The sequence below is a fragment of the Asparagus officinalis genome, chromosome 9, assembly GCF_001876935.1.
Source record: "Asparagus officinalis chromosome 9, Aspof.V1, whole genome shotgun sequence".
Classification (NCBI taxonomy): domain Eukaryota; kingdom Viridiplantae; phylum Streptophyta; class Magnoliopsida; order Asparagales; family Asparagaceae; genus Asparagus; species Asparagus officinalis.
The window spans coordinates 5,811,448-5,883,536 of record NC_033802.1 but is presented as its reverse complement, the minus strand read 5'-3'; the positions used below and the strand labels follow the sequence as shown (position 1 = coordinate 5,883,536).

The window sequence follows — 72,089 nt, the reverse complement described above, 5'->3', positions numbered from 1 at the left end:
AAAATCAAGCATAGAGTGCAACTAACCTCTCATTTGATGACTTGCGCCCGCCCAAAGCTTCTCATGCATTCAGGAGCAGCACATCAAAGCCTTAAAAGAGATGGAGGAGTCTTCAATTCAACATCAAGCGCCCATCGCTAAGTCGGAAGGACAAAATATATACCTCCGTTCAATCAAATTAATAGAGGTTTCAGCACTCAATCTCGAAATTGTGGCAGAGGGGGCCGGCGCAATCAAATAAATGGTTTTTTTAAAATTGTGCGTGATTAGACGCGATTTTTTTAAATTAATGAGTAAAATTTAGTCTAAATAGATTTGGTAGTTAATAAAAATAAATGTGCGATTTTGGGATTTTCAAATAAAGAAGATTTTTTTAAAAAAATTATACGGGATTCTACACGATTTTTTGAGATTAACAGGTAAAGTTTAATCTAAATGGTTACTTTAAAATTAGGATGTAGATGAATGACATAGATCTTTGTATACGGAAAAAACTTGTGAATGAAAAGCTAATGTGGCATCTTGCGAAGGGTTTGTAGTCTTTTGGTTCTCCTTAAGAGTATACACTAATTAAGATGATATGATAGTTTCCTCAGATTTTAACATCTAACCTTACTACCAGATTTACTTGGTAATTTTCTTTAATAATAGGATCTTTGTTAGAAATAACTCTATCTCTTGAACGTGCAAAGCAATGCTAGTTAGACATTAAAAAGTTAGAACCTAGGATTCCTCCCCCACCCCCACCCCCAAATGATACCCTCTGGCCCTCTCTAATATGCAAAATATTGGGGGGATATTGGCTGATAGAGAACCTCTCAATTGTTCATGTCACCGGCGACGGGTAAAATATAATCTCTATTAATCTGAAGATATATAAAACATTTAGTATAAATCATCTATTCACATAGGAAGAGTGTGAGTTTTAGAGCGAGCTTGACAACTTGACACTAATCTGATTACAAATCTTCACCGGACTAGGATTGAACTAAATTATTGGTGGTCCAAAGATAATCTAGATAAAAGCCTCTTTTTAAAAGTAAAAAAGAACTAGTCCAAGCTTATAAAAGCTTTTGCCAAACGCATTTACATTCCTATATTAGTTAGTGGATTATTTAAGTTAGTGGGTGAGTTGCAAATAAGCCCTTAGACAATTACATTAATGTCAGTTCGGTTGTTTCAGTTTCAAATACTCCAAAACCAAACCGAACCTAATGAGATTCCTAAACATGACCAAGTTTTCAACAGAAAAAGAGAACATTAGTTTATCTATAACTTTTTCAAAAGTCTTCATATTCTCAGTCTAAGTTTGACTCAGGAGGCACCACATAATCTAGCATCTGAAGTATCTCCCGTCTCTGATCCTCCCTAGCAGCCACAGCAGCATCAGTTGTTCTTCTTGCTCCCCTCTTCAGAAAACGGGTTGCACGCACACTGAGAACAGAATGTCCTAACCAGAATCAGAGAAATGGTTAAATTGTCCCAAAATATTAAGAGAATGCCAAGATTATCTACGGAAAATATTATTTCTTTCAGTCCAAATAACCAGATCAAAGCGCAACTATATACAATCCATTTGATTCTATTTTGTAAAGGAACACAGTTCAATCTCCATCCATAAACCAATAATTGAACCAAAGTTTCCTACCAAACTAAATTTGCACGTGATAAATCTCCACACAGAAGAAACATAATTAAGGACAAGTAATGAAGAGATGATCATGTGTTTCAACATTATCAGCACATAACTCACATTTGGGATCAACATTAATCTCTTTCAAAGCTCGGCCTATTTTTTCTATAGGATTAAACTTATCAATCTCATAAAAAAATAATAGAGCATTAAGAAGGATAGGAGAGTAACTATTGATGACTATAGGAGTAGAAAAGAATTGGTACATAAGCAGAGCCAAGATTAGACTGATTACCTGACATGGCAGAGTTATTAGAAGGAATACCATGAGCTAAGGGGTCTCCTAAGTCATTCCTTGCTGCAACCTTTGAAGTGGCTCTGCTCAACACTATTTGACTATCTGGCAATTATATCAATCTCTTCTTGAAAAGTTGAAATAGCATTCAAAGGCTGAATACTAAGCAAGAAACCCTCCTCATCGTCCTCATACAATACCACATCATTCTCACCCTGAGATACACATGGTGACAAATTCCAGAGAGCATTATTCAATTGATCCTCGGGTTTAACACTTTCCAAACCATCATGATCCCTCTCCTCAATATAAGGAAGAAGAATAAGCGCATTTGACAGATCAACTTTAGAAATTCCCTGCAAAAAGCTAGTGGGTGTCTTGATTCCTTCTGTTAAGGTTTGTAAACTGGAACCCTCTATCTCGTGAATCAAGAGAAATAAGCAGGTTCTTCTTATTATTTGCTCCTGCTATCTCTGAGCTTCTCATATTGGTGCTTTCCTTTTCATCCCTCCCTAGCTTAACATCACCATCACTACAAACCACCATTTGATTTTCTCGCATGGATCTTAGAACTTCACCGTCCTCCGAAGGAAAAGGCTCTTCCACTTTCTCTTGAGCACGTTGTAGAACCTCAGTTTTCCCTCGGCTGATATACTCTTTGACATTTTCTTCAAGCTGAGATTCAGAACCTTTTTTTTTCTCCTAGAATAAACTGCTGCTCATGATATTCCAAACAGGATTTGCAGGGTAACTACGATAACAATCGGACCCCTCTTCTAATGAGTATCAAGAGAAGAAAAGCCACCCAAGGAGCCATTATTAGGAGATTGGCTCATCCTCTTTCTACCCGATTTATCATCCAGATTCGCATGTTTATTAACCTTAGATACAGCCATAACAAATCTTAGCACTCTAGTGATATCTTTGAGTGTGGCACATTGAATTAAGAGAACAGCATCTATCATTTTCCGAACCCATATCCGTGGACCCATCTGCTTCGATAATATCAGCAAAGAGTCTAATGGCTTTGGCAAAGGATTCTAAGTTCCAAAGATGAGGAGGAGGAACACCATGCAGCTTAATCAAAGCTCTCTCGTACTAATCAGGGGGATTTCAGGAAAATAACTTCTTAATTAACGTACTAATTCTCGAGCAGAGACATCTTCACCCAGAACCACATTCATAACAACTACGCAATCCCTGACAAATTTCTGGAAATTCGTCATCTACTGACTCAGCAAATTCCAAAATAAACCATGGAGGAAGAAATTCTATCACCTTCAGCGCCCCCCCATTGTAGAGGTTGATTCATAACAACATCATCCTCTCTCGCTATTCTCTTGCCTTTATCATTCTTCAAAGAAGGAAATTCATGATCTCGCCAATCTCAAAAATGAGAAAATCCCCGGATCAAGGAATTCTTCAAATGAACAGAGTTCGCCTTCAAAAGACCAGAATTGGGCTTTGGATGGATAAGATCTGGATCAAAAGAGACCGTTAGGTTTTTGAGGTTTTTTGGGGGAAATTGGATCCAAAACCACTATAGAACGATTCAAGATCCAAAATCCAAACCCATTGAGATAGGGTTGAATCCAGGGTAGGGGTGCAAACGGACCGGATACGATATGTTACTTATTACATCCGTATCCGTTTATCAAGCATGGATGCAGATCTTACAAGATTGGCAACAAGTTATAAATTTTTTTTGAAAGATATTTGTTGAGATAGTGTAATAATAATAAAAAATTCTAACCGTACGTGACAATGACTCTTTATTTGTTACTTATCGTGGTTACAGGATTGCTTTCCAAAGATCATTAGTGACTTTTCATTAGTCAAAAACACTGAAAGACGTAGTTTCAACGGACGTCAAAACGCATGAATTTTTACTTCCTATGAGGACTTTGTAAATTTGTTCTTGCACAATGCCTCTTACTTGTACGTTATGTATAAGAGCACCAAATAAGTAAATTTGGAGAAGAAAAAGAACATATCTCATTGTCATCGTAGTATTCACATCCATTTCTTGTAGTGCAGATGGCTTAGGCTTATTCTAATTTATTTTTTCAGTAAAACACTGGGAAACTACCCCTTATTTTATCCAAAACCCCAACTGCCAACTCTTTGTGTGAACCCGATGGCGCCAAAAAAAACCCAACAGTCTTTTGTGAGAGAGGGAGCGGGAGCGGGGGAGAGGGAGAGGGAGAATGGCGATAGGCGTTACCGCCCCAAAAACAGTGATGATCTCCATAGTCAGCCGAGGCCTCGGCCGAACTCTCGCCCTAGAGCTCGCGAAGCGTGGGCACACGATAAAATCTCATTTGCCACTTGCTGCAAATTGCTAGATGCAAACAAACAACTGCATGTATTATGAAAAAAATACCACATTTATCTTTGCCTTGCTTACTTCCTAATATTAGTAAGCACAGTCGATTGAAAAAAGCATTTTTTTCCCCACCCATCTAATCAATTTTCTATTTTCAATATTCAGGGCTCCATAAGCAGCAAGGATGATACTTAACCTCTCTGCTGAAGATAATGCTGCTTCACATACTTCCCTAAGTGATCTCCCAAGCAGACCACTAAAGAAATTAATTAGGAGTCTATAACTTGTATATCGGTGACTTTTGGTGTTTGGTATTGTGATGATAGGAATTAAGATAGATTGTATCCATAGCAGCAAACATTTCTCCTTTTTAAAAGAAGTGTCTGGTGAATTTCACAGTGAATTTGGCGCGAACAATAGAAATCTCTTGTGGTGGGCATTTTTAACATCTGTGTGTACAACTGGCAGTTTTGTTTTCAATGAACTTTATAGTGAATTTAGCCAAATGGTTCGCTTGTGATTTTGGTAAATAGTTAATGATGAAGTCAACAACAGTAATGAGATTAAATTATTTTGGCATCCAAAAATATTGGATTAAATATGAGACAAATAAGATGTTTTCTTTTATCAGACGTTGATTTTAGATATACTCTACAAGAAAAAGATTAAGAGAACACATCATATACTTTGTTTTCATGTTTAGTCTCATTTTTTGGTTTTACAGGAAGTGTTGATGCAGTTGGTCTGTGACAAATATGGCTCTGCCCAAATGTAGATGTCTCTAATATCCTCCAAATATTAAATCATCAAAACTTTATCCTTAAATGACTGTCAAACTTACTTATCATTTATTTTTTGAGTATCTGTGTTTATTTATGGCATGAAACAACCCGCAACATGAGTCTATCTTATTGATACGTTATAAAAAACTCCACTTGAATCATTTACTTCCTTTTTACTGACAAAAGCCCGTACTCGATAAAATATATTATTCCGAGCACGGGTTTTTTAGTCAAAACACATCTTGTCTTTATCACGAGTTATTTTTCTTGGTTAACGCTACTTGTAGTTTTGCCAATATTCGCAGATTGTTCGATTTTCTTTCTCCCTCATAAGGGGAATAAACTATTTAGGTGGTGTACTATACGTATATGCTTATTAGAACTCCTTCTAACAACCTATGTGTTCTGTTATCATTTCCAATTGGACGATCCATTAATTCAATTGGTGGAGGATTTTAAATGGATAAATATTTTTGATTTTCCCTAGAGACGGGGAATCGATGGACATTCCATGGGACACATTTTATTGACAATATTTATCACTACTTTAGCTACTTTGGCAACTTGGCCTATTACTCGAAATTTGTAATTATTCTATTTCCTTAGCAATGTACAGTGGTCAAATATGATTATTTTCTTCTCGAGACCTTTTACTTCTTTTCCTTATGTGGGAGTGTTTACTTACTTTTATCCATGTGGGGGGGAAAGAAACGTTTGTACTCGGCTACAAAGTTTATTTTGTACACTGCGGGGGGTTCCATTTTTCTCTTAATAGGGGTTCTAGGTATGGGTTTATATGGTTCCAATGAACCAACATTGGATTTTGAAAGATTAGCTCATCAGTCATATTCTGTGGCATTAGAAATAAAATTCTATTTGGGCTTCCTTATTATTTATGCTGTCAAATTGCCGATTATACCCCTACATACATTGCTACCAGATACCCATGGAGAAGCACATTACTTATGCTGTCAAATTGCCGATTATACCCCTACATACATTGCTACCAGATACCCATGGAGAAGCACATTACACTACATGTATACTTCTAGCTAGAATCTTATTAAAAATAGGAGCATATGGATTGATTCAGATCAATATGGAATTATTACCGCACGCCCACTCTATATTTTCTCCCTGGTTGGTGATAGTAGGGCAATGCAAATAATCTATACAGCTTCAACTTCTCTTGGGCAATGCAATTAAAAAAAGAGAATAGCCTATTCTTGTGTATCTCAAATAAAGTTTTTTTAAGATACTAGTACGGTGCACGTGCTTTGCACGTGTGTCCATTTTTATGTTTATATGTAGGCTATAAGTGCGCATTACAATGATAATTTTATGTATCTAATGTATAATTTTATTATATAATAGTATTTTAAATTAGTTTGATTTGTATTAACACTTTATTAGATATCAAATCAGTTTTTCCAATCATAAAATTTATACATTTTATTTAGGGTAAATTTCACAAATGCTTCATGATAAAGCCCTCGAATTTTTAAAATGTCACAAAACTCTTTAAGTTTTAAGGTTCTCAGAAAACCACATTCAAACCCTAAAATCGTGAAACACAATTTTCATTGGCAAAAGTATCAACATGCATAATTTTATGTTGATACATAATTTTACTCATATGTAAAAAAGTACGAAGTAAGGATTATTGCCATTAAGAAGGATTTTTTGAAAATTGTTAAAAGTTTAAGGGATTGAGATCACTAAAGTTTTTTTTTTTTTTTTTTTGGGGGGGGGGGGGGCTTTTTGCTAACAATTTTTTATCTAAGAAATGACCAAATTTAAGGGGTTTTCTAAAAGGCTAAAAAAACACTTAAATACCTTATATTTTCATCTTCCTTAATCTTATACGCCCCAAATTGTAAAAGTTTGAACTTACATACCCAGCTTGTTTAAACATGACAAATTAGTATATTATGTTACTTGAATGTCTGAGTATTCGCATGTTCTACTCACATGTCAATTATGGCTTTGTTTTACCCTAATTGATTTTTTATTTACATTTTACCTACCTTTTTACATTGGGAGGAGGCTAATTTCAGCCAAGGTTGATTTGGTCTTAACTCTAAAAAATTAACTCAATTTAGAAATTTTAATGGAAAAATTGGTATCCTTAATATATATATTTCTCCTTCATTACCTTGTTCTTGATCTAAATTGAAGTTAAGCTATGATTTAATTGTTTGCAAGAAACAAAATTGGTAAAAAAGAAACTTATAACACGGGTTCAGAAATCTTAGTTAGCTAATAATTTGTCTTGATAAATCCAAAGAGATGTATGGCCTAATTCTTCTCCTCCCATGGCCATGCCATTCATTAGCCTTTTGATATGATAATTTAAGGTTTCAATTTTTATTATTAATTCATTATTCGCATAATTTTACTAAACTAACAACCAATTTAGTAATCAGAGTATTCTTGACTTGCAATTGTGCCCAAAAACTTATGATATGAGTAGATATATGTGAAAAAATAGTCTTATATCTCTCCTTTCATTACCTAGATATTGATCTAGATCGACATTTGCAATAGTTTAATGGATTGCAGTAAACAACATTGACATAGAAGAGAATTTTTTTTATAATAAACCTAATAACTCAAGTTCAAAAATTTCTTACTTAGCAAATAACTTATTCTAATTTGTTTTTGAAATGCTAGTTTATTGACTTAAGATTTATAATTAATTAGTTTTAGCATAATTTCACCGAACCAATAACTACTTTTAGGTTCATAAATCTAATCTAATACTATTATAAAAATGTGTTGGTATGTTAAAACATTTCTTCCAAAAATGCCCTCCAAACCACATACATGCATCCATAAAACACATATTTGCATACATATAAACACATACATATATATACATGCATACATTCTTAATAATGACATAACTCTCCTATTAATTGTCCACTAATATTAACTTCTATTTTTTGTAACCCCTCCACTAATCCAATATTAATGTTATCATAAATTTTTTTTAAGATTGTAAGTTGTATTTGATATAATAACTGAGAATTGAATGCACACACATATGACAAACTAATAATATACATTTCAATTTGCAAACAAAGTGTCAACTTAAAATGCTTACATGCATACATTCTTAATAACGTCATAACTCTCCTATTAATTGTCCACTAATATTAACTGCTGTATTATTAAGTACATGCTAACGACCAAGAACTTCATAATCTCCTCTCTATATGCAACTGCTATTATACAAGAAATATTATATACAAGATTCTATATTAATTGGTCATTATTTTCTTCACAACCTAAAGCGCAATGAATTATCGATTGTTAAAGCAGGGTGTTTTTTGAAAAATTGGCGACGACGAAAAATAAAAGGGCAGGCACGAATCTCAAGCTGGGAATTGTTAAAGCAGGGGGTTTTATGAATAATACGACGAAATCAATTAGCACATAGCGCTACAATTCCCAGCTCGTGACCCCTTGCTTCTTCTTCCCCCATTTCTCCCACATTTCTCCCAAAATCAAAACTCCGTCTCCGTGTTGAATCAGCCGACTTTTTTATTTCGTCTCCTCCGTCTAGTTCCCCATCTCCGCCCACCACGAAAGCAGAATCGCCGCCGACGAAAACCGATCTTCCTTCGAGCTCGAGCGCTACAACGAGATCCCCATTTCTCCTCCTCCATCAAGCCACCTCCTTCCCCCAACTCAGGTAAGGATCACGGCCATCCATTTACAGGTTTTGATTAGGGGTTTTTTTTTTGATTTTTTTTCGATTTCAGGTTCAGCGTCCTCTCCCCCAAATTCGGCTACAAGTCTCCGCGGACGAGCTCGTGGTCGAAGGTACAGAGCTCTGTCGGTCTTTTTTTTATGAATCAATCTATAATCCTGGAAAATAAGCCAAAAACAAGAGAGTTGGGATGTGTTGACGTTTTTTTCGTTTGGTTTTTATCCATGGAAATTGTGTTATGGATCCTGATTGTATACCCGTTGCTAATCTGGTCTTTGATCAAATGCATTTTAAATCTTCAAATAGTTTTCTTTCTATTTTAAAGAATAAAAATGATTTTTTTTTAGTTTACCAAAAGTTTAAAGTCTAACTCGGGTGACTGTTATAAAAACTATGTTTTCAAACCTCCATGTATATAGAATTGATGCTTAGGAAATTTACAATATCGATATTTTAAGAAACACCGCAAGTCTCTTATCCTATCCACTCCTTCCTTAAAAGATATTATGTTACTCATTTATAAAGACATTTATCTCTTGGTAAATGTTGGATTTGCATGGTGATTATTATTGAATTTCTTTTTGTTCCCTCTTATAGTTCTTTGCCTGATTTTTTTTTCCTTTGTCAAAACAGGTTGAATATCTACATCAGGGGTCTTTTGGGAGAGTGTACACTTTTGAGCTGTGGCATAATCGAGTAAAAATAAAGGAGTAATTCCTGAGAATAAGTTCTCCTTTGTGTGGTAATTGTGTTGAAGACCAGAACATGTTGCCTTCCTGATTGTAAATTATAAGGAGTGCTTTCTCATAATAAATTATGAAAATTTATATTAGCACGGCATCGGCAGTTACTGTATTAGTTTTCGAGAATAATATTTATTTTTTGTGGTTGAGTTTGCATTGGTTGGCTAAACTTGCATAATTTGTTGTTCTGTTTTTACTTTTTTCACTCATTTTGTGTGAAACTAGTGATATCTGCTGCGTCATGAGTTTTTGTTGTTCTGTGTATTAGGTGTATATGTTGTTCTGTATCTCCTCTTCTCTTTACAGTTCTTCACACTCTTTGTACACTCCAAATATGCAGCAACAAAAGGGTCTTCTTTCCTTGTACTCCTATTCCCATGAATAATCTTTGCCAATGAATTGAAATGACAAAACAGTGAAGGAAAATAGGTGCTATCAGTAGAAAGGTTTGGACTTGGAGGAGGGACTGGCAACCTAGGAGCTGCATTCTCTTTTCTTGATTCTTTTCTTGGGAATTCTTCTTTTGAAATGCCAGGTTGTTCCTCCCATAAGAAAGGAACACTTTTGGGAGATAATGCTGTTGAGGAACATTATTTGGAGTGACTGAACGCTTAGATGCCTCTTTCATGAAGTACACGAGAACGTGATAAGCCTGTTTGCATTATCCTTAATCATTCATGCAACCACATAATCTGTCATAATAGATCATCACAGATAAACAAGTATAGATACTCTGCGGAAGGTAAATGTTAATATCTCAATGAAACATAATACAATTTCATGCAACAAACATTGATATAGGCCTTCAACCATTTTGCAACATCACAAAAGCACAAAAGCAACATCCCAACTCCAATTTTAGTACATGTAGTATAACAAAAGCAACATCCCAACTACAATTTCATGGAAATCACTCACCTGTCACAAGCGATATTGGTAGTATAACAAAAGTACATACATAAAACTGATATCAAAAGTACATACATAAAACCCACCACTTACTCACAAACTGATGTCAAGATTAACAAAAGTACATACATAAAACCCAACCACATCTCACAAACTGATATCAAAAGCATTCACCCACAACTTTCACAATGTGGACCTGATTTGTTTACGTCCTGTAAAGACCAATTAAAACAGAAAAAATGCTCATAATACAATCTTACAATGCATAAACCAGAAATATATTCCACCAGAATCATATAAAAGTCCAAACAACAGAATAAGTGCCTGAACTAACCAACAGAATAAGTGACCAGAGGAAAACCAAGTTGTTGGATTCAGGAGTCAAGAACAGAATAAGTGCATCCTTGCATCTTCTAGAAACTTGAGGGGAAAATGTTCGTGTAATATAGGTCCATTCTCTTTAAGAATTCAAATGATCACAAGAACATGTACAATAACTGAAATTGTCCAATATATCTCCATCTTGCAAACAAGCCTGAAGTAAAACCAAGTAAAAAAACTCACTATCAGATAATGCATGGTCTAGTAGCAAGCAAGGAAACATATAATAATTTCTGTTCAGATGCACAAGCAGTGAAATATCTTAAAGAACATTATCCATAATAACATAATTGCAAGATGTTTTGAGTATAAACACATATTTGTTTGTCATAGCTATGAAGTTCTTGGTTTCTGGTTATGGAAGGAAACAGGGACATTACATCACATCAATATCAAGGTTCCATAAATCATGAAGTTCCTTCAAATCACCATTTACCAATGTCTATTAGGTTCTAAAAGCTCACAGGAAAGTGCACTGCAAGTTTGGATGGCATATCCTGGAGAATGGAGTATAGTGAAGTTCTTAAAATATCGATATTGTAAATTTCCTAAGCATCAATTCTATATACATGGAGGTTTGAAAACATAGTTCTTAAAATATCGATATTGTAAATTTCCTAAGCATCAATTCTATATACATGGAGGTTTGAAAACATAGTTTTTATAACAGTCACCCGAGTTAGACTTTAAACTTTTGGTAAACTAAAAAAAAAAATCATTTTTATTCTTTAAAATAGAAAGAAAACTATTTGAAGATTTAAAATGCATTTGATCAAAGACCAGATTAGCAACGGGTATACAATCAGGATCCATAACACAATTTCCATGGATAAAAACCAAACGAAAAAAACGTCAACACATCCCAACTCTCTTGTTTTTGGCTTATTTTCCAGGATTATAGATTGATTCATAAAAAAAAGACCGACAGAGCTCTGTACCTTCGACCACGAGCTCGTCCGCGGAGACTTGTAGCCGAATTTGGGGGAGAGGACGCTGAACCTGAAATCGAAAAAAAATCAAAAAAAAAACCCCTAATCAAAACCTGTAAATGGATGGCCGTGATCCTTACCTGAGTTGGGGGAAGGAGGTGGCTTGATGGAGGAGGAGAAATGGGGATCTCGTTGTAGCGCTCGAGCTCGAAGGAAGATCGGTTTTCGTCGGCGGTGATTCTGCTTTCGTGGTGGGCGGAGATGGGGAACTAGACGGAGGAGACGAAATAAAAAAGTCGGCTGATTCAACACGGAGACGGAGTTTTGATTTTGGGAGAAATGGGGGAGAAATGGGAGAAGAAGAAGCAGGGGGTCACGAGCTGGGAATTGTAGCGCTATGTGCCAATTGATTTCGTCGTATTATTCATAAAACCCCCTGCTTTAACAATTCCTAGCTTGAGATTCGTGCCTGCCCTTTTATTTTTCGTCGTCGCCAATTTTTCAAAAAACACCCTGCTTTAACAAACACGGGGCTGATTCGTACGAATTCGTACGCATGAGAAATCTACTGTATATATATATTGTATATGTAACATATATAATATATATGATATATATATATATATATATATTATATAATATGTACATTGTACTATAATATATAATATATAGTAATATTATATTAACTTATGTATATGTACATATATATATATATGTATATGTACATAATATATTATATATATATACTATACTATACTATATATATATATATATATATATATAATATATATATATATATTTATATTTAATATTATATAGTCCTCCATCTTCATCATAATGAAGTATTTATGTGCTTCTCTCCCAATTTACGAAAATAATATATATGTTGTGCTCGTGTGTGTACATATATATATATACTAGTTGGATTACACGTGCAATGCACGTGGTAAATTGTTTTATTTATTATTTTATTATTGATTCATTTTATTAAAATTTATTTAAATTAAACCATGTATCAAACATATGGATAGAATTTAAAAATTAAAAATGATTAAATAGATTGTTTGTGTCCTTAACAATAGAAAACAATGAATAATTTTATTAAAGAATTTTATTTGATATACACCACTGAGTTTCAATCAACCATCTTATAAGAATAAAATTCAGATGTAGCATAGGTCCACTGAAGCTGACTTATCACTGGCTAATAGCAATGACATATAGAACTATTGACTCATCAAAGCTTCTTTTGAATCATTTGCTACTTGAGTTTTTAGTAAGCTGCCTGCATTTTCGGCTTGTCCTGATGCATGGTGACGAGAAAGCTCTGTTAAGCAACCACTTGTTCTCCTTTTTTTACCACCTAAATGAAAGTTTTCAAGTACGAAATTTAGTAATTGCTAATCTGGAAAACATTTTTTGGCAATAGTTAATAAAATGAAGATATTATAAACACAATTTATCTATATTAGGTCAATGAACAAATGACTTTGTTAATGAAACACAATAAATGAGTGGCAAAGAAGCACTTGGTTTGAAAATAGATAAAAACGTGTACTGTAGCAAGCATGAAAGAGAAAAAAATTTTAATAAAAAAGAAATTGAAACATGATATATTCTATGACATAAACAAATGTAACAAACTTAACAGAAGACTCCCAAAGAACTATGAGCACTTTTTTAGAACTAAATCCAAAGTCAAAACATTTGGAAAGAAGAACGCACGCAATACTTACGCATCATCAATGAATTTTGCTGCAATGACCACACTTGTCATTAGCTACCGATGAACATTGAGCCAAGAAAGATGGACATCTGGTTGCACGAGGTATATGTCAATGTATTCATGTGCAAGGATAAAGCATGAATTGCTACAATTTGAGTACTTGAATATGCGCTCAGTGTAACTTTGTCTGCTAAGATTCTGTGCTCTGAGACCATGGCCAATGGTGTCATTAGCTTTCCTCGTCGTAGAATCCGGCGAACTCTCATTCTTTTGAATGGTCTTCTTGAGAACTGAGAATAATAGTGACAGAACTTGTGGAAATTCATAATCTCCTTTCCCTTTGAATGGTCTTCTTGAGAACTGAGAATAATAGTGACAGAACTTGTGGAAATTCATAATCTCCTTTCCTTGATTCACTAAGCCCTAAAAATCTATAGTTCCATTGGTCTATTGACTCGGTTTCAACTGTCAGAGACCCCATATATAGTCAAAAGATGTCCTGAAAGAATAAATTACTGAAATGTTATGTAAATTCATCCACGGTAGAGAATCTACTCGTTACTCAGAATTTCAACTATTGGTTTGTTAATATATGACTTCCACAAGTAATGCTCTGAAACAAACGAATGCATTGAAATTCTGTCATGAGCATTTCTGCCAATCAGAGAGTCAACATTCACCATAAAGGACAGACCAAATAAAAGATTTTAGGCTGAAAGAGCTGACTTCAGATTTCTTCACCGTATTTATCATGAACCGATCATTCTGTGTTAATTGGAAGAAGCTCCCACTCTTTCCTNGGAGATGAAAGCTCTCTCAAGGCATCATTCCAACAAATGGCCATCATAAAATTTGCCGGATCCACCTTAAATAGCTTCCTCAAATGCCTAAGCACAATCATGGGGAAAAAAACTTGTTATTCTGCACAATAAATCAAAGGCAGTATGGACCTGGCTTGGTAGAAACTATAGTTAAATCTTAGGACAACATGAAATCTGTAATATTTTAAGGCATAAACATTTATAAGAATACTTCAGTAATAAGTATATTGGTAAATTATTCTATTTGATCACATACCATGGTCTGTATATTTTGCAGAATTGAGTAATTAGATCATGCTGCTTAATTCTTAATTATAGACCCATAATTTTGTTCTGAGAAAATAATCATTACTTTGGTGTATATCAGTCACATATAACCATCTCTGTATATTTTTGATGTAATTGTTCTAAGCTTCCTATTAATTAGTCACGCACATCTAGAAACATTTTGAGATTCATGAGTAATGTTCTAAAATATGCATTGCTAACGACATGCACTTGCAGTATGCTCTACTGACATGGGTGGTAAATGAAAATTTTCACGAAGTGATATGGCAACAAGTGGATCAAATGTATGGAAGCATATATAAGGATGAGGAAATCAGTGAAAGGCCTAAGTCCCCCCCCCCCCCCCCACCTTGATTTGTGTTATATGATATGGTTCACAGTGTTAGCCTATATGAAACACAAGACCATTGAGACTCCCCATGCCCAAACCATCCGAAAAATTCTTGATAAGATTGAATGGTAGGTTACCTATCAATTTATGATGGTATAGCCACCATTCATTGAAACAGTTTGTTACAACTAAGTATGCAATGTTAATATGCTATTTGCTATTTCTCTGCTAATGTTTTTATTTTCATGCCTAGCTTCTGATTAGAATTGCTGTTTTAGCTACAAAAACAGTATAGCCCTGTTTTGTTACTAAATGAAAGATAGAAAAAGATATTGAGATACCGCAACCCTCTTATATAATGTAATTGGGGTCAGCTTGTTGTTTGAGACATGGATTAAGACGTTAGAAGTAAATAATAAAACAATAAATAATAAGATCTGATTGTCATTGTTGAAGCGAGCAGTCACTATGTCCTGATGAAGAGTATGTCATCAATATAATTTTTCTATATTGTAAATTGATGGATATATCAGTGAGGTTTTGATGCTGGCTGTTCAATAATTTTCGGAACCATTCATTACAAAGGAAGCTTCCAATTATTTAAACAGTTGATATATGCTCAATATTATTATGATCAAGAAAATCAATTTGAACATATTTCCAAAGCGATAGTACTATTGATAGGATATGCACATTAACATAGAATTGTCAATTATCACCAGTGACTTGGATAGAAAGATTCCCAGATTGATAGGATATGCACATTAACATAGAATTGTCAATTATCACCAGTGACTTGGATAGAAAGATTCCCAGAGCTAGCATCCATAAAGTCACAAGTGTAATTTTATCTAACAATTTGGAGTTAAGTACTATCCTTCAAGAAAATTTATATCAAATTTAATAGAATCAATTTGAATACATACCTTAAGAGCATGTGAAAAGCCAGATTGGTAAACTGAATTCGTAGCAATCTCACATATATCACATGCACTCACCTTCCAAAACTGTTAAAAGAAAAGCAATTTTTAACATCTCACAGGTACAATATAAAGAAGAATCATGAGAAGTAGCTTTACTAAAACTGCAATGTTAAATCCTCCACCAATGGTTCTTTAGTAAAATGGATTTGCATTAGTTATCTATTGACAAATAAACATTAAGACCCTATAAGAAAAACATTGGAAAAGGTTTTTAATGATAATCTAGAAATAAGGAATTGTAGCTCAATGGAGACATTGTGAGGCAATCTGGGCAATCAAAAAATGACCATTAATTTTACCTTCGAAAGACCTCAGCGTACAGTAGTACAACATTTTCAAACAAACCGACAGTCCACATGCAAAATTTATGGAAATAATATCCTTAAACATTTACAAAACATAATGCTAATGAGACCAAAGCATGTACAAATAGTGAAACAGTCCAGCTAAGGTAAACTACTAGCAAGAGATGCCAAAAATTACTTGAGCAAGATAATTAGCAAGGTAAAATGCTAATGAGACTTTCTCAGTTCGATTCCATGAGCAATGTTGTGAGTGAGAACAGTAAGGTCATCAATATCACCATCCTGCCAAACAAAAGAAAATAATGAGAATAATTGCTCCACAGAAAAAGATGATGTTTTGGTCAGTACCTCCAAAGAAGAGGACGAAATTTGGTCGTGGTCATTCCCTTTGATTCCCGGAGATGATACATTTTCAACAAATGGATGATTAGTTACCACATGAACTGCGGAGTCTAGCAGTTGAATCGCTGATGCAAGCAGACTTTCTCACACACTGCATGGCTAACAAAATTAAATGAAAATGAAGTATCCATGGAAAACTTTCAAACATAAATTAAATGAAAATGAAGTATGCATTGATTTCCCGGGTATCTCATTGTTTTTAATATAGTTATATATGCTTAACTTATAAGTAGATATAACTATATTAAAAGGTTAAACTCAGATAATCAGAAAACTTTCAAACATATAGCAAATCAAAGAAGTTATGCAGTGAAAAAAGGAAATTTTATTTTATTTGAGGAATCAATGATATTATAGAATTGTTAAAAATTATAGTCAATACTTATATAAGGTACCAGCTTTACCACTAAGAAAAACAGGTAGTAGTCACTACTAAGTTTGATTCATCAAGATCACTGTGTAAAAATAAAGCTGCAAATAATAACGACATTATAAGGCAAAAGTCACCAGAAGGTAAATGATCCTACAATCATTTGATGCAGTTTTTGCATCTCTAAGTTTATTCTATAATCACATTTGATATGGCTGACAAAATTGCAATGCTAAAGCAGTTTTTGCATCTCTAAGTTTATTCTATAATCACATTTGATATGGCTGACAAAATTGCAATGCTAAAGCTTAAGAAAATCACCTACGAAACACGTACAAACTGGGGTCTACCACCTCCGTTGCAACAACAACCAGGATATGGCTACATGCAGCATGGAGCTTACCCTGGAGCTCTCCCTCAATATACCCAACCTCCTTATGGAGGCTACCCACCTCAACCTGCTCTCTTCTGGTTGGGATCAGTCATCGACTCAGCAGACTCAGCAAACTACTCCTGCAACTGGTTATGAAACCCCTAATGTCTCTAATGAGTCAGGTAACTTATGTTGTCATAAACTTCTTCTAGAATAACAAGTCATAGAACCAGTTGCAGTAATCATAATCAGTTGAATATAACAATGTGATCCTGCAGTGCACATTTAGGCAATTAATAAAAGTGAAAGTGAAAGGACTCCTGCTTCACTATTCAAAATTAGTGCATCTGAACAATAATTAGACAATAATGACTTAAGAATATGATGTTGCTTCACTATTCAAAATTAGTGCATCTGAACAATAATTAGACAATAATGACTTAAGAATATGATGTTCAAAGTTGAATATAAACAAATAGTGCATCTGAACAATAATTAGACAATAATGACTTAAGAATATGATGTTCAAAGTTGAATATAAACAACTGATAGACAAAAATATAAATCAAGACAACTCCATCAAATGAAAACACGAAAAAGGTATGACCCAGTCTTACAAATTCAAAGAAATTAAGAGCAAAACAAAGTCCTAAAATAAGATAGGAAATTCAAATGAAGGTTAAATTAATTGAATTCAGTCTTTAACTGAGAAACCACAAACAAAATCTACTTAAAACCGCTCTAAAGTTCATCATTGTAGATCGCAACATCAATTGACCTCACAAGTCGACAATTAAAAGAGAGGAGAAAGGGAGATAGTACCTCGATAAAGGAGAATAAAAAGTTGTCCAATGCCAAACTCCAAAGCTGCAGGCCAATGAGAGATAGATGATGACAAATCTGAGAACCGAGGAGATGGCAGAGGCGTTGCGTTGATGATGATGACAATAGTAATAATCTTCGACAATTGATAGATTAAGATCGTGGGACGGCGCTGGCTGAGGAGAAGCGTTACCGGAGAGAAGGCGTAACCGACGGGGAGATTCTAGGGCTTTTGATTTTTAAAGAGAGTAGAAACGATGGGAGGAGAAGTGAAAAGAATAGCAAGGCCGACCCTTTTTGTGGATAGCCCCCTCTCAAAATGTAAAGGAGGCGGAACCATTTTAGACATATATTTATTTATTATATAAATATAAAAACAAAGAAGGTGTTATACGAATAAATCTCCTCAAAAGCACTAAACTCGTGCGAGTGAAACCGTCGACGCCAAACTCGTGCGAGTGAAATTTATTAAATAATTTCATAAATTATTTATTATTGCTCACATTAACTAATTCCCTTTTAACATGTCATTGAATGCAGAGGGATAACTTTGGTATATTTAAATTTGTTGAAGGGCAATTTAGGGTAGGTAAAGTTTTCCATTCTAAGAAGCCATCTTAGATTGAACCTAAGGATGCACCTTGAAAATTAGATTATATGCCATCAATTTAGTTGATCCACTTTGTTCATTTTGATCTATATAATTTGGATGTCATGTAAACCAAAAATTAGGCATATTGGGTTATTTTTACTAATGCGTCAAGTGATAGCAAAATTAACGGTTTTATGAAACCACAACAAAAGAGACAATGAAAAATATGTGTTAGAAATATTCGCATATCATGATTTTTATTTTGTAGATGTTTTAAAACATTTAGATCATGATGAATGGAGCGGATCGTCCATTGAAGTAGCACAATTCATACATTGAGAGGTGCATTCTTAGATGCACCCTAAGGAGCCTCCTTATGTACATATTGCCATATATATATGTATATATATATAGAGCAATATGGTTATGCTTGGTACCAAGCACAAAAAGTTGTGCTTGGTAGTGATGTGTCACATTCCTCTCCACTCATTTAAATATGAGACCACATTCACATAGGTAGTGAGTGGATGAGGATGTGACACATTACTACCAAGCACAAAATTTGTGCTTGGTACCAAGCATACCCATTTTTCTCATTCTCTCTCTCTCTCTCTCTGTTATGCTTGGTACCAAGCACAAAAAGTTGTGCTTGGTAGTGATGTGTCACATTCCTCTCCACTCATTTAAATATGAGACCACATTCACATAGGTAGTGAGTGGATGAGGATTCTCAAAAGCAATGAACATCTAAACAACATACAACTCATAAATGATATGTAAAAGTATCTGATATTAATGGTGAAGTTGCTTTAATCCATTGAGGGAAACAAGGACTCAAGACTCCTCGATACATAGTGCCGTTTATTCAGTAGCGACAGGCAAAATGGATGAGCGAACAACTTTTTATATCTGTTTGTACTTATTGCTATAAAGAGAATAAAAGTACGAAGAACAGAAAAAACTATGTATCTCTACTTCTTAATCCTCCTCACTTTCTTTGCTCCCCAGACCTCCATTCTCCCTGCCGGGCATCCACAAGGAGCCCTAAAGATCAAAACAGTTCGCCCATTCAAAGGTGCCATCTTCTTGAGCTCAGCCTCGAGTTCCTTATGATCATCTCCTAGTTCCAATGGACGACTCCCAAATGCTTCCTTTGACACCGGTGGCAAATACTTCAAACATTCCTCAGATTCCAACTGAATATCAAACTCAACTGCTTTTTTAAGCCCTTTACAGTAAGGATTCCCACATTTCCTAAACTGGTGATTAACCACTTCCCACATCGCAATTACAGTGATAAGCATTAGAATCAGTCCAACAAAATAGGCAATCGGAGCATGGTAGATAACTTCTGCCATGATTTCCATTGCTACCGGAAACAGCTCTGAAACTTCATCGAAGATGAACTTGAAGTAAGGGAGCACGAGGACTGTGAGAGCTCCGAGGACTAGAAGGAGCAAAATTATGTCAATGGCTGCAAAAGCGGAGTGCTCACAAAAAGGGTGAGAAAGTGGGTTCAGTGATTTCGATTTCTTCAAGCTCCGGTGGTTGTCCAGTGATGATTGGGGTTTTGGCTTATTTCGGTGCTGCTCAAAAGCTCGGCAGAATTCAATTAAGCTACGGCAGTCGACCATTGTTGAATCCAGCTTGTCGAATCTGCACAAAATTTTATCTTTGCCTGTAAAAATGTAAAAAATATTGCATATAAATCAAAATACCAAATAGTCTCTGCAGATTCAAGAATTGACGATCCAAATAAAACCCAATTTATCCATCCCCAGAAACTGATAATTCTAAATAAGTTACTAAGAATTAATTAAATCTGCACAAAAACTACTGTTTTATTGTATAAATATCAAATTACAAATTAATCAACTATCAGAGCACTCTCTAACTAACAGTCAAGTACTAAACATCTAAATCAGAGGATTTGAGAACAAAAGTAAAGACTCAGATCATTTTGATACAAGCCCAACTCCAATCGAAAACAATCTTTCTATCCCCAACAACAAGCGAAATTCCAAAAAATTCTGAATAAGTTACTAAAATAAAATAAATTGAATAAAACAGTACGTGCGAATGCATCAGCTCAAATTGAGAAACCAATCTAAATAGAATCAATCAGCTGCCTGAATTCAGGGATCAGAACAACACCTTGACAAACCCAGAAGAGACCCAAATCCAGATCGTATGAAACTCCAATCCTCGATCGGGATCACGAGACTGTATAAGGAAACTGCCGTTGCAGGGGAATTCAGATCGGAACGAATCTATCCAAATTCCAAATTTAGTAAAGGGCACTTGAGCCTGATGAATCGATTGGATGGCGATTGGACGTTGGGAATTGATCGGAGATTTAGAAGATTTGGGGATCGCCGACGGAATCTGAAGCTGCTGCCCTTCGGGTTCTGAATCCTGATTCAAGATTTTAATTAAAAACATTATTGTTTTGTTTTTGCTCATAGGTCGTCCCTTCAATTTGGAACATAATCCGAAGTTGTTCTTTTTTCTTCATCAGATAATGTAAGATGATTTTTTTTCTTTTTTTTTCAGATCATTAAAAACATTATTGTTTTGTTTTTGCTCATAGGTCGTCCCTTCAATTTGGAACATAATCCGAAGTTGTTCTTTTTTCTTCATCAGATAATGTAAGATGATTTTTTTTCTTTTTTTTTCAAACAAAGTGTTAACTCAAAATGCCATTAGTGCATGCATTATTTATACTTGAAATGAGAGTTACATTTTTAATTGTAGTTTTTATTTAAGTGGCAATTACATTTGACTGTTACGGAATCCAAAGAGCATGCTTTTTTTAATTTATCATAATAGCCCTTACTTGCAACCTATAAATTCACTCATTTGATTTTTTAGATTTACACTCACATCTTACAACCCCAACAACATCATATACTCACCCCATGGCTTTACTATTATATTATTTGGATGATACAAGCTCGCCAATGAAAACATTATCCCTTCAGAAGAGATAACGACAAGGGGGGGGGACGATTGAAGTTGTGCTGATAAAGTACTGAACTTTAATCGGATTATACTTTATACTGATGTGATTGTTAGACTGACGGTATATGTGGATTAAGGATACGAATGATACAAGGAAATGTGGAGAATTCGAATTGAGGCTAAAGTTTAAGGTCTAATTTGGGGGGGGTAATGAACTTTTTTTTCTATTTCTATAATTATTACTATGTACTTAATTGTGATTTGAGAGAAATATTGTATTATCCATGAACTTAGTAGATATATTTTTTGTAGCATGTTACTAATTATATGATAATTGAAGAGAGAGAAAGTGAAAGTGAGAATTTTATTTTGTTATAATGGATTAGCAAAAATAAAGATAATTAATATAAACTGAAATAGCATGACACACTTAACATAAAAGTAAAGAAACTCAGAATTTTTGTCTTTTGGGTAAATTTTTTTATATAATAAGTATATTATAACCTCCCTAATGTTAAAACTATATTCTAAATTTGCACATAAAACTACCAGTAGTTATTAAATGTCATTCATTATCTTAAATTATAAAGTAAATAGAACTATGTCTTTTAAGATTAAAAAAAATTGTATCTTTTGGGTATTCCATGATTTGCCAATGTTCACAAAATAACCCTGAATTTTTTCACAAACAACCATGGATCTTCATAATTTTCACAAAGACCATTGAAATTTCACATATTTATAGAAAAATACTGAAACTTCTTAATTTTTTACAGATAAACCCCTATATAGTTCAAAACTTAAATCTTAAGAAGATTGAAATAAGTATATGATCTAAATTGTAAGAAAATTACAAACAAGTCCTCAAATGTTGTTATAATTACATTAAAAATGAAACTCTTCCATTAATTAAATAATAAATTGTGTAAAGTATTAGAACATAAAACAAATATGTCCACGTGCAACGCACGTGCACTATACTAGTTGCAATAAAAATGTAATGATATAATAACTAAGAAGCTAAAATATATCGCCAATGCAAGAGATCAAATCATTCTTTGTCAAAAAAATAATTCAGTTTTAAAGATTAAACAACAAATCAAATTCTTCTAATCAATATTAAAAAAAGATAAAAAGATAAAAAAAGATGAATAGATTTGCGACCTTGTAAAATTGTCAATATACTCTTTATTTTTATTTATCTTTTCATCATTCAATTTTATTCCACCAACTTTTTCAATGAATCTGATATAAATATGGCGTTATAATATATTAAATTGACTTAGTAATTACTTACATTATTAAATTAATTATAAATAATTTACTAATATAGACTAATTTTAGCCTCAAACTGTTAAGCTACATAATTAAGGTAGGAGTTTCCTTTTGCTCCTTTAATTCAATGCACGTATTCATGTAAAGAATCACTAAAAACCTCATTGTTAACAAAATGCCCCGCGATTATGGTTTGAGAACAAAATAGAATGTGAAAATGTATAGAAACTTTAATTATTATTTATTAAACGAATCACTTATTTTTACTTCATCTCCAAAAAAAAAGGGCAAAAAAAAATAATTAAACACCTTAGATCTTAGTCTGTACCAATGTTGATCAAGAAAAGAACATGAAAATTATGAAGATCGTAGAGAAAGTGAGCTCGAAAATGCCAAAGTCGCAAGCAACAAAGAGAGCTAGATTTGACTCTTTTCTTCTCAATCTAAAATTTAATTGCGAATTGGAATGTTGATTGGATAAATTTGATAAAATTTTCTTGTTATTTATAGTGATTTGGTAGGAGAGGAATAGTTGTAACGTTTTTTTATTATTTATAGTGATTTGGTAGGAGAGGAATAGTTGTAACGTTTTTTTATCATTAGTGCACATAAAGTTATGTTAGTGTACCATGAGTTAGTGGAGTTAGTGCACATAAAGTTATGTTAGTGTACCATGAGTTAGTGGAGGAGTGTTATGAGTGGGTGATTAATTGAAAAATTGATGGCAATCAATTGGGAGGTTATGAAAATTGAGCATGCATGCCTTCATGTATGTATGCATATGAATGTGTAAGCATTTGGGAGGTTATAAAAAATTGAGCATGTATGTATGAATGGATGTAATGGAGAGCATTTTGGGTAGAAATGTTTTAACAATGCAATCCATTTTTATAATAGTACTAGTATGCAATACGTGCGTTGCACGTGATGCACAGTAAAAGACTACAATAGTTTAAAATTTTAATATGTCGGAATAAAAATGCAAGAATAAGTGACTTGTAACAGATATTTACCAACAAAAAACCAGAAGCCAGATCAAAGTCAGTTTATTATAAATTATCAAGTCATCAATATATCATTTAGCATTAAAATGTTGAATTGCTGCCTTTAAGAAACAAATTTCACTCATGATTACACCAAATCTTATGTATTGCAGTCGCTCAAGAATAACAAGATGAAGGCACCATATCAAACTAAAGAAAGCATAGAAAGTTATTAGATGATCAAGACATCTACAACAATCAACCGATCCTCAAGATGATATGGACTCCACTGTCAGTATCCATGATGTCGCTAATCTCGCCAACCTTCAGAGCAAAGGTAGCTTCCTCAAATGGATCTGCATCTAACCCCGCCAAAGACGACCTGCAGGATAATAATTAAAAAGATTAATAGGCAAAGTAATAGACCACTTAATAGATAATAGGATATCAATGTTTCTATTTAACACGATATGGGAACATAAATGTTCGAGCAATGAAGATATTATAGACGAGGTGAAACTCATGCAAAAAATTATTTTCAAGGAGCTTTATTTCTGTGATCCAAAGTACTTTACTACTTGACAAGTGCTGGTTGCCAAGCATGTGTACATTAATGAACTCTCACCTCTAATTAATCACAGTATAATATCTATAATGACATCAAGCATCACTTCCCATCACAACAGTAGTACAGAAACAGAAATGATTTTGGTCTACACTCATAAATGTAGCCTAAATTATAAGGAAGCACCACATATTTCAATAACATACTTTCATATACAACATGAAATTTAACTGCATTTTGCTACCACCAATTATACATGTAATACACTTCAATACCATATGTTAGAGGCTTCCAGAGACATCATGAATCACATACAAAAAATTGGAAATATAGATAAAATATAGAGCTTTTGCTAGCATAAGGTCCTGGAAAAAAATTGCCAAAACTCGAGTCTTCACATGCACCCCATAGTGAATTTCTGGTAAAAGAAAGCTCAAAACAGACGAGCCATTTGATGGCTCTTATAGTAGTTCTTCTGCTAGCGGAGCTTTTCACGTTAACAGCAATGTTGAATCTAGCGTGCAACATGAAAGCACTTGCCTAACAATTATAGATGATATTCAAAAGCAAAAACATGATGAAGCTGATAAAAAGATTGCTCGGTTCACAATTCTATTCACTTTACCGCTGCTCAATCCAGTTACTACCAAGATATGATTGATGCAATTGCAGAATGTGGGTCTGGTTATATAGCTTCAAGTTATGAGGACTTGAGATTCAGCTCATTTAGAGAAAATCAAAGGAGAAGTACATGAAATTTTTTGTAAAAGATTGAGAGATCAGTGGAAGGAGACAGGGGTCAATATTTTATCGGACAGTTGATCAGATGGAAGATCGAAGTCTCTACTTATATTATCGGTTGCATCATCCAAAGGGACACATTTTCTTAAATCTTTAGATATATCATCTTATATTGATGATGCCTCTTATATTTGAGGTTGGAAAAATTGTGATCTTACATAAAAATTAAATTAAATAATATCCCATCACGTTACACTATATTATATTACATGAAAGCTGTACTCCGACAGACTTTGGTTGATTTTATCCGTAGTCCCATTTTACTTGAGGAGACTTCAAGATTGCATTGTCTTTTATCATTTAGGTCCAGTTCAATTAGTACCAAACTAAGAAGGAACACATGGGATGTCAAAAGAATGCATCATCAGTATCTGCTATTGTATACAAACTTTGGAACTTCATATGTCTTTATTACTTATTCATCCATTTGGTGCGTTCCATACTACACATCCTTATGAGTACAAAAGGAGCCCGTTTGATAGAACCTGACAACGTGTCTGCACTATCATCCGTACACAATCAGCTCTTGACTAAAGCAATACTCACAACTCACTAAAATTAACTAATTCTAGTAATATTATTTAAATGTGTACAGGTTTGGTTATGAAACAATTGTCTTTTATCATTCGGCCCAGTTCAATTAGAACCAAACTAAGAAGGAACACATGGGAAGTCAAAAGAATGCATCAGCATTATCTGCTATTGTATAAAAACTTTGGAACTTCATACAAAAGGAACCTATTTGTGATTGCCTGAATGTGCATGTGTGTGAGAGAAATAATACAACAAGTGCAGAGTACAAAGGCTGAATGTAAACCTAGTTGCACAGCATTAAGAAACAAATGACTAACAATAAGCTTATTTTCAAATTGTACAACCACAAAGAAGAAATCGGCCATAATACCTAATGAATATTAAAAATAGTCATTAAAATTAGTGAGCATCACTGGTTTTCCTCCAAAAACGGAAAAACATCTTTTTTGAACTAATTAATAATTATGAAGCCTTCATATATATACAAGGGAATGAACTTCAAGGCCCTCTTCTTTTATGAAACAACCCCACAGCTAAAAGAAAAAAGTACAGAACTATCTCTATTGAAAAAAGGCAAAAAGGCAAAGATATGAAGCTTTAACCAAGTCAATAATAGGGATTTAAAGGGCCAAGTTAAGAATTTGAAAAATGGTACAAGAAACAAACATTTATGACACAGGCCAACAAAACAGTCCTTCTTCACATAGCCAACTTTAAGGTTTTGCGCAAACTGAGAGCAAATTATGCCAACACTAAAGTTTACCATAAACTAAGAGCAAAATATGCTCTCATGGGTGACATCAGAAATTCACTTTCTTATTCAGAATCATAGTAAAAGGGTCGTGTAATCCTCATGCTTGAGAAAGGATAACGGTGACAGCTTCAACCAATTTCAGATGTGGCCTGTGTACCCAGAAGCTAACAGTGATCAAACTACCGTCAGATTAACAGTTTAGAGAAAAGACATGATGTCATATAGGTCTGAACATATATATTGAAATAGTGCTCCCTCAACTCTCATGTATTGGTAATAAATCCCCCCAAATCATCGTATTTTTGACACAAATTCCCTGAATCTCGCCTATTTTGATACAAGTCTCCCAAATCATCATATTTGAATACAACTCTCAAAAACATAAAGTTCCCACCCGCCCACCCCCCACCAAAAAAAAGGTAGTTCCCATCCACTTAACCCAACTAAAGTAAAGGGGTTGTTAGGGACTTTAAATTGGAGGGACTTTCAAAACATTAGCAAGATAAAGCCAGTTTTCAATGGGTTCAAAGGATACATTGGATTCCTTACCTCAGCAAGAGTATAGGTACAAGAAAAAAATTTAAAAAAAACAGGGAAATAATGAGAATGTTGTTGATAGAACTTGTTGATAAAACCATATCACTAATTAGATAATTTGAAGTTACAAGCAAAAGAACACCAAACAAATATTTTGGGGTTCTTTTGCTTGTCTGCTTACATCAACAATATTCTTACTCTTATGTCTGGATTTAGGGTATTGTTTAATTCAGCTGTATTTTATACAAATATAGATATAGATATAGATATAGATTTATGCATAACTTCGTTTCCAGCTGTTCCTACATTTATACAATCACCAACTCACACCACATACTCATCTCCGGTCCATCCTTATCCTTCATATTTAAAATTTTAAGTTATTACAAAATTTAAAATACATAAAGAATAGTGTTATGATGGAACAAAGTCCTATTAAAGAGGATGACTGGAATTATCAACTACTTCATAATTCAAGAGCTAAGAACAAATGTGAAGCATTGTCATTTGTGTACTTAATGCACATTTACCCAAATTTGAAAATGTCGAAGATCTAATATGGCATTCTATAAAAGCACATATGTTTTTAAATGTTTTTAGTATACCATACGTGCATTGCACGTGATGCATATTAAGATGACTGTAAAAATCAGTGAACCTCACATAAACTCATTGCAAATAACACTAAATCAAATTAGCTGTATATTGTTTACTATAAAAATAGGAAATTCTTATTGGAAAAGTGATTAATAAAGCTAATGCCAACTTGCAGGTTGATGGCTTCCTAATTGAAGAAAAGAGCAAATTAACAGAAAAACTTTCATTGTTACATAGGATATGTTTGACTCATAATACTTTAAACAAACAAACACTATTTAAAATGTACTTCTTAAAATCAACATAGGTGCATATCCTCGACATAATAGTTTAAATAAACATAATTAAGTGTATTCATCGTAGTGCTATAAATGATGAATCACTTCTCACTTTCTATTTTAATATTTTTATTATTCATGAACTTTCTTTTGTTCATATCTTTTTTCAGGCTTGTCATACTCTTTCGCTTCAGTGAAATGTCCTTTGAATCTTTATCTTCATCACATTCTATTGGTTCGAAGTTGTTTGGGCTGCATATTTCTTGAGCGGTTATTCTTCCTTCAATTCTTTTCTCTTCATCTTTCCTGTTCATTTTTACCAAGAAAAGATATTCTTTGTCGCAACAGGTCATCATTTTCTGGTACATAGGTGATAAGTGCTCCTGCATTATATTTATGGTCATTTTTTCTATTTTACTAATTACTAATTTTATGGAAAAAATATTTTATATATTTGAAATAAATAATGTTATATTACCTTTCCTTCTTCATTAAATGAATCTACATATTCTTCAGTTGAACAACCAGTTAGATACCGAGCTTCATCGAAAAGTATAACATATGCCTTGTCGATATGATCTTTAACTTCCAATCGCATAAGGTACCTTGATGTGAAAATTTAATGTTATTTTTATTTTTTTAATAAATAAAATTTAAAACTTACTTTATTTCCCATTCTGCATCTTTAGTATTGCAATTGTTGCAGTTAGCTATGCTGTCTTCAACAAAAACCTTTCTTTGACAACTCTTGCATGCGGTGTAACAAGGTGATTCTGGATTGATTATTGCTGATATCTCTGCTCTAAAGTAGGAATACATATTCTAAAAAATAGCAATCAAGTTATAAATTCAAAATTTATTATTATTTATCTTGTTAATATCTTAACCAATATAATAAAATACATGTTTTGTAGCTATTGATGATGTGATAATATCACCAAGCATAACCTTCTTAGACCTTCTCATTAGCTTCGATGGGGTCTGCTGCATCAGTTTCTCATAATTTTTCTCGTTCCCTGTCATCTTATATTTAAGACATGTATTATTTTTTTTCAAAATTACATTAGGAAGGATTTTATTTGCATAAGCATTACCATTCTTTAAGAGTGTGTGATTCAGTAATGTTTGGGTCTATCAAAAATATTATTGTAGGCTTTGATGATAGTTGCGGAACTCCTGTATTCATTATATGGTTACTTTTTGGTTATATAAAATTTTTAAAACAATTAAATTGAAAAGTCTTACCCATATATCTATTTGCAGTAACATTAATTATTGCTATAATTTTTAAAACAATTAAATTGAAAAGTCTTACCCATATATCTATTTGCAGTAACATTAATTATTGCTATAATTGGTTTTTGTTTTTTCTTGTCAAGTCTTACCCATATATCTATTTGCAGTAACATTAATTATTGCTATAATTGGTTTTTGTTTTTTCTTGTCTTCGAATACTTGACCTTCTTTATCTGCATGCTCTCCCCATAATGTTAATACCAATGGATCCATCCTGTGTTAATTAAAAAAATTATTAAATGGATATGTTAGTATTTTAATATTTGTTATTGAAAAATTATTTCTTATTTAAAAATATTTACTCTTCATTCATTATTGTGATCTCCCTTCTAACTGATGTATTTGTTGTGTACAACGGTCTTACTGAAGTGATGAATCCTAACACATCTGTATAAATATTAAAATTTTAGTGCTTAAAAATTTAATTTTGTATTACAAATGCTATGTTATTAAGATTAAAAATTTAGCATACCGAAAAATATATTTTCATTATTTGTCTTTGTCACCTCTTCGAATCGCTTGAATGAAAATGGTAGGGTACCGATATTGATTTTATTTTTGGATACTGTAATTTTTGTGTTTTGTCCAAAAGCAAGCTCAAAATTCGGATTCACCGATGCATATTTCCTATTTATAGGCCTGACTATATCATTCTTGATGATAATGGTATTGTTGAGATGGATGTATTCCTCAAATGTTGCTATTGTAGCATTGAATAGTGTGGCTTGAATCTTTGTTCCTGTATTTATTTGTTGTTACTTAAACTTTAAAATAAATTACCAGTTAAGTAAAAATTTAATGAAAATCAAATATAATAATAAATATTTCATTTGAAGAGTTGTACTTACCTCTTCGTCAATCACAATAATCTTTTGAACCTGACCTGAACCTTTTGACGATGAGAATTGCTTCAAGGACACTTTTAGTATAAGCACTTTGATTGAGAAAAATTCTTGATATAACTTCAAATCCTTAATGAAGCTGTATTCACCTTTACATTGTCTTTCAGCAGTCATCTTCCGTGTAACAATAGTAAATATTAGAAATATCAAATAAAGTAATTTTTACAAATTATAATAATGATATTTATTTTTTTCACCATCTTCTTATTGCAATATTTATTGCTATAAAATAAGTAAATTTAATTTTGATATTTTTATTATTGACATTTATTTAAAATAAATAAGTTAGTCATTTTAATGTTTTTTCTAACCTTTCTCTGGATAAAACTTCTTTGTAGACGATATTTTTGGTGTATGTATATCCTTTTTTTTTTTGTTTTCTTTCGCCTTTAACCAGCACTCTTGTATTATTTGTTGATACACCACGAGATAAAGCGACGTATAATTGTCCATGTGAAAAAACATGGTGTGGTAAATAAATACCCACTATGCGAATTGTTTGTCCCTGTGCTTTGTTTATTGTCATTGCGAAGCATAACCTTATAGGAAATTGTTTTCTTGTTTGTCCCTGTGCTTTGTTTATTGTCATTGCGAAGCATAACCTTATAGGAAATTGTTTTCGTTGAAGTCTGAAAGGGTAATTTTCATTTTCAGCTGGTGATAATGGTATCCTTGGAATCATGACTTCTTGACCCGCATGATGACTTTTTGTTATTTTTGCTTTAATAACATTTTTATCAAACTCTTTGCAAACCATTCTAGTTCCATTGCAAAGTCCATTTGATGGGTCAAGATTTCTAAGCAACATTATCGGGCAATTCTGCTCCAACTTTAGCTTGTGCGGTGGAAGACCATTAGGCATCATTTTGTTTAAAAATTCTTCTTGGTAGTAGTTATTTGGATCATCAATAGCCTTGTCAAAACTATGGAAAATAATCTCATCACCAGGAAATTTATCCAAAAGCTTGTCATTGAGCTCATCTACATATTCATTTTTTGTCGCAAGAATAACTCGTTCTGTCATATATTCAGTTGAATTTGCATTTTGTTTAATTGATGGAAATACTTGGTTTAACAATTCAACTTCCGATTGTCCATTTTTGCTATCTTCAATCACAATACTTTCAGGAAGTCTAATTAGTTCATCTTTAGTTGTTTTTTCTGTTCCATTTCCGACACGCAACAAGAATTTACTGAATTCTTCATCATTTTTTGCTCGCATGTTTATTTTTAATGTTATCTTTTCCATCTTCTCCCACAAATAAGACTTTACTAAGCTGGCATTAACTGTTTGGCTCCTTGTTCCTCTTGGAATAACTGGCAACACTTGACGAAAATCTCCTCCAAAAACTACTACTTTACCACCAAACAATTCTTTTGTACTCAATAGGTCTTACATTGTACGATCTACACTTTCAATTGCTACTCGTTTTTCCATAGGTGCTTCATCCCAAATAATTAGTGCTGCTTTTCTAATCAAATGTGCAGTACCTTCCTGTTTAGATATATTGCAAACTGTTGTCTCAGTGGCATTAATATGTATCTTAAACCGTGAATGTGATGTGCGCCACCAGGTAGTAAAGATGTTGCTACTCCTGAAGTTACAGTTGCTATTGCAATCATTCCTTTTGATCTGACATTGGCAAGTATAGTTTTGTACAAAAATATTTTTCCCGTCCCTCTAGGACCATCTATGAAAAAAACTCCTCCCTTATTCATATTAACTCTGTCCATTATTATTTCAAAAGATTTTCTTTGATCTTCATTTAATTTGTACTTACCATCTATATCTTCCTGACAGACTTCAACATCTATCTCATCATGTATGATTCATAGATTGCATGATGGATTATCTATTTCATCCTCTTTAAATTTAGGTAAATCAAAATCTTGTATTGTCTTCCCCATGCACTCTAGGAAATAATTAACTCCCTCTAATGCCCATGCAGTTTGTTCTACATCTGTCGCTATAGATCTTTGAACGAAATCTTCAGACATTGCTGGTCTATATCTCTCCCATAATAATCTGATATTTGTTGGTTGACAATAAACTAGAATAGTTGTAAATAATCTTCTTAATACGCATGGCATCTTGAAATTTACTGCTTCATCCAAGCATTCGACTATACTATCGTCGGATTCTAAGAGTCCTGTTTTCTGTGCAGACTCTTTAAAAGTATTCACAAGTAATCCATCAACAGTGAGTAGGTCATCCCAAGAAGTAGGACCTTTAACATGATTCAATAAAAGCCTTAAATAATATCTCTCCCCCTCTATAGGATTTGCTGAATTTATTCGTCCAATCACGGCCTTTTTTCCCTCTCATTCCAACATTTCTTTCCTACTACCCACACATAATGTTTAGGAAATTCTTTGTACAACAACATCCTTGCTTTTTGATCTGAAGCACATTTTCTAAAGAATTATGTAAGCATTGTCTTAGCTGTGTGCTCCCACGTCATAATATTTCGAAGATCTTCATTATTCCAATAATAAGTCATAATATTTCGAAGATCTTCATTATTCCAATAATAAACATTTTGCTTATTTGGAAGATGTAATTGGAGGTTAATAACAGGGGGTTGTATATCATTCATCTTAAATTCAAAAATCCGCCAAATTGCTTCTTGTGCTGATACTCATCTCGCATCTTGGTATTGTTTAATCTCATCTACTGGATGTGTTGCCTCATTTGATGCAATGCACACAGCTACTTTGTCATGCCCTTTGTATATATATTTATAAAAGATATTTTACAGCCTTAAGTCCAGAGCATACTTCAACATTGACATGACAATTATACCTACTTAATAGGTAAGGATTGTATGGAACAATCCATTGATTATCTAAAATTGTGTTACGTATAAAAATTTTCTTTCCATCATTCCTTTGCATATATATTGGATAGCCATCACCACCTAAACTTGTCTTTGAACAAAAAGAACGTGGGTAGTGATATTTACATTTTCCGTCAACCATGCATGGACTTGTTTTCCTCAACGATCCACAAGGGCCATGAACCATATGTTTTACCACCTTCGCATGCAACATTGGAAATAGTGATTGATCTGGTAATTCTGCCGATATAAATTTATCAAAATGATCTGGGCTCATTAGCTTATATTCATGTTTCAAAATTAATAATATATGAGCATGTGGAAGTCCCCTTTTCTGAAATTCAATGACATAGACACGTGCATATACTTTACCAAATACTTCTTTCTTAAATAGCTGGTCTTTAAGATCCTCTATTTTCCCTCTAAAAACTCTAGAAGAAAGATCTGGTCTATCCTGTGCTGTTTGTCCATTTAGAAGCTCATTCTTTATTTCATCCCAATCTGGATTACATGTTATTATAATGAAGAGATCCGGTTTACTGTATCTTTGAACAAGAGCCATAGCGTCCATATAACGACGCCTCATATCTCTTGGTCCTCCAATAAAATATGGTGGTAAAACTACTCTATGTCCAACTTGATCTCCACGTGTTTCCCCAGCAGTAACACTATCAACAATTCCTTGATACAATTTTGATCTCCACGTGTTTCCCCAGCAGTAACACTATCAACAATTCCTTGATACAATTCTGCTCTTATATTCGATTGTTGTTTTCTAAAGAAATCAAGACGCGTTGTCTCTAACTTCACATACATGTCGATTGTTGTTTTCTAAAGAAATCAAGTCGCGTTGTCTCTAACTTCACATACATGTCCACAACAAACTATTGAAATAGTCGTCCAGCAAGTAGCAGGATTGATTTTATTGGATTCCGAATTTGAAACTTGTAGCAATAATACTCCCTACAAGAAACATATTGCCCTCCTTGTCTTTCGATATCTGTTATAAGCTTAAAAAATTTTAGAAATTGATAAGATATGATATATTTTACTTATGAGATTAAAATTTGGCGTTGGTTTTACCTTGTGATTCCTCCTCATTAAGCTGTCTAGCTAAATCCAATGTCTGACTTTCTTCAGTCATATTTAATTATATTCTTTCGTTTCGACCTTTGTAGATAAATTGTTGCTACTCACTCTCACCATTTGGAAATAAAATCGGATATTGTAGAGGATCATAACAACTATAATAATGTTTGACTTGATGCCTTTGTCCAGAGTGCTCTTGTATTATAATCTCTCTATTTAACAGTTTATTTGGATTGTATCCTTCTATCCAAATTGTTGCCACTTGCTTTGCTGTTGGAGAGTTATAAATCCTTTGGTCAAGATTGGTGTTCTTAGATATACAAATTTGTAATTCTCTCAACGTTGGTACATCTTTAAGCCTCCGTAGAATTTTCGCATAAGGATTGTCTTCTAGGATTTTCATTATAGTCTTCATTGTATTTTCTGATAATTTTCCTTCTTATAAAACATTCATCCTATTTTGCAATTCATTATCCGTGTCATAAAAATATAACTGGAAGAAGCGAGGTCTATCATTTTGTGGTATCAATTCAGGGAAACTATGGTAAATCTGACCTTGAGCTCTAAAAGTGTATATTCCATCCCTTGACGATGCCAAGTTTTTATCAATTGCTACCCTAAATGAGGTGAATGAGAAAACACTATTGTATGCTCTAATGTTTCTCCTAAACTCAACACCCTCATTACAATCCGATGTTAGCAAGTTAATAATAATTCATCTGGGATACAAGGTTCCACAAGTACTGTTTCTCCATTATTACAGCAAAAAGATGGGCTCTCATATTCAAATTTTATTGCTCCACAGTGAATGCAACTTGCTATCTTTCCAAGCTTGTGTAGTTCTGAACAAGACGGCCTTGATATATTTGTTCATATACGATTGTAATATGTTATTAGTAAATTTTGTATACTGTAGAAACTTAAATTATTATATTTATAAACTTATCAAAGCTCACCATTGCATTCAACTTGGTAATTGGATGCTCGTTCTAGCCAACGTGCACTTCTTTTCATTGATTGATCTTCTGCATTTGGACTACTATCCATAGTCCTCTTTATTCTCTTATTTCGACACATCCTTCCAATATAAGCTTCTCTTTCCTTAGTAGTTAACGCATTGTAGTAATTTTTCCTCTTCATTTTCTTTGATGCTGTTGATAAATTTATATGAATATATTAGAATTATTTGTTATTGATTATCTGGAAGATGCATTAGAAAAATTAAATTTGTTCGACTAACCTTCATTTGGTTCCATTTGTTTTTCCAAATGTTTTCCACGCAAACTTGTGAGGATATTATTTGAACTGCAAAAGAATTGAACATTAATTTATTTTTCACATTAATCTAGTACATACATATAATAAACTTAAATTTTAAATTTTAAATGTTTTGAATTCATTTATTATGTGTGAAATTTCATAATGTAGTTAAATTCAATTAGTTAACATAGTAATTGCACACTAATAAAACTAATGTTATAATTAATATACGAATTATATAAAGCATTACTTTTGAAAAGGAAATGTACCTTGTTTTCCTTGCTGTAATTGTTGTTTGATCTTAATCTTGCATTCTGACAAAAATATCAAAAATAAAAAGTTAGTACAACCATATATGAAAATAAATTTCTTTGGTTTAATTATTATTATGAGGCATATTGTTGTTCGGCGTCAAATATATTGCAGTCCATTATCCCATACTTTATTAATATCTCCTGAATCTTAAATGTTGTGTAATTTTGGTTATTAAAAAGTCAACCATGGAAGCATATCAGAAACTAAATCCTACCATTGGTTGTGGAAACCCATAGGAAATGGTAGTTTGTATGGGGAAGGATGTAAACAATGACTGATAAACAGCCATTTATTTAACATTAATTTACGTAAGGTTTTAATATGATACTCAATGTTGGTTTTAATAATCAAACATAAGGGATGGATAGTATCATACAATAACATGTTTCACTTGAATAAAATAAACAAGTAAGATGAATTGATAAGCTGCTTTATTGTCATATGATCTTGGGCTAGGAATAAAATATTCCACTTGGATAAGCTGCTTTATTGTCATATGATCTTGGGCTAGGAATAAAATATTCCACTTGAATAAAATAATTAAGTAAAGTGAAAAGGATGAACATATGATCTTGGGCTAGGAATAAAATATTCCACTTGAATAAAATAATTAAGTAAAGTGAAAAGGATGAACTGCGCTTTAAGTAAGTAACATCAACATAAATATGAGTATGAATATATTCTAAATGTAAATGATCCACATCCCTCCTATAATAGTACATAATAGTACAGACTCTCATAGTAATGACATATTTTAGTTCATACATTTACTCATATAATCTCACTAAATGAGTCATTTTTATTGTTACAATTCCCGTTTTAAAATGCTTTTACTCTTAAGGAAAAAACTCTCTTTTGAATATCATATGTTCTAAAGAGAATTGTGAACCTATAGAAAGTAGGCCAAATTTTCAAAACCATCCACTTTTGAAATTTATTTATAAAAAACGACCCATTTCAACCTTAATTTCAAAAACCGACCCAGTTGGTTGAAACTGGGTCGGTTTTTGAAAAAAAAAATTTCAAACTTCACGGGAGTTGAACTCCCGTAAAGTTTTGTTATGAGAAAAAACTTCACGGGAGTTCAACTCCCGTGAAGCTTAGAATTTTATTTTCAAAAACAGACCCAGTTTCATCCAACTAGGTCTGTTTTTGAAATTAAGGTTGAAAGGGGTCTTTTTTTGAGAATAAATTTCAAAATCGGATGGTTTTGAAAATTTATCCATAGAAAGTATGAGCTAATGAAGATATGGAAATATATAATTCAAAGAAGGCATAATTAGATTATGAATGGATGGGATCGATTCAAGTAACTAATAGTAGTAAACAGCCATTTATTTTACATTAATTTACAGAAGGTTTTCTGCTTTGATGATATCTGGTGAAGCTGTTGCAAGTACAAACTATATAAAGTATTATTTTTGTAAAGGAAATGTACCTTATTTTCCTTATTGTAGTTGTTGGTTGTTTTTAATCTTTAGACCTAGCTTTATACCTATACCTAGATAAAAAAAAGAAAATTAAAAGTTAGTATTATATTTTATGCATTTGTTCAAGGTATCAATTGTTCAATTTTATATTGAAGACCTACAAAAGGTCATAACATTTCATCCATAAAGAAACCTTGTGAAGCTCTAAAGATGAACTAATAACTTTGAAAACCATATCTTATCATAATCGTAATCATAAATCATAAATCATAAATGGCTAAAATTGAAGTATCATTAATACTTCACACAAATCCATATCATTCATAAACCTGATGGTAAAGAAATATAAAAAGGTAAACATAAGTTCTTTCACATAACTTAAGCTAATTAAAACAACTGAAATTTATAAAATTTCCCAACATGATTCACAAACTCATAGACCTTGATATTTTATTGACTTGACATTTATTTTTCTAATACTTGTCTCAACTCATTTTTTCTTCTCCTGACGAAATTTCCATATAGCTGCTAGAATTTCCATAGCTTTAGCAAACAATTTATTTGCTTCTTCTTCATCTTTGATTTTAACAGCAAAAGGGACATTAACTTCAGGAGTAGCAGGAGCATCTTCACTAGGTACATAATCAGGATCTGAATTTTTAACCTTCACTTTTTTGTTAACTTCAAAAGAGCTCTCATCATCATCATCATCATAATACTCCTCAATGGAAGGTTCTTCTTCATCATCATTTGATGAAATTTCTATAATTTTCTTGTCATTAACAAACTTTTTAAATTCATATTGTTTAGGAACTAATTTCCGAGCGGTGCGTTTTAACAACATCTGTTATGAAACCATGAAAGAAATTATTAATATAACTATAATATAAGTCTTGACATTATAGAGATCATATTGGCTGACACAAACACTATAATAACATGATAAAGCAAGGAAGTATTGTTAACTGGAAGGTTTATGTAAATTTCAATCGAAATATGCTCAACAATATTGTGGCGATTGAAGTTTAGCTAATGTCTTGTTAAAGATAGTACATTTGATAAAGGCGGTCTCAGTCTCATTATTAGTTACCGGATATTTCAACTATGACAACAGTGGAATCCTACAATTTCTTTGTTTTCCATATTACATCATTTTTAGGCTTACACCCCTTTCAAAAGCCTAGGTGCTGCATGTTTCATTGATCCTATGAAATTCTCAAGTAATCAATGTACTCAAAAGTAAATAAATGATTTAGGAATGATGGAAGTAATATACTGTTATGTAATAGCTGATCGTATGCATATTAATGAGATCACATTTAATATCAGCAACACTTTACACAATAAACTTTAATGAACAAAATAGAAAAAATTAATTGATGTGAGTTATCCAAAGTCCTTTAAGCCTTTTTCCATCTTTAACATATATTCCTTTATCATGTGTAACCCTCATAATACTTTTAAAAATCATTTCGAGTTGTTTTGGTATATATCATAGCTGTAAAATCCCAAAACTTGTTTGTAAATTCGCATAGGTATAATGAATGAATAAATGTGTGAAGGGTAACCACTTAGCAAAAGCTTCTGTCTACCTACCTAGTATCAAGAACATATTCAGTTATTGCAAATATTCCTCTTAAAATGTCTTTTTGTGTACTTGTCCAGAGTGTAAATTTATCTATCTCAAATTTCAAATCTGCTCATAAGATTCCATGATAACCTTTAACTTGTCCAGAGTGTAAATTTATCTATCTCAAATTTCAAATCTGCTCATAAGATTCCATGATAACCTTTAAAGATATATATTCTATATAGCATCTATCTCAAATTTCAAATCTGCTCATAAGATTCCATGATAACCTTTAAAGATATATATTCTATATAGCATCAATGATCTAGATCTTTTATTGTTTTTGTTCACTAATTTATCAGATGCCAACAAATTGCTTAAACAAACTATTCCACCCAAAATCACAATGCTAATTTATATATCTATTTTTAACATTGAATATTGTGTGTGCTAGCAAATAATTTAATGATACAAGTACTCTTAGTGTGCATATATATAAGTATGTACAACTTGCACTCACTAAGAATGTTAAAAACTGACTTATAAAGATTTTTATGAGAAAAAACATCTTGCGCTCAGTAAGAATGTTTTATATATGTTTGTAGATGATCCAATATAGCAAGCAGACAACAACTTAATTTTTATAATCCAAAATTGCATGTTTTCACATAAAAAATATTATTAACGGAGTTGACACTCCCATGTTAACAGACCTGAGGTAGTAATAAAATTTAGTAGTTTTTTCCAGGACATCTTAACCTTAATTATTGTGTATCAAACTGTTTGATGGGGAGAATAGAATTACAGACCTGTCATATGTTGGATGTTTGGATGCAATCATGAAACACGTACTCAACAATTAGAAAATTGTGAGTATCTAGCTTAAATTTGGAACATACATTTGCTGTTCTAAGTCAAAAATCTCGTTAGGAAATCAAGGTCATTCTAGAATTATACGCTGTATGAATGTATATTCAACTATTGCATGTATGCAGAATTCAATACCAAGGCAAAGGATTTCCTTACCTAAATAGATATTATGCACTAAAGATATTCTGCATTAGTGTAAGCAATTACTCAATGACAATTAAAATTTTCTAACTGAAAGATTACATTCAATACAAGTATTTCTAACAAAAAATTATTGAAAGTCGTTATGCCCTGTAACTTGTATGGCTAGGTATAACAAAGGACAGATGTGAAAAAAATTGTTTTCAGAGTTCAATATCACATGAAGAAGTAATAATATTACTGTAGAAAATCATAGTATAGCAAGGATCTTAATCTTAACTTATTAAAAGATTCCATGTGGAACCTTTGTGAAAAAGAGGACACAGAGACAAAAAATTTTATAATGTATACAAAAGAACAAATAAAACTATAATTCCAATTTACTTCAGACAGACATTATCCTGTTTTCATGCATATACTGGACATTTTAGACGCATTGCTTCTCAAGATTTGTTTTGCTTTTACTTCTCTAATAATCGGTCGCTGGCAATTATGTAAGGCTTGCAGATGCAGTGCGTGTGGGGGCCTGATTTATTAATCAGGATGCTACTTACAAAGGAGAACGGCAACAACCGTGCAGTTTTAATTTTTAGTTGTTAACCAGACGCTTTTTTTTATATTGTGGGAGTCTAATGACCATACGCACACAGATTTCTTCAGGAGAGCAGGGCAATTTACTTCAGACAGACATTATCCTGTTCAACAGCCTGACAAGTTTACAAGTTCTTATGCTGATGAAAAATGTTTGTGTTTATTTCTTAAAATATTCCTTATACGACCAAATATTGTAAATAATGTTTGGAAGAAAGGAAATAATTGAGACAAAACTAAGACAGAGTATTCTTTATAAATACTTAGGAACTTGCATCCTTAAGTATTCATCTCAAGATCCAATAAGGAATTTGATTTTATTTATTATTTCATACATACCCACTAAAAGCTATTGCATTAATTCTTGGAATCCTAACGTGAAAAGTGTGAGTTGTTCTAAAAGTGGTTATTAGGCTTATATTCCACCCTTGTTACTCTCGGTCTAGGGAACAACAAATGTCAAATTGTTCATGAGATAAGAAAAGTGTTGAATGTTCCCATGACCATACTATACATGTACCCATATCTAACCTCCATATCCACGCTCTACAGGTACACATTCAACCATGACATGCTAAGTAGAAAAACTAAGATAGGTTTACTTAGTCTTGTCCCAGAAAAGGCAGTATCACAAAATAACCTTTCCAGGTTTTCCTAATGAAGAGGCTAATTTAATAGGTAAACCAAAACTAATTTAATTGGTAAAACATGATTGGAACTCTGGTGTTTCTTTCGTCCTCCTTTTCTATGATTAGCGTTCTTATTCTTTATGATTTCTTGGATATGACTGCCCCAAGTGTCTAGACTTGACAAAAAGGGTCGTTGGAGCAATGTGCTGGAGTTTAAGGCCATGGGTAGAAATCAGATCTCCTGACTGAGTGGTTGTTGGAGTTTAAAGCCACCAAGGATCTCCTGACTGAGTGTTATCTAAACGAGCCATTCTATTGAATCTTAATTCAATCTGAATTTTGTAAACAATAAAAGGTAGAAAATTACCCATTATTAACACTACTATTATATGCACTTTTAATGATCATGACACATTGATATGCATGTATGGAACACATATCTGATATTAACAATTTACTTAAATAGAATAGATTATATTAAATATAAGATGAATGTATATGTGAAATCTGAATACTACTACATTGTTGCAAATTACCTATGAATTCTGTTGAAATGTCAAATAATACATGATATAAGTGTGTTAACATATCTAAGTTTATTAAATATGATATGATTAATTTTACATATTAAAATTAATCATTATTTTGAATGCTTTCATATTGTAATAAATTGTGTCACTACATATATATTATATATTAAAATTAATCATTATTTTGAATGCTTTCATATTGTAATAAATTGTGTCACTACATATATATTATTCAAGGTATTTTCAGACACATTATAGGTTTACGTATAGTATAACACGTACTAATATATATCATACAGATAAGCAACTCAATAACATAAGGAAGCTTAGTTATAGAAGATTAAAATGTATTAGATATTTTGAAGATATTAGTTCTGTACTATTACTAAAACTCAACCTCATGCCTTTCCTAAAAAGTTTTGAGTAGTTTGTGGTTATCAAGCTTCTCTAAGTCATTTTCCAAGTGTCTACAGATTATTATGCAGTAATTTTTAAACACCTATTGGCATTTTACATAAAAGTAAAGAAGCATCAAATTCTAATATGCGCAATGCTTATAAAAGAGTAATCCAAACAGAAAGTCACAAAGCATCGGGAAGTTACAAAGAACGGTAAGAGTTGAATGTGTGGAGCACATATCCACGAGGAATCATGTCAGATATGTTCTAGACATGGGATCACCATAGAAGAATTTGTTCCGTACAGGTACTCAGATTATCAGATATCAAAGAAGCATCCTCATGATGCAAAACTCGTCTAGCTTAGTTTTTCCAGGTAAATTGCAGATAACCCCTTCACCTATAACTTCAGCAATGCTTAACTACTCACTTATCAACTTTTTTATTAGCATTAATCACCCTTGGATTGACATGTTGAGAGGGATAAATTGCAGAGAACTCCCTCTTCCTCATAAATTGATGGGTCATAACTCCAATAAATGAGTTGAAGGTGATAGGTTTACTGAAGGTATGAGCTTGGTTGTCTACAATGTACCCAATTTTTTAACAAGATTGATGACTATTTCAACCTTCATTGATGAATTGCCTCACCCCGGTCAATCTCATAAACTAATCAACCAACAAAACAAAAGCTAGATGGAAAGGTTATAGCTCAATCACTCCCATAGACCTCATTATTTAAAGAAAAACAAACATTTGTCGGAGTAAAAGCTTATGAGTAAGACCATAGCAGCCAATAGCTACAATGTTTTTAATTGGCGTTAGACATGGATTGTATGACAGTAGTACTTGAGTTATGCACTATTCAGAGTTCAAAAGGAGCACTTTAACTTCATATAGCATAGTTTTTAACAAGAATATTGAGACAGCACCTTCACGTAAGAGTTCATCTCAGCCATAGGATCAAAGTATATTATATGTATTATAAAATATGATAAATAAGTTAAATAAAATATGAGTTTGCAAGAGACTAAACAGATGTTCTAATACGTGATATATTAATAGTGAATGGACTGGCTTTGAGCCTATTTAACAAAACGTTCTAGAAAAAAATCCGTGCTTATATCAACTACCTCAGGTTTCCAGACTCTGCTAGCATACACATTGCTGTGAAAAACTCGCGAAATATTTTGCAAAAGAGGTTAGTGCAAAGTTTATTTTTTGTTCATGTCATCTATGCTTTTGGCTAGGGCCTGCATTATTGTATTTCTTTCACCAAAGTTATTTCCATACAAGTCTCACAAATACTAGCAAACACCCTCCTTTATTTCATGACAAAGGTATGGCCCAATTCTCATTGTGTTAGTATTCATCTGTTACCATATAAGGGGGGCTCTTCATTGTAACAGAGGTACTTCCTACTTCATTTATTCGGCAGAAGTATTCATCTTAACGCCTACGGTATTGGACTTACTGTGAAGCTGAAGAATATATCTGTTTGTGAGCTGAAAACTAACACAGATCTCCAGTCAATAATGTGATGGGTAAATAACTCCTACTAATATCGAAAGCATTTATGTCGGTAAAGTTTTCATTGAACCGGCAACCCTTTGTATGATATAATTGACATTCACTTCATGGTTTCCTTCGTGCAGTTAAAACTTTTAACCATTTTGTTGGTCAAACTCAAAAAAATGAAGTTAAACCCAAACGCAATAGCAGTTTAATAATATTCAACAGATATCATAAAAAATATGTTACAAAATGATAGAATTGTGAGAGAAAAATCATAGAAATCATAGAAATAAAATTAAATTTTGATTTACCTTGATTGATAGCTTTCTACTCCTCCAATAAATCTCGGTCACCTAACAGCAACAATCAAATAAAGATAATCCATCAAAAATCAAAAAATCAAACTGGAAATTACAAGAATTACAAAAAGGTAATAAGAATAACCAATATCCATATCCATACTTACAATTGGAAGAAAACCCCTTTGTTGTTCCATCAAAATTGCAGCGGAAGGTATTTATAGAATCACCAAATGGAAGGGGAGAGCAGGTGAGAGGTAGAGGGAAACCGACGGAAGTCTGAACGTCGAAATAATTTAGAGACGGGGAGAGGGAGAGGGGCAGGGGAAAGCAAGGATAACGGAGGTAATAAAGGGATTTGGGCATTTTCAAAGAGAGAGGGAGAGGGAGAGGGGAAGGGGAGAGGTCGTGTCGGTGTTGAGAAACGGCAGAAGAAGAGAGATGAAGAGGCGGTGGCGAAGGGGATAAGAAGGGGAAAGTGTATATTTTAGATTATTATAAATTATAATAGTTATATTGGATTGGATAAAATTAGAATTATAAAATTGAAGGGGGTAATTTGGGTATACAAAAGTTTTGACAATGGTTTTCTCTTTTATAAGTAGTATAGATATAGATATAGATTAGACTAAATCTCTAAAATTGCTCAATAATCTCTCAAATCCTAATAAGGGTCAAAGATGGTCCCTAAATGACTCAGATAGGCGCTTAGGGTTGGGCAGATAGGCGCTTAGGGTTGGGCGTGGGTCGACCCATGATATGCTCGGGTCACGGGTTGGGTCGGGTCTAGAAAAGTAGGCCCGGCCCACGCCCGACTCATCTCGGCCCATGATATATTATTTGGTTAGTCTAACGTCTCTTTTAACTGTTTAGGTCTAGAGCTAGCCGCCAACAAAGCCAAAAGGTTATAGGTTTTTGATTCAGTTGGCCTTTTGGTCCATCGAGAAACAAAGAAGTGATATTTAAGCTTGTTGTTGTCTACTTGGAAGGCCTGAAAAGTTTAATACAAGTTTAAAAATAATTCAATATAAGTTTAAATTACTAAAAAAATAAATTTTAAAAAATTATATAATTGTAAGTACAAATTCCATATAATTAAAAAGGTAAAAAGAAATAGAAAAAAGTTGGTTAAGACCTTTTTGAACCCGACGGACCGCGCTTACGTTTTTGCTCAGAAGTCTCCATTTTGTCGAAAACAAACGACGTGGGGCATTTTGGTTAAGACCCTTTTGAATTAGAAGAACTTTCCAGGAAATTTTAGAGGTTCGTTGTGTAATTACCGCAACTGCGGGGTACTAATGTGTAAAATCTGCCCAAAACACAGGAGCAGGAGGACTGATGGTCTATAAAAGCAAAGCAACGGCTGTGGTAGGATCCATAGGAGGGGGGTAAGAGGGAGAGATCGAATTAGGGTTGTTAGGGATTGTTTATAAAAGCAAAGCAACGGCTGTGATGGGATCCATAGGAGAGGGGCAAGAGGGAGAGATCGAATTGGGTTGTTAGGGTTTGGTTAGGGTTATTAGAGGATGTTGACGGCGAAGAAGCCGGCGTCTCCGGCGAAGAAGCCGGCGTCTGCGTTACCCAATGACGATTCTTACGGGGATGGTCTCCACAAGATGACCGACCAAGAGCAGGCCATATACGCGGCAGCTGTTCGTCGCAGCGATGTAAAGCCCCCCGGCCGCTAACCCTAAAATAGTTCATTGTTTGTGTTTTAATTATTTTAATTTATTATTATTCATCTTTCTCAATCATTTCTTTCCCCCTAGCTAGGGATTTGATGTTCCTTCGTTGCCCGATGTTTTCGCTATCGGTCTCATCCAACCGGCTGGCAGGAATTTCGCCGCTGAGTTTATTCGTCGATACGCCCTGATTGCCATCGAGGACCAAAACGAGAAGAGAAAGACAGAGGTCTGCTTCTTCTTCTTCTTCTTCCTCCTCCGCTTTAGAACATCGTCATTACAAACTTATTACTATTCTCACAGGGTGGCAATCAACTCCGTCTCAAGGAGGTCATCAAGTGTAATTTGCGGGTTGCTTGCCCCGCCGACCTTTACATAACTTTAGAGGCCGAAGATGTCGACACCCGCGAGGTCGATGAATACGAAGCCTTGGTGATGGCTCGTTGCAGGAAAGCAGAAAGACGAGGTTCATATCTTTAGGAAGAAAAAACAAACCGGCTATTATTAATCCGCCAGCGTCCACAGAGGTATGATCAAACCCATCCCTTTGTACAAAATTTTGACAAAACGAAAGCGAACTGATTATGATTCGAAGTGAACCGATCTGACCTAAATACTTTTGGTTAATCCGGTTTGGTTCATTTGGTTTTGGACTAAAATCAATATAAATATCCATGACGTGAAGTGTTATTTATATTGGAAGGTTCTATTTGTATTGCTTAATTTTGGGAATGTAGTCTGAAGTGAATACAATGGTTAAAGTGTTTACCAGGACCCTTAGACTTGAACTTTTTGCTATTGCGTTCAATTGCTAATTCATGTAATGGTTTACACTTGGTTCCAACCCTAACCACTTCAAGAGGTTGCACAAGTTATGAACTGAAGTCATCGAGCCAAATTCATGTTGAATCATTGATAAAAAAAGATGACCTCAATTTATTTATGAGATAAACTACTATAATAACATCTGCATAACGATTAGGAATAGGCGTGGATTTTTTCCCCGATCAACAGGAATAGATATGGATTTTAGTTTGAAGTATTTTATCTTGTGCAAATAAGTTTGGTCCATTTGTTTATTCAGTTTAAGCCAAACTTTGCTCACCCTTAGTCTTGGCCGTAACCTCATAAGACCCTAAGAGCATGGGCAGCAAGCTCCGAAGCCTGCTCTCAGCTCCGACGTGGACACCTCCTCCGGGTTAGCCCCCTCCAACGGCCTCCGAAGCTCTCCCAACCTGCTCTCAATCGATGACGTGGAGGTGGACGTGTTCCGAGCTCCCAAGCGCTCCACAAATTTGTGGAGCGCTTGGGAGCTCCCAAGCTGCCGGATTTTAACAACCCCCCCCCCCAACAATACACCTTCGCACATCTGCCAAAAAGAAGCAGAAAAATCCAAACGGGAGATGAGGCGCCGGAGATGTGGAAGAGGAGGGGAAACAGGTGGATGATTTCAGGAGCTTGGTGTTCGCGGAGATGAGGCCTCCGACTGGGAAGAAGACGAGGTTGTTTGAGGCCTCCGACTGGGGGAGAAGATGAGGCCTCCGACTGGGGTTGGGATTTGGGGATTTGGGGTTGGGATTTGGGGGAAAATGAAGAGGTTTTGGTTGGGGAGAAGACGAGGTTTTGACGAAGAATTTTTTTTTATTGTGTTTCATTCGTTGGACTGAGTGAAAAAATGAACGTTGGTAAGAAAAATGTGGCCGTTTTGAGTGGAAAAATGTATCGTTGTGTAAAAAATGAAACGTTGAGATGAAAAATTATTACCGTTGAGCTATGAGCTCCATTTTCTTACTGTTGAACAGTAAAAAAAACCTCTATAAATTCACAATTCACAATTCACAATCCACAATTCACAATCCACACAACTCTCTCATAAAAAAAATTCTATATTTTCCTATCAAATTACAAATCTCATGGATCCCTCCCAAAACAACTACTATTCGCATCTCCTTACCGGTGAAGGATCGACCTTATACTCGCCGTTCTATACAGAAGTCGTAGAAGAAGGTCATCCCATCGAGTTATCGCAATCCGCAACACAACAAGTGTCATCCCAAGAAACACCGACCACAAAGAAGAAGAAGACTTACACGCGGTCCGAAAATTGGACTGTCCACGAGGATAAGCTTCTTGTGTCTGCTTGGCTGAACACGAGCCAAGACGCCATCCAAGGTACGGGGCAACACAAAGATAAGTTTTGGCACCGAGCTAACGACTATCCAACGAGTCGCACACCAAACCAAATGATGCACCGTTGGTCAACGATTCAACTGTCGGTCAACAAGTTCTGCGGGTGCGTTGCTCAGATTGAAGGAAGACAAAGATCTGGTACGGGAATTATTGACCAGGTAAATATTTAACTTATATGTTTTTATGTAAATATTTAACTTATATGTTTGATTATTCTAAATTTAACTCTTGTGTAGACTGCAGAAGTAAAAGAATTATACCAATCCCTTTATGGTAAGCCATTCGTGTTTGACCATTGCTGGGTTGAGTTGCGTCATCACCAAAAATGGAACCAACAAATGGAAACTTACAATAAGATTCGATCACAGCCGAGAAGAACCACGAACTCTGATTCCTCACCAAACAATTCCATGCCAACGACCCCCATCGGGTTGAACATTGACTCGGATGATGTGGTAGTAAGGCCTGAAGGGAGGAAAGCGGCAAAGCTCAAGAGGAAACAAAATGTGGAAAACTCTGGATCCGCTACGTCCATCATGGGAGAGGCATTCGCGTGGATGAAGCAAACCAACAAAGAAAAAATGGAGCTAAAACAGAAGAAACAAGATGACGATATCATGAAGATCGATCTCTCAACACTCAATTCAGTTCAACGACAATACTTTGAAATGCGTCAGGCAGAGATATTGGAGAGGTGGATGTCCAAGGGTTCTTCCTAATTATCATATATTGTACTCGCATCGCATCCTCATTAGTTCTTCCTAATTATCAATTAGTATCTTATATTAGATTTATGATTGTACTTGAAGTTGAAAATTTTGGCATTGAATGAAAACAACTACTTTATTAAAAATGAAATTGGCGTAGTACAACAACTTGAACTCCTTTTCTGAAATTACATTAGACATAAAGAAACTTAATCCTCGGCGATGGACCCCTTGAGCTGCCACAGATGCACGATCAGATTATTCTTTAGTGATTTGTGTGTTTGCGTGTTCCTGATCCGATGATGATTTTGGATGAACTCAGTTAGAGGCACCGTCTGCACATGAGAAGGTTCAACGACTGGTACCGAATCAGTAAAGTCGAAGTTGTTGTCCAATTGACAATCACGTTCATCTTCAACGATCATGTTATGCATTATGATACAAGCTGTCATGATATCTTTCAGCACACAAGGTTGCCAGAAACGTCCTGGTCCACGAACAATCGCAAATCGAGCTTGCAACACGCCAAAAGCTCGCTCAACATCTTTTCTTGCGCTTTCTTGTTGTTGAGCAAACATTGAGGTCATTGTGAGACCCCGGCAGTCCAAAGAAGGCATGCCATATCCAAAGATCTTTGCTAGCTACGGCCTCCAAAATAATTGTGGGTTCATGAAAATGTCCAGTATACATACCTTGCCAGGCAGTTGGACAGTTCTTCCATGTCCAGTGCATGCAGTCGATGCTCCCAAGCATACCAGGAAAACCTCGTTGTGAGCCTTCCTCGAGCAGGCGTGCAACGTCTTCATTAGTCGGTGCACGAAGGTATTCCTCTCCAAAGATGTTGATAATCGATCGAACGAACCTCTTCACGCTCTCAAGCGACGTACTTTTACCGATCCGAACGTAGTCGTCAACGGAGTCAGCGGATGCTCCATATGCGAGCATCCGCATAGCTGCAGTAATCTTTTGAAGACTAGATAGTCCTAACTGTCCAGCACCATTCCTCTTTTGGACGAAGTACTTGTCATGTTCGACGACTGCGTCGTGGATTCGAAGGAATAACGAACGCCTCATTCTGAACCTTTGACGAAAATAATAAAGAGGATAGGTTGGTGCGTCAGCAAAATAATCTTGGAATAACCGATTGTGGCCTTCCAGTCGGTTTCGATGGAGCACGATACGTCGTTTGTGTTGAACTGAAGTTGAACATTTCTCTTGTTCTTCTTCCTCAACGACAACAGCTCCCATAAGAAAGAACTTCTTCATCATTTCATCATCGCTAGAGCTAGATGAGCTAGACATTTTATTCTGGGAGATGATGGGTTGAGGAGAGAAGCCGTCGAATTTTATAGGCCTCAGTCGGATGACGGTCAAAGTTTGCAATACCTCGAACTTCGTGCCCAACATCGAAAACCGCGGGTTACATCGAAGACCGTGTGTGTTCCCTCAAAAGCCGTGGGTTACCTCGAAGACCGTGTGCGCTCCCTCGAAGACCGTGGGTTGCCTCGAAGACCGTGTGCGTTCCCTCAAAAGCCGCGGGTTACCTCGAAGACCGTGTGCGCTCCCTCGAAGACCGTGGGTTGCCTCGAAGACCGTGTACAACGGTTAGAAATAAAATACAATAGGTTTAAATATAATTAAAAGTAATGGGTGAAATATTAAAATAGAAGAGGGGTTTTTTTGATATTGTTGGAGCTCCTAACTAGGAGCTTGTTGGAGCTCCATAAAATAAGGAATGCCTCCCAAGGTATAATTTGTTAATTTTTTATTTTGAAAAGGTTGAGAGCTCTTGAGAGCATGCTGACTAGGACTCCCAACTGGGAGCTTGCTGCACTTGCTCTAACAGCCTCAAGAGACAATGCTGACGACATCAAGCTTTAAAGGCGCTGGTGGCCGAACTTCGACGAGACCACATTCTTCAAAAATCCAGCCACTCGATTCTCTTTCTCTCTAGTATCTTTCTTTGAAAGGTTACCCATTTATTTTTGTTAAATTTGTTCTATCTGTGTCATTGCTTTAGATATTCTGCCTTTGACTCAATAACATTGACTTTTTCTCTGATGGATTCGTTTTTTAAAGGTTTCCTACAACAATTTGTTTTCCTTTTTTGACTGATTTATTTGGGTAGGTTTGTTATGGAGATGTGCTTATGAAGATTGACTGTGTATTTAATTTTTGTTAGTTTTCTGGCTGTAGAGTTTTGAACAAAATGCTATTGCCAAGATTTGTTATGCCAAGGCTTGTTATGTTAGTCAAAGGTTTAATTTAATTTGATTTTCTTAGTTGGGGAAAAGTCAAATAATTTTCATTTCAAAATGTTAATTCTTTTTCCAATATATATTTGAGCAATAAAAGCTCTTATAGCATGGAAAAACACTAGTTATGGACCCATACTTGAGTTGTAACCATTGTTTCTTTAAGTGATGTTTGAATTGTGGTGAATATGTTATAGTTTAAATGCTCAATTTCTATTTCTACAATCTTATTGATGCATGTTAAATCATATTTTGCAGCATGGACCAAGTGACTCAGATTGTGCAGTTGAGGACCCAAGCAAAATTTGTGAGTCCAGAAATTGGGACCGAGGGGAGACAAGAAGGAGGAGACTGTGAAGGACGAGAAAGGGGATTCTGAGTTATGGTTTCTTTTAGTAGGTTCACGTTGATATCTTATTTTGGCTTATTGGACAATCTGGTTATATTGTATCTGTGGCATGTTATCTTTTAAATGAAGGCTTGTGGTGAATTCAGGACCTTCTCCTGTGGATTTTATGCTGGAACTCTTTTATATTGTCAGACTATTTAAGAAAGATAATCGTGTCTAGCTATGTTGAATGCTGAAGGGATGAAAAATAGGATGGAATTTAGAGTCTAAATTTATAGAGACTTGAGTGTGTTTTTACAATTAAGTTGTTTGAAATAACACCCCATTTCATATTTGTTTAAAACAAGATGCTATGTGAAACAACTTAATAGATTCCAGGAAAATGGTGAAGATTTGGAGGCCTAATATAAAAATAGGATGGAATTTAGAGTCTAAATTTATAGGGTCTAAGAGGTGTAACTGACCCCTTAAATCACTCCATAATGATGGTTTAATGCTCTTATTACGTGCAAAATGGTTTTGAAACTGTTTAAAACGTGTTTGAATGAGCCAAACACGAGGTTCGCATTTTGGAAACGACCTCTGCGTCTAACTTATGAAACGCGGAGGTGAGCTTCGCGTTAAGAGTTGGAACGCGGGGTCAGTGAGCCCCATGTTTTAAGAGTGAAACACGGGGGTGAGCCCCACGTTTTGAGAGTGAAACGCGGGGGTGAGCTCCACGTTTTGATTTGAAAAGATGGCCAATTTGTAATATCTTTTTCAAGTCCTGTAAAGATCATCATCTTGTAATTTTTGCTTTCGGCTCTTTGAAATGTGAAAGTTGTCAATTTGTAACTCTTATATGTTGTCGCGAAAATCGACAGATCGGGACTTTCATCAGATTATAACCTCTGTATGTTGATGTGGAAGTCGCCAGATTATAGCCTATGTATGTTGATATGGAAGTCGTCAAATTGTAGCTTCCTTCATCAGTTCTTTATGGGGATCGGCTATCTACAGTTTTTTTTAGACATCCTACAAATAATTCAATTGGAGGAGGATTTTAAATGGATAATTTTTTTTTATTTTCACTGGAGACGGGAATCGATGGACTTTCCATGGGACCTGTTACTCGAAATTCGCGATTATTCTATTTACTTAGCAATGTACAATGGTTAAATAGGATTATTTTCTCGAGTCCCTTTACTTTTTTTCCTTATGTGGGAGTTAGAATTAATTCCTGTTTACTTACTTTTATCCATGTGTGTGAGTGTGTGTGTGTGTGGGTGGGGGGGGGGGGGGTTTGATATCATTTCCAATTGGACGATCCATTAATTCAATTGGAGGAGGATTTTAAATGGATAAATATTTTTGATTTTCACTGGAGACTGGGAATCGATGGGCTTTCCATGGGACCCATTTTACTGACAGGATTTATCACTACTTTAGCTACTTTAGCAGCTTGGCCTGTTACTCGAAATTCGCGATTATTCTATTTCCTGATGTTAGCAATGTACAGTGGTCAAATAGGATTATTTTCTTCTCGAGACCTTTTACTTTTTTTCCTTATGTGGGAGTTAGAATTAATTCCTGTTTACTTACTTTTATCCATGTGGGGCGGAAAGAAACGTTTGTACTCGGCTACAAAGTTTATTTTGCACACTGCGGGGGTTCCATTTTTCTCTTAATAGGGGTTCTACTTCTAGGTGTGGGTTTATATGGTTCTAGTGAAGCAACATTGGATTTTGAAAGATTAGCTCATCAGGATATATATCCTGTGGCATTAGAAATGACATTCTATTTTACATGTATGCTTCTAGCTGGAATCTTATTAAAAATGAGAGCATATGGATTGATTCGGATCAATATGGAATTATTACTGCACACCCACTGTATATTTTCTCCCCGGTTGGTGATAGTAGGGACAATGCAAATAATCTATGCAGCTTCAACTTCTCTCGGTCAACGCAATTTTAAAAAGAGAACAACCTATTCTTCTGTATCTCAAATAAAGATTTTTTTTTTAAAGATATTAAATCTCTAAAATTGCTCAATAATCTCTCAAATCCTAATAAGGGTCGGAGATGGTCCCCAAATGACTCAGATAGGCGCTTAGGGTTGGGCGTGTAGAGGTTTGTTATGGAAATTTTCGCAACTGCGGGGGACTAATGTGTAAAAGCTGCCCAAAACACAGGAGCAGGAGGATTGATTGTTTATAAAAGCAAAGCAACGGCCGTGATGGGATCCATAGCAGAGGGGGGAGAGGGAGAGATCGAATTGGGGTTGTTAGGGTTTGGTTAGAGGATGTTGACGTCGTGGTATGAAGTGGATGAGTCTCCGGCGAAGAAGCCGGAGTCGACGTCAGAGGAGTCGACGTCAGAGGAGTCGGAGGAAGATGATGACGATTCTTACGGGGATGGTCTCCACGAGATGACCGACCAAGAGCGGGCCATGTACGCGGAAGCTGTTCGTCGGAGCGATGTAAAGCCCCCCGGCCGCTAACCCTAAAATAATTCATTAATTATTTGTGTTTTAATTATTTTAATTTACCGTTCTTCATCTTTCTCAATCATTTCTTTCCCCCCTAACTAGGGATTTGATGTTCCTCCGTTACCCAATGTTTCCCCCCCCACCTAGGGATTTGATGTTCCTCTGTTACCCAATGTTTTCGCTATCGGTATCATCCAACCGGCTGACAGCGGTTGGCCCGCTGAGGATATTCGTGAATACGCCGAGATTGCCATCGAGGACCAAAACGAGAAGAGAAAGAAAGAGGTCTGCTTCTTCTTCTTCTCCTTCCTCCTCCTCCGCTAATTAAAGAACATCGTCATTACAAACTTATTACTATTCTCACAGGGTGGCAATCAACTCCGGCTTAAAGAAGTCATCAAGTGTAATTTGCAGCCTGCTTGCCCCGCCAACTTTTACATAACTTTAAAGGCCGAAGATGCCGACACCGGCCACGTCGATGAATATGAAGCCATGGTGAAGGCTCGTTGCGGAAAGCAGAAAGACGAGGTTCATATCTTTAGGAAGAAAAACAAACCGGCTATTATTAATCCACCAGCGTCGACGGAGGTATAACTAAACCGATCCCTATTGTTAAAAGATTATGCTCTTGTCTTTTCCCTTGCGATCGAGAGTTTTTCGTGCAAAGCTAGCGGATTAGTTGTGACTTGGAAGACATTTGTAGCTAGTTATAAAAGTGAGGCACATTAATTCCTGGTGGTCAAGACGATGTCAATTTGAATATGAACTGGAGCACAAATGCATGGCAAGCATGATTGCCATACGGCGGAGATTTGGGCAGTTTTTATTTAGGCTGTTGCGCATGAGCGGGGTCATGAAGAAAATTAGATTAATTCCTGGTAAATCAGGAAGTTGCCATTAGGACAGATCACTATTGTTGTACTTAGTTCTTCCCTTCTTCACACCCATGCTTATTCTATAAAAGCTCGTGCATTTCTCAAATTTACAAATAATTGCAAATTGTCCCTATACGTTTCTATTTTTGATGCCCATATCAGCTTCTATCTGATAGTTATATTTTCACCTTCACTTCCTCCGCATGTTCTCCCTTCGCATGGCGTGACAACATTAAGGGAATATTCCTTGTATCATTCAGTGTGATATTAGCGTGATTAGAGTTTACTCATTACCTAGATTTAAAAACCCGACCAATACCAATATGCATCAGCCACACCAAAATTGCAGAAGGAGCCTTTCATTCCTTATCACTCTCTATAATTTCGATCAAAATAAGGCCTGTTTTTTTGCCTTTTGGATACGTAGGGCAAATTAGGTACGTAGGGCCATTTATCTTATAAAGTCAATTTGAGTGTGTGGATGAATTACCGTCGAGAACTGCATCTAACGTTGGAACCATAAAACAGGCTAGATTTCTAGTTTAGACGAGCTATGTTAATTTCTTTACTCATCTGTTAGATGTATATTCTAATTTCATTGTTGCGTGAAGAGAACAACTCGGCTAAGAAAGCTTTAATTCGACATTGCGATTCACCTTTAACTAGTGTTACTTAACAAAGCAGGACCTCCTCTTTATTTGGTAGACAATATTCAATTTGGTTCATCCTTGATTATTAACTAATCTCCGCTTGCCAAAAATATTAGTCCTTTAGCAAACGATGTCCTCACGTGACTGTGTCAATTGTTTTTGCTCTCTGGATCTATATGCAATTTGTTCTTTTAATTATTATATATTCTTTGGGTTTTCCATGTAGCGTAATGAGTCCCTGATATTGCATCTGTCTATTATTTGTTGAGCTCTTATCATAAGGCGAAGAAAGCCTTAATTCTACTTAGTGATTCACGTTTAACTAGTGTGTTACTTAACAAAGTAGGATCTCGTCTTTATTTGGTAGACAATATTCACTTGTGCATCTTTGATTATTAACTAATCTCCGCTTGCCAAAAATATGAGTCCTTTAGCAAACGATGTCCTCACGTGACTGTGTCAATTGTTTTTGCTCTCTGGATCTATATGCAATTTGTTCTTTTAATTATTATATATTCTTTGGGTTTTCCATGTAGCGTAATGAGTCCCTGATATTGCATCTGTCTATTATTTGTTGAGCTCTTATCATAAGGCGAAGAAAGCCTTAATTCTACTTAGTGATTCACGTTTAACTAGTGTGTTACTTAACAAAGTAGGATCTCGTCTTTATTTGGTAGACAATATTCACTTGTGCATCTTTGATTATTAACTAATCTCTGCTTGCCAAAAATATGAGTTCTTTAGCAAACAAGGTCCTCAGGTGACCATGTCAATTATTTTTGCTCTCTGGATATATGTGTAACTTGTATTTTTAATTATTAAATTCGTTGGATTTTCCATGCAGCATAATGAGTTCCTGATATTGCATATGTCAATTATTTGTTGTGTTTTTAAGGCTAAGAATGTTAGCAAAGCAAACCAGATATTTGATATGTCTGAGCGGTTTGAACTTTGAACCCGATTCAATAACATTTAGGTTCTTCTTGGGAACATGTCTTTGGGTCCTGGATTTCAATCCAGCTTAGCCCAGATCCAAATCTCATGATTTGACATTCTTTTGTGCAATGCACTTAAAATCAAATTATTCAATGTGGATGGATGGAATTTGAAGTCCAGAATGGTGGAGTTCAAATGATAACCTTATACTAGTGACTTTTCCTTATAGTTTTCCATTTCCGAGGTCATCTCCTCTGTATAACATCAGATTCTCTCTCTCACTTAAATTTTGGAGTCTTGGCTAGCGGTGAGCAAATGGTGAATTAGCTCGAATTTTTATCAAAATATGACAAACCGAAAGCGAACTGTTTATGATTTAAAGTGAACCGATCTGGCCTAAATGCCTTTGGTCAACTCGGTTTGCTTTATTTGGTTTCGGACTAAAATCGATATAAATATCGATGACCTGAAGTGTTGTTCTCGCGCTCACTTAAAGATCTCAAACACCAAGCGAAATAGGAAGGTTCTATTTGTATTGCTTAATTTTGGGAATGTAGTCCGAAGTGAATACATTGGTTATAAAGTGTTTACCATGACTCTTAGACTTGAACTTTTTGCTATTGCGTTCAATTGCTTATTCATGTAATGGTTTACACTTGGTTCCAAGCCTAACCACTTCAAGAAGTTGCACAAGTTATGAACTGAAGTCGCCGAGCCTAATTCTTGTTGAATCATTGATAAAAAAGATGACCTCAATTTATTTATGAGATAAACTACCATAATAACATCTGCGTAAGGATTAGGAACAGGCGTGGATTTTTTTTTCCAATCAACAGGAATAGACATGGACTTTAGTTTGAAGTATTTTATCTGGTACAAATATGTTTGGTCCGTTTGTTTATTCGGTTTAAGCCAAACTTTGCTCACCCTTAGTCTTGGTCACAACCTCCTAAGACCCTAACAACCTCAAGAGACAATGCTGACGACAACAAACATCAAAGGCACTGGTAGCCGAACTTCGACGAGGCCACAATCTTCAAAAATCCAGCCACTCTTTCTCTCTAGAATATTTCTCTGTAAGGTTACCCATTTATTTTTGTTAAATCTGTTCTATTTGTGTTGTTATTGCGTTAGATATTCTGCCTTTGACTCAATAAAGTTGGTTTTTTCTCTGATGGATTCATTTTTAATGGTTTTTTATAACAATTTGTTTTTCTTTTTTGACTAATTTATTTGGGTAGGTTTGTTATGGAGATGTGCTTATGAAGATTGACTGTGCATTTAATTTTCGTTGTCATTTTTCTGACTGCAAAGTTTTGAACAAAATGCTATTGTCGAGATTTGTTATGCCAAGGCTTGTTATGTTAGTCAAAGGTTTAATTTAATTTGATTTTTTTAGCTGGGGAAAAGTCAAATAATTTTATTTTCAAAATGTTAATTCTTTTTCCAATATATATTTGAGCAGTAAAAGCTCTTATAGCATGGAAAAACATCTGTTATAAACCCATATTTGAGTTGTAACCAATGTTTCTTTAAGTGATGTTTGAATTGTGAATATGTGATAGTTTAAATGCTTAATTTCTATGCAATCTTATTGATGCATGTTGAATCATATTTTGCAGCATGGACCAAGTGACTCAGATTGTGCAGTTGAGGACCCAGGCAAAATTTGTGAGTCCAGAAGTTGGGACCGAGGGGAGACAAAAAGGAGGAGACTGTGAAGGACGAGAATGGGGATTCTGAGATATGGTTTTTTTTAGTAGGTTCATGTTGATATCTTATTTTGGCTTATTGGACAGTCTGGTTATATTGTATATGTGGCATGTTATCTTTTAAATGAAGGCTTGTGGTGAATCCGGGACCTTCTCTTGTGGATTTTATGCTAGAACTCTTGTATTGTCGGACTATTTAAGAAAGATCGTGTCTAGTTATGTTGAATGCTGAAGGGATGAAAAACCTATGTTTTTCCAAGTTGTGGTTTAGTTATTTCATGTGTGGCATTTGAGTGTTTGATAGTGTGACTAAGATCACCACATGAACTGGTTTGCTAATTCCAAGACTCACCTGTAGGGGTAAGGTTCACATAAATAGCAAACTTTATCATCTTCAGCAAGACCATGTGTGGTATGCATTACTATATGATACTAAGATGCTATGAAGCAAGAAATTCCAATAAACTGCATAACTGAAATTTCATGGATATAATGGAACACCCATCAGAAAATCTAAATGAGGAATACGTTTGTTATAACTCCCGTCATGATTATGCACTTAATTTGTTTTTTTAAAGGAATAGTCAGAAGTGCAAAATTGATCATGGTAGGCTGAAAAATATCTATGATCTAAATAAAAGCATCTTTAACAACGTTAATTACATTTTTCATATGGATGAGTAAAATTATCCATGAGGAAATTTTTGGTTCACGCTTTCAGAAACTTTTTGAAAAACATTGAAAGTTAATGTGGGTTTTTTTAGAACACTATCACTTATTTGTTATTGAGAACAAATCATTGTATTTATCTTTAATTGTGAGTATCACTTGTAATACACTTGTACATCGAGAGAAGTGTGAGGCGAGAGACGGGGTCGAATCCAATAGGAGTGGCGTCGGTTGACGAACCTAGGGAGAGGTTGCATCCGAGCACTTGAGGAGGAGGACACGGGCTAGGTTCCTACACTTAGTGTGTAAAGTGTGATTGATAGATCTACATCATAAAACTTGAGATCTAAAACCATATAGCCATGATTAATTCAAAGAGATTAACAAAAAACTAAAAGAGCGGAAGCTTATACCTGAATCCATTGCTTGATCTTGATTTTGGGTTTTGGATCTTCTAACCTTAGGGTTTTCTCTTTAGCCGAATTTCTCTCTTAGATGGGGGTGAAGAGAATTAGAGAATGTAGTAACCCTAGATTAGGGACCATAACCCCTTATTTATAGATGTTGTACTTTTGTAATTTAGCCCCTCAATAAATCACAATTACAACCTGGTATCTGCACATATAACCCCATGACTTATTTAAATACCAAATTAATCCAACTTAATTGATCACTTTAGTGGGTTATCCTGAAAGATAGCAATACACATTGATTAATCATATGTGCCCACAAATAGATTTATTAGATTAAATCCAACAATCTCCCACTTGGGCACCATATGATTCCTTAAATTGTGTATAACCTTATGAGCTCAAAAATTGCTATCACTGAAAAGGTATTTCCGAACAATCTCGTCCATTGACTATATCAATATAGGATCAAAGCGGCCTTCGTCACATTTATCGTGACTCGACCCATCAATGGTCACATATACCAATACAATCAAACGACATAGATCAATCATGGATGTGCAGCATGAAAATTACATGCAATGTGATCAGTACATGTCTATTTTCAACTGGTCCTCCTTAGTGAGGTCAAAACCAAACATAATGTAACAGAGTGTCTTAACTGAAAACTTTATTCTGATCAGACAATACAAACAAACATAAAGCACCACAAATACAAACTCCCACTAAAACATAATATCCTCAAATAATACCACACCCATATGAGCAGTATGCTCATGAAAGACCTTAGGTGGCAATCCCTTAGTAAGAGGATCAGCTATCATGGAGTTTGTCCCAATGTGCTCTATGGATATCTGTCCACTCTGTACCCTTTCTTTCACAACCAGGAACTTAATGTCAATATGTTTTGACTTAGTTGAGCTCCTGTTGTTATTGGAATACATTACTGCAGATTTATTGTCACAATATAACCTTAGTGGTCTTTCAACATTTTCCAAAATGCGCAGTCCCGTGACAAAATTTCGCAGCCATATTCCCTGATTGGATGCCTCATAGCAAGCTACAAATTCTGCTGCCATAGTGGAGGAAGCTACTAGTGTTTGTTTGACACTTTTCCATGATATAGCTCCTCCTGCTAACATATAAATGTAGCCTGATGTAGACTTCCTGCTATCTTGGCATCCAGCAAAATCAGAGTCCGAATACCCAATGACCTCTAATTTCTCTGATTTTCTGTATGTGAGCATGTAATCTTTTGTTTTCTGAAGATACCTCATAACCCTTTTGACTGCTATCCAATGATCCATACCAGGGTTGCTTAAGTATCTGCCTAACATCCCAACAATGTACGCAATATCCGGACGCGTACATACCTGAGCATACATTAGACTTCCTACAGCCGAAGCATAAGGAATCTTCTGCATTTCCTGAATTTCAAGGTTACCTTTAGGGCACTGATTGAGACTAAACTTGTCTCCTTTAGCAACAGGGGTGTCACCTGGTCTGCAATCTTGCATGCCAAACCTTTTAAGTACCTTATCGATATAGCTCTTTTGTGATAATCCAAGAATACCCCGAGAGCGATCTCGATGTATCTGGATCCCTAATATAAAAGAGGCGTCCCCAAGATCTTTCATCTCAAAATTCTTTGATAGAAATCTCTTGGTTTCGTGCAACATGCCTATATCATTAGTGGCAAGCAAGATGTCATCCACATACAGAACCAGAAAAATATACTTACTCCCACTGAACTTGTGATATACACAGTCATCAACAATGTTCATCTCAAAACCGAACGAGATAACTATTTGTTGAAACTTATGATACCATTGACGAGGAGCTTGCTTGAGTCCATAGATGGATTTCCTTAATTTGCAAACCATATTCTTTGGGTCTCCTGACACAAAGTTTTCTGGTTGCACCATATAAATCATCTCATCAATGTCTCCATTGAGAAATGCAGTCTTAACATCCATCTGATGTAACTCAAGATCATAATGAGCAACAAGTGCCATGATTATTCTGAAAGAGTCTTTCGATGAAACCGGAGAGAAAGTCTCTGTATAATCAATGCCTTCCTTTTGAGTATAGCCTTTAGCCACAAGACGCGCCTTATACCTCTCCACATTACCGTTTGCATCCCGCTTGGTTTTAAAAATCCATTTACAACCAATTGGTTTTGCACCTTCTGGCAATGGGACAAGTTCCCAAACCTTATTGTCTTGCATAGACTTATACTCTTCATTCATGGCATCAATCCACTGTTGAGAGTTAGAACTTTTCATGGCCTGAGAGAAGTTGATTGGATCATCTTCTAACATTCCACTACTTTCCTCATGTTCTTGGAGAAATACAATATAATCATCCGGAATAGCATTTCTCCTTTCTCTCGTGGATCTCCTTAATGGCACTGGTTCTTGAGGTTGTTGAGTTTGTTCTTCTGGAACAGGGAGTTGTTCAACATTATCATCTTGAGGTTCCGGATTTACTTCTTGAGCAACAACAGGTATAGGAACCTGAATATTGTCAAAAGTAACTGTATGGATTGGATCTGAAGCCAATTCCTCCTCAAAACTAATGTCTCTAACCTTATTTCTCCCCCCAAACTCAACATCCTCAAAGAATGTTGCTGTTCCCGTCTCAAAAATATTCCTTATAGTGGGATCATAAAACTTATAGCCCCTAGAGCGATCAGGGTACCCAATAAAGTAGCTGCTAACTGTTTTGGAGTCCAATTTCTTTTCATTTGGCCTATAAGGCCTTGCCTCAGCTGGACATCCCCAAATATGTAAATGCTTTAAACTGGGCTTTCGACCAGTCCAAAGCTCATAAGGTGTTTTAGCAACTGCTTTACTTGGTACTCTATTCAGAATGTAAGCTGCTGTCTTAAGTGCTTCTCCCCAGAGTGACTCTGGTAAAGAAGAATGAGCAATCATACTTCTTACCATATCCTTAAGAGTCCTGTTTCGTCTTTCAGCTACACCATTCATGCTAGGTGAACCCGGCATAGTGTACTGTGGGACGATACCGCATTCCTCTAGGTATCTAGCAAATGGTCCTGGACGTTGTTCACCTGAACCATCATATCTACCGTAGTACTCACCACCACGATCAGATCTGACGGTTTTAATTCTTCTGTTGAGTTGATTCTCAACTTCAGCTTTATAGGCTTTGAACATGTCCAGAGACTCAGATTTTTCATGAATAAGATATAGGTGCCCATAACGTGAGTAATCGTCTATGAATGATATAAAATATTGTTGACCATTCCAGGATTCCGTAGGGAATGGCCCACAAATATCCGTATGTATCAATTCTAAGACATCCGAAGATCTGTTGGCACCTAATCTCTTCACTTTGGTCTGTTTTCCCTTGATACATTCAACACATACGTCGAAGTCCGAAAAATCAAGGGAATCCAAAATGCCATCAGACACAAGACGCTCAACTCTACCTTTTGAGATATGACCTAAGCGCTTATGCCATAATGTCGCCGAATTTTCCTTATTTAATTTACGCTTAGTACCACGTGATTCCACATGCAAGGATTCATTGTAAGAAGCAATTGTATCAAGCAAATATAGGTTGTCATAAATACTCAAGTAACCGGTTCCCACAACATTTGAATTAAAAGATAAACTGAATTGACTGTTTCCAAATGAACAAGAATAACCTGATTTGTCCAATACAGAAACAGAAACCAAATTCCGTCTAAAAGACGGTACTACAAAAGTATCTTTTAAATCCAAATAATAACCAGTTCCTAACAACAACCTAAAGTGCCCAATTGCTTCCACATCTACCGATTGTCCGTCGCCCACAAAGATGTGTCTTTCAACATCACTTGGCTTTCGGTAGCTCAGGCAACCCTGCATAGAAACACTTATGTGAGTAGTAGCACCAGAGTCTAACCACCAAGTGTTTCTAGGTACTGAAGCTAAATTAACCTCAGAACAGACCAAAGCAAGGAACGTACCCTTATTATCACGCCAGGCGTGATATTTTGTACAGTCCTTCTTTACATGTCCAGGCTTCTTACAGAAGAAACAACCCTGATTATCCTTATGTTGTTTCTTCTCAACTGGACCCTTAGCAGCTTCCTTATCATTCTTCCTTTTCTTGCCCTTATCCTTAGAGGCATAGGCCAAATGAGCACTTTCTGTCTTATCTTGCTTCAACCTGTCTTCTTCTTGCACACAGTATGAAATGAGCTCATTTAGAGTCCATTTCTCCTTTTGACAGTTATAACTGACCTTAAATTGGTTAAACTGTGCAGGAAGAGACAACAAAACCAGATGCACTAATAACTCGTCACAAAGATCGAGTTTAAGTGCCTTAAGCTTTGAAGCAATATGAGACATTTCCATAATGTACTCCCTGATATTTCCTTTGCCCTTATACTTCATTGAAATCAAGCGAGCTAAAAGCGTGCTTGTTTCTACCTTATCGTTTTTCGCAAAACGCTTCTCAATTTCGGCAAGGAAATCTTTAGCCTTAGTAATCCCTTCGGATTCTATGCCCCTGAAGGCTTCCGGAACGCCGCGCTTAATGATCATAAGACTCATGCGATTTGAACGCTCCCACTTCTCATGCTCCTTCTTTGCATCAGGAGTGCTATCCGCATTGAGAGGTTGGGGTTGTTCAGTTCTTAATGCATAGTCAAGATCCATGCAGCCAAGAACAATTAATATGTTCTCTTTCCAAACCTTGAAGTTTGTCCCATTTAGCATGGGAATTGAGTTGATGTTAGCAGAAATTGTTGCAGCAGATGCATTAGCTGAAATAAAACAAAAATGCTCACATCAATAACCATAATCAATAAAATTCAAATAATGACAATCCCCATCCAAGATACCGGCACAACATTAATATCAAGTCTTTGGACAGTAATATTAACTTGTAAGTGATACCTTGTTGCAATGATCAAACATTGACAATAACTCATGTCAAATAATGAAACTATCTTTGGATCGATTCATTATTCACATGTAAACCTTATAATTGTCACACGCTTATCATCGCAGATGTGTATACAGTCTAAATAAATATTAACCTTCCTTTGGGCCGATTAAATATTTACACGAAAGCATACACACAAACATCTCACATTCCTCATGAACAATCTACACAAGAGAGGTTACTTTGGCAACTTCTTGTTTCAATTAATCAATTGGAGTGAGAGACAACCTTAATACCTTAGTGTCATAATATTTGAATTAAATAATTGATTAAAAACCAAATTAGATTTAAATTAAAAAGTTTTAATTTAAATCAACTGAATTTCCAAAAACTTAATTGGGGTCTCACAGCTTAATTAGGGCCCATAACTTAATTGAATAAATTAAGTATACCAAAGTGGACCCATGAAAAGCCGAGGCTTAACCATAATGAACACGAAGTTCCCTTAACTTCGAACGCGAGGTTCGACTGTATTGAGTACGAGACTCACTTAAGCACGAACGCGAGGTTCGTCTGAAAATGAACGAACGCGAGGTTCGTTTGATAAAAGAACGCGAGGTTCAACTTGGGAACGAACGCGAGGTTCGTTTAAAAAATGAACGCGAGGTTCGACTGAAGTACGAACGCGAGGTTCGTCTGAAGTACGAACGCGAGGTTCGTCTGAAGTTCGAACGCGAGGCTCGACTGAAGCACGAACGCGAGGTTCGTCTGAAGTACGAACGCGAGGTTCGTCTGAAGTACGAACGCGAGGTTCGTCTGAAGTACGAACGCGAGGTTCGTCTGAAGTACGAACGCGAGGTTCGTCTGAAGTACGAACGCGAGGTTCGTCTGAAGTACGAACGCGAGGTTCGTCTGAAGTACGAACGCGAGGTTCGTCTGAAGAACGAACGCGAGGTTCGTTAAAAAAATTGAGCTTGACGCTCACCTGAGTTGAACGCGAGGTTCACCTTAGAACGAACGCGAGGTTCGTTAAAATTGAGCTTGACGCTCACCTGAGTTGAACGCGAGGTTCACCTTAGAACGAACGCGAGGTTCGTTGAGCGCGAAGCTCGGTTAAAATTGAACGAACGCGAGGTTCGTTTGAGGTAACCACCTCCTTAATTTTCGCCATGAACCCTTAGGGTTTCAAATTGAAACCGCCGCCGACAAACCCAAAAAACCTTTGATTTTTATTTTCAAAACAGATCCAGAATTGGAAAAAATTGAAGGAAAAATCAAAGAAAAATCCAAAAAATTCCCAAAAGTTACTGTTCACCCGAAAAAAATACTTTACTGTTCATCCGAAAAAAAAATTCGTTACTGTTCATCCGAGAACATTACTGTTCATCCGAACCCAAAAATTGAATCTTTAACCAGAGATTTAAGATCAAAAACCCAATAAAACTTAAATCCCTAAGAATTAATCAAGGTGGCTCTGATACCACTTGTTAGATCTACATCATAAAACTTGAGATCTAAAACCATATAGCCATGATTAATTCAAAGAGATTAACAAAATCAAAAGAGCGGAAGCTTATACCTGAATCCATGGATGAACCTTGAGATGGGTTTTGGATCTTCTAACCTTAGGGTTTCTCTAAATCCGAATTTCTCTAGCTAGATGGGGGTGTAGAGAATTAGAGAATGTAACCCTAGGTTAGGGACCATAACCCCTTATTTATAGATGTTGTACTTTTGTAATTTAGCCCCTCAATAAATTACAATTACAACCTGGTATCTGCACATATGACCCCATGATCATTTAAATACCAAATTAACCCAACTTAATTGATCACTTTAGTGGGTTATCCTGAAAGATAGCAATACACATTGATTAATCATATGTGCCCACAAATAGATTTATTAGATTAAATCCAACAATCTCCCACTTGGGCACCATATGATTCCTTAAATTGTGTATAACCTTATGAGCTCAAAAATTGCTATCACTGAAAAGGTATTTCCGAACAATCTCGTCCATTGACTATATCAATATAGGATCAAAGCGGCCTTCGTCACATTTATCGTGACTCGACCCATCAATGGTCACATATACCAATACAATCAAACGACATAGATCAATCATGGATGTGCAGCATGAAAATTACATGCAATGTGATCAGTACATGTCTATTTTCAACTGGTCCTCCTTAGTGAGGTCAAAACCAAACATAATGTAACAGAGTGTCTTAACTGAAAACTTTATTCTGATCAGACAATACAAACAAACATAAAGCACCACAAATACAAACTCCCACTAAAACATAATATCCTCAAATAATACCACACCCATATGAGCAGTATGCTCATGAAAGACCTTAGGTGGCAATCCCTTAGTAAGAGGATCAGCTATCATGGAGTTTGTCCCAATGTGCTCTATGGATATCTGTCCACTCTGTACCCTTTCTTTCACAACCAGGAACTTAATGTCAATATGTTTTGACTTAGTTGAGCTCCTGTTGTTATTGGAATACATTACTGCAGATTTATTGTCACAATATAACCTTAGTGGTCTTTCAACATTTTCCAAAATGCGCAGTCCCGTGACAAAATTTCGCAGCCATATTCCCTGATTGGATGCCTCATAGCAAGCTACAAATTCTGCTGCCATAGTGGAGGAAGCTACTAGTGTTTGTTTGACACTTTTCCATGATATAGCTCCTCCTGCTAACATATAAATGTAGCCTGATGTAGACTTCCTGCTATCTTGGCATCCAGCAAAATCAGAGTCCGAATACCCAATGACCTCTAATTTCTCTGATTTTCTGTATGTGAGCATGTAATCTTTTGTTTTCTGAAGATACCTCATAACCCTTTTGACTGCTATCCAATGATCCATACCAGGGTTGCTTAAGTATCTGCCTAACATCCCAACAATGTACGCAATATCCGGACGCGTACATACCTGAGCATACATTAGACTTCCTACAGCCGAAGCATAAGGAATCTTCTGCATTTCCTGAATTTCAAGGTTACCTTTAGGGCACTGATTGAGACTAAACTTGTCTCCTTTAGCAACAGGGGTGTCACCTGGTCTGCAATCTTGCATGCCAAACCTTTTAAGTACCTTATCGATATAGCTCTTTTGTGATAATCCAAGAATACCCCGAGAGCGATCTCGATGTATCTGGATCCCTAATATAAAAGAGGCGTCCCCAAGATCTTTCATCTCAAAATTCTTTGATAGAAATCTCTTGGTTTCGTGCAACATGCCTATATCATTAGTGGCAAGCAAGATGTCATCCACATACAGAACCAGAAAAATATACTTACTCCCACTGAACTTGTGATATACACAGTCATCAACAATGTTCATCTCAAAACCGAACGAGATAACTATTTGTTGAAACTTATGATACCATTGACGAGGAGCTTGCTTGAGTCCATAGATGGATTTCCTTAATTTGCAAACCATATTCTTTGGGTCTCCTGACACAAAGTTTTCTGGTTGCACCATATAAATCATCTCATCAATGTCTCCATTGAGAAATGCAGTCTTAACATCCATCTGATGTAACTCAAGATCATAATGAGCAACAAGTGCCATGATTATTCTGAAAGAGTCTTTCGATGAAACCGGAGAGAAAGTCTCTGTATAATCAATGCCTTCCTTTTGAGTATAGCCTTTAGCCACAAGACGCGCCTTATACCTCTCCACATTACCGTTTGCATCCCGCTTGGTTTTAAAAATCCATTTACAACCAATTGGTTTTGCACCTTCTGGCAATGGGACAAGTTCCCAAACCTTATTGTCTTGCATAGACTTATACTCTTCATTCATGGCATCAATCCACTGTTGAGAGTTAGAACTTTTCATGGCCTGAGAGAAGTTGATTGGATCATCTTCTAACATTCCACTACTTTCCTCATGTTCTTGGAGAAATACAATATAATCATCCGGAATAGCATTTCTCCTTTCTCTCGTGGATCTCCTTAATGGCACTGGTTCTTGAGGTTGTTGAGTTTGTTCTTCTGGAACAGGGAGTTGTTCAACATTATCATCTTGAGGTTCCGGATTTACTTCTTGAGCAACAACAGGTATAGGAACCTGAATATTGTCAAAAGTAACTGTATGGATTGGATCTGAAGCCAATTCCTCCTCAAAACTAATGTCTCTAACCTTATTTCTCCCCCCAAACTCAACATCCTCAAAGAATGTTGCTGTTCCCGTCTCAAAAATATTCCTTATAGTGGGATCATAAAACTTATAGCCCCTAGAGCGATCAGGGTACCCAATAAAGTAGCTGCTAACTGTTTTGGAGTCCAATTTCTTTTCATTTGGCCTATAAGGCCTTGCCTCAGCTGGACATCCCCAAATATGTAAATGCTTTAAACTGGGCTTTCGACCAGTCCAAAGCTCATAAGGTGTTTTAGCAACTGCTTTACTTGGTACTCTATTCAGAATGTAAGCTGCTGTCTTAAGTGCTTCTCCCCAGAGTGACTCTGGTAAAGAAGAATGAGCAATCATACTTCTTACCATATCCTTAAGAGTCCTGTTTCGTCTTTCAGCTACACCATTCATGCTAGGTGAACCCGGCATAGTGTACTGTGGGACGATACCGCATTCCTCTAGGTATCTAGCAAATGGTCCTGGACGTTGTTCACCTGAACCATCATATCTACCGTAGTACTCACCACCACGATCAGATCTGACGGTTTTAATTCTTCTGTTGAGTTGATTCTCAACTTCAGCTTTATAGGCTTTGAACATGTCCAGAGACTCAGATTTTTCATGAATAAGATATAGGTGCCCATAACGTGAGTAATCGTCTATGAATGATATAAAATATTGTTGACCATTCCAGGATTCCGTAGGGAATGGCCCACAAATATCCGTATGTATCAATTCTAAGACATCCGAAGATCTGTTGGCACCTAATCTCTTCACTTTGGTCTGTTTTCCCTTGATACATTCAACACATACGTCGAAGTCCGAAAAATCAAGGGAATCCAAAATGCCATCAGACACAAGACGCTCAACTCTACCTTTTGAGATATGACCTAAGCGCTTATGCCATAATGTCGCCGAATTTTCCTTATTTAATTTACGCTTAGTACCACGTGATTCCACATGCAAGGATTCATTGTAAGAAGCAATTGTATCAAGCAAATATAGGTTGTCATAAATACTCAAGTAACCGGTTCCAATCGATGGTCAGCTAAATCAGGAACCGACTTCAAAGTTCAAAATTCCGACAACGGTCAGACAATAAATGCAGCACCGAAACTCTTTCAGACATTCGACAAAGCACCGAATAGCCTGGAGAATTGAAGGAATCAAGAACGGAGGTCATTCCAAGGTCCCATTACACCGACTGAAGGGTGGGGACAATATATCCAAAGTATTCCAGACTCTTCTATAAAAGAACGAGACTGAAATACTTTGGAGGGGGTATCTGTAGGCATATAAAATTGCTTATAGGTCCCTTAGCTCAGCTCGGCACAAACCGACAAACCAACGAGGCAACGAGATTGACTAATCGCACGCAAGCAACGGAATACGTCCATTCGCGTGCGGGATCAAGCCAAGTGTTCGAAGAGTCAACGAGTCATCCAACCAAGGGGATACTCGGACGAATCACGATCGAATCAAGATCGATTTCGGACTCGAACTCAGAAGTAGATTTACTGCAGTGTTCGAAGAGTCAACGAGTCATCCAACCAAGGGGATACTCGGACGAATCACGATCGAATCAAGATCAATTTCGGACTCGAACTCAGAAGTAGATTTACTGCCTAATCGGGATCCGGATTTACTGCAAAATCAGATCAACGAATCAAGTCTGGATAAATCAACCACAAAATCAAATCCGAACCTATCAACCGCAGAACCGGAAAACGGGCACAAAGAGGCAAAACGACAAACACCTGGAGGTCGGCTCACCGAGCCACCAAGGAGGCTCAGTGGCCGAGCCACCTAGGTGGCTCTCGGCCGAGCCACCTAGGTGCCAGCCACTTGTGGCCGGCCACCCTGTGCCCAAGGCACAGTGAGGGTAGCCTATAAATAGGCCACCCCCTTGTTCATTTGAGAAGGTTGGATTTTGGAAGAGGCGAAGCCCTGCAGGATTGGAGACTCAGATCTAAAAAAGATCTCAACTTTGGGACATCAAGGACTTGCTCATCCAGATCTGGTGCTCGGCGATCATCAACGTCAAATAAGGCAGGTGTTCGAGAGGATCGGATCTCAGATCTACGTTGCTACACTCCGGATCTAAGCTTGGTCTTAGATCCCGAGACTTGGACGATTGTTTCCTTGGTGAAACAATCCTCCCCGGCTATTATTTCCTTGGTGAAATAATACCCGTTGTACTGCGTAGATCCGACCGGATCTAGATCGCGCGGTGGTCCACGACAAACAACCCCGGCGCAGGCAAAGAACCCACAAAAGCGAGCGACCGCAAAACAGGAGCTCGTGATTTGTTCGACAAACAAGGAAACAAAGTTGTAATTTTTCATTTCTTTTTATTTGATTTTCGTTGTAACCGGATCTTATAAAAAGACCGGATCTTTGTAATCGATAAACTATTACAAGAGTGTACAATGGAATCAATGATGAAAGCTACAATTTTTCCCGCGAATACTTAGTGGGTAAAAACATTCATATTTAATTGATAATTTTGTCATTGAAGTTACAATTTAGCCTATTAAAGTTAATAATTAATTAATTGGGCGACATAGTAGGTCACATGGCAAAGCTATGTTGCTCCATCATTGGGTATATAAGGAAATAACCCTTTTAGATATTAGTTCAATCTTTAATATTTTTATGTTAGTCTATCAAATTACGAAAACTGCTATTAGGTCCCCAAATCTTATGACCTATTTCAAATGTAGTCTCTACCATCAGTAAAATTGCTATTAGGTCCCTCTAATTTTTATAAGTTTCAAATTAATTCCTTTAATTATGAGCAACACTAGCAAGATAAATGAATTGGGAAACCCCTAATTGCAATTGACTAGTGATAACTAGAATACTCTTTGCAAACTCATTTCTCAGCGGATGAGAGAAAGGTGTGGAGATGTTTATTTTAATGTTCTCAAAATTCATGACTCATAAAAGAAGCTCATATTTCTCTCTCTTGTAGTATGAGTAGGGGTGCATTCGGTCCGGATACAGTTCTGTATGATGCTTACCATTTCCATATCCACTTACCCATTTTGGATAGGATACGAATACAGATCTCGGTAAGAAAATTTCATATCCATATCCGCTCAAATTGGATACGATTATGGATATACATTCGGATATATAAGCGGATATACATGCGGATACAAAACAAATATGAGAAAACTTGATAGTATTGCGAAAAATATAGTTCATGTGATACAAAAGAGTTCGTTAATATGTTCATTATAACTAAAAAATTAAGATTAGACATCTTGATCATCAAAATTAACCACAAATCCATAATTTAAGAATCGAAACTATCATAAGAGTATGACTAACATGTATTCGGATATTTCTAATACGGATATGAATATTTCACTGCAAAGCCATATCAGTAACCATATCCTATCGATTATAGATTTAAGTAACCATATTCATACCCTAACGGATACGAATATGGATATTTTCTCGGATACGAATACGGTTTAGCTCCCCTAAACGTGAGAATAGTTTAGAAGAGAATTCTGTAGTTAACACTATTCATAATTTTAATGAATTGAATGACAACTTTATAAGTACTAAAGGTTTAAAGTGTTGTGCTTCGAGGAACTAAACGAAACACTGAGAGAGAAGACCAAACAAACCAAAATAACGGTACAAATACAAACACACCAATTTTATATGGTTTGGCAAGTTGCCTACGTCCACGGGGTAAGAAAAGGATGGGGTTTTCACTAATAGAGAAGAAGAGTACAAACTGAGATTATAAATCACTCAAACTCACCAACAAAGCTCTTAATCTCTCAAACAAAACCCTAACCAATACCTCCAGAAAATACCTCTTTTCTGTGCTCTAAAGATCCCACAACAGCTCTCCAGAAACCTTAAAACGTGTTGGTATTTATATCAAACACCAAACCAATTCAGAACAGGAAACTACAAATTTGGGTCTGACCCGATACGCGGTCGACCGTAACAAATGATAGAGCCTAAAAAACAACTACAGGCTTTGGCGGTCGACCGCGACAGTCGACTGCACCCAACTCCAGACTCTCGGGTTTGGATTACAGGGTCTGGCGGTCGACCGCACCAAGACCTGAATCAAGTTCAGGGTTCGTGCATGAATATGGTCGACCGGCCTTGCACCGCGGTCAACCTCACACCGCCAAAAACCAATTCCTACTTCCAAAACCTGTTTTAAACCAATTCCTTTGCCAAATTTACAATTCTCCACCTCGGTAAAGTTTTTCCCAAAACTGAGCCGACACCAATACCAACCAAATTTCTCACTTGTTGCATCTAGTATAAAGTGGAACAAATTCATGACAACAGACTAAATCCATAACAAGTCGAGACCCAAATGAGAATATGATCAGTCTCCAAATATCGGTATCAACTCACCAAACCGGCTGCATCATAAAATGACTGCCTACGTATCCTCTTGCCCAAGGAATCA

General features: G+C 35.5%; 5 protein-coding genes and 3 long non-coding RNA genes across 15 annotated transcripts; 2 read left to right on the top strand and 6 right to left on the bottom strand.

Moving 5' to 3' along the window:
- Positions 8,480-9,591, top strand: LOC109824340. Its single transcript, XR_002242611.1, has 3 exons — positions 8,480-8,733; positions 8,804-8,864; positions 9,385-9,591. It is a non-coding gene; the product is annotated as an uncharacterized LOC109824340 (long non-coding RNA).
- On the bottom strand, positions 10,346-12,051 carry LOC109824292. Its single transcript, XR_002242598.1, has 4 exons — positions 11,854-12,051; positions 11,723-11,783; positions 10,738-10,938; positions 10,346-10,615 (listed from the first exon to the last, which is right to left on the bottom strand). It is a non-coding gene; the product is annotated as an uncharacterized LOC109824292 (long non-coding RNA).
- Positions 19,495-21,151, bottom strand: LOC109824713 (uncharacterized protein At5g19025-like). Of its 2 annotated transcripts, none has more exons than XM_020391352.1 (2): positions 20,881-21,151; positions 19,495-20,404 (listed from the first exon to the last, which is right to left on the bottom strand). In XM_020391352.1, the coding sequence occupies exon 2, from the start codon at positions 20,358-20,360 to the stop codon at positions 19,698-19,700; it is 663 nt and encodes a 220-aa protein (XP_020246941.1). In that variant the 5' UTR covers positions 20,361-20,404; positions 20,881-21,151; the 3' UTR covers positions 19,495-19,697. The 2 variants fall into 2 exon arrangements, with proteins under 2 accessions (XP_020246941.1, XP_020246942.1); XM_020391353.1 differs by having other exon boundaries at positions 19,495-20,382.
- On the bottom strand, positions 23,996-44,152 carry LOC109823858 (replication protein A 70 kDa DNA-binding subunit B-like). Of its 6 annotated transcripts, XR_002242490.1 has the most exons (6): positions 43,851-44,152; positions 43,696-43,737; positions 35,665-35,709; positions 35,376-35,440; positions 35,092-35,286; positions 23,996-24,327 (listed from the first exon to the last, which is right to left on the bottom strand). XR_002242490.1 is itself a non-coding variant. In XM_020390272.1 (5 exons), the coding sequence occupies exons 1-5, from the start codon at positions 43,878-43,880 to the stop codon at positions 24,292-24,294; spliced, it is 321 nt and encodes a 106-aa protein (XP_020245861.1). In that variant the 5' UTR covers positions 43,881-44,152; the 3' UTR covers positions 23,996-24,291. The 6 variants fall into 6 exon arrangements, 3 of the variants coding, with proteins under 3 accessions (XP_020245861.1, XP_020245862.1, XP_020245860.1); XR_002242491.1 differs by lacking the exon at positions 35,092-35,286; XM_020390272.1 differs by lacking the exons at positions 35,092-35,286; positions 35,376-35,440 and adding an exon at positions 30,156-30,323.
- LOC109823860 lies at positions 29,480-30,149 on the bottom strand. The gene is made up of 2 exons (XR_002242492.1): positions 29,610-30,149; positions 29,480-29,521 (listed from the first exon to the last, which is right to left on the bottom strand). It is a non-coding gene; the product is annotated as an uncharacterized LOC109823860 (long non-coding RNA).
- LOC109823857 (ATP-dependent DNA helicase PIF1-like) lies at positions 30,335-32,695 on the bottom strand. Its single transcript, XM_020390270.1, has 2 exons — positions 30,812-32,695; positions 30,335-30,748 (listed from the first exon to the last, which is right to left on the bottom strand). Exons 1-2 carry the CDS (start codon positions 31,456-31,458, stop codon positions 30,499-30,501), a joined length of 897 nt encoding a protein of 298 aa, XP_020245859.1. The 5' UTR covers positions 31,459-32,695; the 3' UTR covers positions 30,335-30,498.
- LOC109824254 lies at positions 45,139-57,734 on the top strand. 2 transcript variants are annotated; one of them, XM_020390803.1, is made up of 4 exons: positions 45,139-45,350; positions 45,457-45,594; positions 45,669-45,892; positions 57,419-57,734. In XM_020390803.1, exons 1-3 carry the CDS (start codon positions 45,210-45,212, stop codon positions 45,843-45,845), a joined length of 456 nt encoding a protein of 151 aa, XP_020246392.1. In that variant the 5' UTR covers positions 45,139-45,209; the 3' UTR covers positions 45,846-45,892; positions 57,419-57,734. The 2 variants fall into 2 exon arrangements, with proteins under 2 accessions (XP_020246392.1, XP_020246391.1); XM_020390802.1 differs by lacking the exon at positions 57,419-57,734 and adding an exon at positions 50,776-51,016.
- LOC109823122 lies at positions 48,472-49,564 on the bottom strand. The gene is made up of 2 exons (XM_020389408.1): positions 48,955-49,564; positions 48,472-48,899 (listed from the first exon to the last, which is right to left on the bottom strand). Exons 1-2 carry the CDS (start codon positions 49,562-49,564, stop codon positions 48,472-48,474), a joined length of 1,038 nt encoding a protein of 345 aa, XP_020244997.1.

Excerpts from the sequence above, each read along its gene's own strand:
- LOC109824713 (XM_020391352.1), bottom strand. The coding sequence starts at position 20,360 with ATGGTCGACTGCCGTAGCTTAATTGAATTCTGCCGAGCTTTTGAGCAG.
- LOC109823858 (XM_020390271.1), bottom strand. The coding sequence starts at position 28,830 with ATGTATTCCTACTTTAGAGCAGAGATATCAGCAATAATCAATCCAGAA. Across the intron at positions 28,617-28,675 it reads GATGCAGAATGGGAAATAAA|GTACCTTATGCGATTGGAAG; the intron begins GTAAGTTTTAAA and ends TTTCACATCAAG. Across the intron at positions 28,395-28,489 it reads CATTTAATGAAGAAGGAAAG|GAGCACTTATCACCTATGTA; the intron begins GTAATATAACAT and ends AATATAATGCAG.
- LOC109823857 (XM_020390270.1), bottom strand. The coding sequence starts at position 31,458 with ATGGAAAAGATAACATTAAAAATAAACATGCGAGCAAAAAATGATGAA. Across the intron at positions 30,749-30,811 it reads CGAAAACAATTTCCTATAAG|GTTATGCTTCGCAATGACAA; the intron begins GTTATGCTTCGC and ends ATTTCCTATAAG.
- LOC109824254 (XM_020390803.1), top strand. The coding sequence starts at position 45,210 with ATGTTGACGGCGAAGAAGCCGGCGTCTCCGGCGAAGAAGCCGGCGTCT. Across the intron at positions 45,351-45,456 it reads CAGCTGTTCGTCGCAGCGAT|GGATTTGATGTTCCTTCGTT; the intron begins GTAAAGCCCCCC and ends CCCCCTAGCTAG. Across the intron at positions 45,595-45,668 it reads ACGAGAAGAGAAAGACAGAG|GGTGGCAATCAACTCCGTCT; the intron begins GTCTGCTTCTTC and ends CTATTCTCACAG.
- LOC109823122 (XM_020389408.1), bottom strand. The coding sequence starts at position 49,564 with ATGTCTAGCTCATCTAGCTCTAGCGATGATGAAATGATGAAGAAGTTC. Across the intron at positions 48,900-48,954 it reads CTGTCCAACTGCCTGGCAAG|CAAAGATCTTTGGATATGGC; the intron begins GTATGTATACTG and ends GGCCGTAGCTAG.